Source organism: Haematobia irritans, chromosome 1, assembly GCF_050003625.1.
Source record: "Haematobia irritans isolate KBUSLIRL chromosome 1, ASM5000362v1, whole genome shotgun sequence".
NCBI lineage: Eukaryota > Metazoa > Arthropoda > Insecta > Diptera > Muscidae > Haematobia > Haematobia irritans.
Genome location: NC_134397.1, coordinates 1,626,236 through 1,687,183, shown reverse-complemented (window position 1 = coordinate 1,687,183; position 60,948 = coordinate 1,626,236). Strand labels below are relative to the sequence as shown.

Sequence of the window (60,948 nt, the reverse complement as noted above, 5' to 3'; positions counted from 1 at the left end):
TGACTTTAATAATTTTTGATGTACGTTAGTTAAATTAACTAAAAAAATGAGTAAAAATTATACACCAAGGAAGCATAAAGATTTATTAAATTAGTGTCTCCTACAAAATAGTTCAGAATTTCTTAAAGTTTGTAAATTTTACCAATAATCCACCCATCTTGAACTTCGTATGACACAAATGAAATTTTTGCAATTTTGAACTCGAATTTTTTCCTTCACATTACGAAATTTTCTTTTACAAGTGAAAAAAAAAAAAATTATTTTTAATAAATTTTATTTAATTTGTCGAAAAATATTTACTTATTATTGTTATATCGGCGGCGTGACATTTGCGAGTGTAATACAGTTTAGTTAATTTTTTGTAAAATTAAGCTAAATTTTTCTTCCTGTGACCCCCACTGTTTTTTGAGTGTACACTGAAAAAAAATTGACCTAATATTGAAGAGTATGTAACTTAAATTTTAGGACTCGAAATTTACGCAATGCTAAGGACAAAATTCTTTAAAATAATGACATTTTAATTAAAAGAAAGTTTATAATCCTTGTTTCAAAAATTTTTTTCATTAAATTTAAGACACAAATCTTGAAATTTTGCATCCCTCTGTTGAACTTGTAGATCTTTGAAGTAAGGCAAATGTTCCTTAAAATAAAGAAAAACATTTTTAATTTAAAGAAATCGTCTTTAACTCAACTGACATATTGAATTTTTAAATTTAAGATAAAAATGCTTCAAATATAGGCTAAGATTTATTTTAAGGATTTGCATCTTTGGTTTAAAGTTTTTTTAGCATTAAGAAAACAGTTTTTACTTTGAAGTACTTGGCATAATTTGGATTTTTAAACTCGAATTTGTTTCTACATGAATACCTTTATTAATACATCGCAAACAGAAAATAAAAATTCGATGAATGAAATCTGTATCCAATTTTAATTTTATCGATCCTAGATTTAAAGCCAGGGAGGTCCCTACAGAATGTCTTTACTTTAAAGAAGCCGCATCTTTGGCTCGGAAACAATACCAAAATCCTTAAAGGAAGGTCAAAATCTTTGGATCCAAGTAAACTTTTTTTTGAGTGTATGTACAATTTGGCACTTTCTTCCTAGCGTGGCCAAAAACAGCAACGAAAATGTTCCGTTTGAATCCGGAAGTTGTTCGTCATTAAAAGTAATGACTAACTACTTCCAATTTGTTTTGCTGGGTTATTTAATAAATTTGGTATAGCAGACATACATATTATATGATATGTGTATAATTCGACCTATTTTGCCGAAATGTGGGATACGTAGAAAATTTATAATTGTGTGTTTTATGCTAACTCTTTATGTAGAAAACGAAAATATTAGTTACTCTATATGGTATATTACCTAACATTAGACCTAAAATGGCAGAGCTACAAATGTCATATGGCTGTGACTAATTGCTTTATGTTTGCATTGATGCTGTCGTTTCGAATGTCGCCTTTGCTCTTTCTTCTATTCCTAAGTACTTATGATTAACATAGAGATACACTTATACATTTGCAGGCATATATTCATTCATACATTCATAAGTTCATTCGTACATACACACACACACACGGTCACATTCATCCATATGAAGTTTGCAAAATAATTATTAACAAAAGTTTTGCAAATCTTCGTCTTTCTTTCTTTGTGTCAAGATTTATTAATTTATTTATTTTTTTTTTCTTTGTTGTAGCAATACAATCGGCCAGGGGGTGAGATGGCAAGCAGTGGTGCAGAACAGGAAGTTGAGTATATTTCGAAGTATGGATTATACATATAAGGTTTATTAAAATATGGAAAATTGTAGCATTACCCATTGATTATATAGATAAAAGGCCATCAATATAACAACGCTCTGTTTCTGGAGTATTAGAAACTCGAAGATGAATCCATTAAGTGCTTCCAGTGTAGTACACAGAAAAAATATTGTGTCATGTCCTTAAATTCGAATGCGAATTTTACATAGCATATAATACCACCCATTTCTTTGATATGATTTTTTTTTTGCCTTGTACAAAAGTCGATAAACTTTTCAATGAATTCGTGTGATTTGGCTTTAAATTGGGTATCCTAACATGAAAGAAATTTTTATTTGACTTAGATCAACTTGGCTTCATTAATTCTCAAAATTAATGAAATCGTTTTTAATTTTGTTGACTTTTTCTACTTTGACTACAATGCAAAAAAGCGATACAAAATATGACATGTCTTTCAACACTTTATTTTGAGGACGTTTTTACTTGAAATATAGCACAATTTCTACTTGAAGTCGAGTCTGCATTTGGAAGTTTAAGGTGTTGTTAACACGTTTTGAAAGGACTTTGATAGCATACGATTCAAAACTAATTCAAATCTAAAAATGAATTGCATCCTAAAAATCTCCTTACTTCAATTCTCCGCTTCATTAGTTCGGAGTCTATACCAAAATCCATAATATATACACAAAATATTTCGAATCGGCCATGTTTTCAGTGTAGACTTAGTAGTGGCAGTTAAGTGAATAATTAGCAACGGAAAAAAGCTAATAAATGAGATTTTCTTAAATTCATGAAAGGTTTCTCTCCTATTCCCTTCCACACAGTTTCTGAGTTTCTTACCCCATCAATGTTAGTTTGTGATGTTGTGGAGTTTATACAAGGTCCATACTTCCTAAGACGTTTAACATTGTTTTTCGCAGACAATGTCACTGGTCCTAGTAGATTCACTCGGCTACGCTCCACTATGGCCCCACTGACATCTGAACTGTGTTTGCGCCATAACTCACAATTAGCAGCATCTCGCCATAGAATGTAATTAAGCTTCCTTCTGACATAGACTAACTAGCAAAGTACAAATGTCCACAACGTTTACTCACGTTGCTCATTGACTTGCCCAGCTTTCATCTAGAATTTTTAGAGTTCACCAAGATTAAACAAAACAAAAAAGTTAAATCCAAACAAAGCTCCATTAAAAGAATGCAAAAGATGAGTTTCCCTTCTAATGGAATTAACGAAGTAAATAAAGTTATTACCCACTTGCATTAGAACAGGCTCCACCGATGGCATATGGAATTCTTTTGTCATCTTAAGAAGTATCACAACCAGTGTTGCTAGTATTGGGGATTTTTCCCCAAACTGGGGATATTTTTCGTGAATGGGGACGAAATGTTTGAGTTGGGGACTTGGGTATTTGGTGGGGAATTTTCATAAATTTGGGGATTTTTTCGAGAAATCGGTTTAATCTTCTTTAACAAAATTTTATTTCTATAGGAAATTTTGTCAAAATTTTATTTTTATAGAAAATTTTGTCAAAATTTTATTTTTATAAAAGATTCTTTCAAAATTGTATTTTTATAGAAGATTTTTTCAAAATTGTATTTTTATAGAAGGTTTTATCAAAATTTTATTTCTATAGAAAGTTTTGCCAAAATTTTATTTCTATAGAAAATTTTGTCAAAATTTTTTTTCTATATAGAAAATTTTGTCAAAATTGTATGTCTATATAGATTTTTTTTTTTAAATGTATTGGGGATTTTTGTGAGGAATTTAAATTTAAATTGGGGATTTTTGGGGATGAAAACATCATAATTTGGGGACAAGAGCCAGAAAAATACTGGCAACTCTCATTACAATCAAGAGGTTATAATTTAAGACATTTCGAAGAGGGTGTGAAGAACAAATTAATTTTTACTTTTTTCCTACATTGAAGTCATCAATCATGCCAAAATTTGGAAAAACGAAAAAAATCGGCCAATAGAAATGCCAAATATATGATATTTTAGGGTTATTATACGCTAAGGCAAAAATTGATTAATTTTTTTAAAAATAAATAATGACTTAATGTTTTTTTTAATAAATTGAACTTAACTAGAGTAATTTTATTATGGACTTTAGTTTATTATTTCCATATTAAAAATTCCATATTAAAATTTATGCTGAATTATGTTTCTAATTATAAGAAATTCTAGATGAACTCAAGTAGAAGAATTTTTCTAAATTGCCCTTGTCAAAGATAGCCAGTTTCATTGAATGTACATTGTTCTCCATTGTTATTCCAACATAAATCACAGTGAAGTCATATTGCCAAGACGGAAGGTAATGAGCAAGCCAACTTTTATATGTGCGAGTGTGGGAGGTCTGCGAGTTGATTTATCTATTGGCCTTAGCTTTGCCGAGTTAGATGCTGAGTTCACAATGACTCTTCTCACAAAATAATTATTGCCGTAGAGTGATTAATGTGACTGGCTATCATGTTGACAAAACTCCTTAGAGAGTGCCTTTAGTGGGTACAGGACTATGTTGTGTCATACTGTGTCTGTTGACAAATCGTCAATTTCCTTATGTCATTAAATATCCCATTAATGTATGAGGAATAAGAGAATCTTTGAAATAGAATTTTATTAAATCACTAATTACAAACTGGTATAAGCATCAACATTTCATAATCCTTTACCAATATCCATATCTACACTGACGGAAAAAAGCTACGTAATATTAAAATGAATACAGTGTAATTGCTGGTTAATGTAATCAAAATTCATTTCTAGAACGAAATATTTCACATTATTAAGTGCAAAACGCGTTTTTTGATTTGGAAAATGGAATATTAAAGAAACGATGACATTTAAAATGATTTAAGAAGTACTGTTTTGGCGTATTATGTATATCTTAGGTGGGTTCACCCCGAAAAGGAATATGATGACCTCAAACATGTTTCAAGAGAATAATATTATTTTTGGACAGGTAACATGCAACATGCTTGTCCCAAAAATGTTATTTTCTCGGAAATTATGGATCGAATTACGACAAGTATGTATATCATTGACGACAACAATATTTTTGCGACAAAAAAAGTTCCACCTCGGTGGAGGAAAAACACTTACTCAGGTTTTATTGTCTCAGGCGAAATATGACACACCACCATTCAGTTGAAAGTAACAATCAATGCTGGGATTGTGGTACACAAAGTCAAAATAACTCCAGCAGTGTATAAAATGGTCCTAGGAAACTTTAAACTTTGCTTTGGCATTATCCCTTAGATAAAGCTCGGAGGAACTTAGATTTGAAGCATATTGATTTCTAGTTGCTTTTGGATATCCTCACGAGATTTATGGGTGTCAGGTCTGATAAAAGTTGTAACCTGCAAACCCTCAATACACTGGGCTCAGACCACTTCCACTGACAAAAAATGTACAAAAAATTTCATTTCATCGCTATTTTTGCGTAGCATGGAAGACTCAGTCCTTTGTCAAATTCCAGAGCATTTGCGTCGCCTAGTCTAAAAAATACAGAAATCGTCCCTAAATTCGATGATTTTCTCAAAGATTTAAAAAAAGGAAGGCTATATTATATATTATTATATATTTTATTATGTTTCATCTTGGAACATTCTATAATTTATAATTGAGGTCCAATTTTAATTTGGTATTTGAAGTTATGATTTATGAAGGACTTTTATACTACAATATGAAAAAAAAAATAAAATAGAAAAGTGAATAAATTAAGATTTGTTTCCCAGTATTAAGTAGACAAAACAAACATTTTGAAGTGAACTGCATTTCAAATAGGTGCTTAGAGTAATTCCTAGCTTCTTTGGTTCAGAATCAATACAAAATTGTCCAAACATTATAATTCATAACCTCTTGATTCCGTACAAGGAACGTACGAGTGTTATATTTTTAATCTCTCTAATACAATTTTTATGGAATACTTTATTTCAATTAATCAAAGGTCCATAAACTTTCAAATAAAGACGCTTTGTTCTTGGAGTTAAGGGATTCCAGCATAAAATGGGTATCTTTCCATAAAGGAACATCTTAAATAAATCTTAAATATGAGTATTACGGAAATCGTGCTTAAATTCGATAATTTTGTTGCAATTTTTTCCAATATGTTTCTTCCAAACTGACAATTGACAACACCATCCTTAAAATAGGCTATTTTAGGCCTACAAAGAAATTTCTGAAGGAAAGAAATTAATCGGTACATTTTCTATGATGGCAAATTAAATAGTTTTCTTGCAATATAAGCAATTTGAGTATGACAAGCTCTTTAAGTTATATTTCAAAGACCATTGCGACATAGCAATGTCCAGTATTTCCAAGAATTTTATATGTATATATCTCTGGATTGTCTATAGGTCTAATACTCCACTCCAAATGGACCAGTCCATTCAGTGCTAAATTAAATATTAATTTTTTTCATCCAAATGTCAATTGAATATGGTGCACTTAACATTAATGCTGTTATCGCATTCAACCTAAAAGATCTCCCCCCATTTGTATCTGTAGCATCAAATCAAATATCACTGGCCCAAGATAATGAATCGGCCTAAAGGCAGGGAAGTTGTCTACGAGAATTCTCATTTAAAAGCTATACACGCTAACACACACCCACACACTCCCACTGCAGACACAAATCAGCAAACAAAATTTTAACTGACTACCGTTTGTGGTTGGATATCCTTCCGTGTATGTGTGTATATGCATATGTGTGTCACCGTGCTTGAGAGTATTTTCGTCTGGGTGAATTGCCAACAACCACAAACCCATCTTGACCATGTAAACACTGCGGAAATAACGGCAGGGTGAGGGTGAGCCGCATACTCAAAGCATACCTTGAACATGTCTTTGTGAAACCAAAATAGCAAGTCAAGTTTAAGCACTACGGCCACAACATTTTTCGATTTGTTACGAAAGGCATTTCCACATATTCACACACACACACCCGTACAAACTCTTTAACACAAAAGGATACATGAATGTGGAAGGTCTTACCTTCGCTCTCATAGAGTTATTTAGATATGTCCACACTTGGTATTTGTACAAAACGAGAGTATGTCTTGCAAAATGTTTTACCACTTCGATGGTCTGTGTACAAGGCCAGAAATTCATTCACACACACACACATACAAACCCCCTTTACCAAACATGCACACATTCAAATCAAATTGTATGCGGATGACTACGACAAATATGTCTGTAAATGTCTTTAGGAGAAAACAAAAATTATTTTTGTATGGGTCAAGAGAATATCATTGTCATCTTCATTATCGCCATCATCATCGCCTTGGAGCAGGAGTAGAAATAGCAGTTTGATAATCCTGAATACCAAGAACTATCAGTGTGAAATAGTCTGAGTGTTGATGTCAGATGAGAATTGCGACAGCGACAAGCCAGGTGATTGGAATAAATTAAATATGTCCACAGATGACATGATGTTAACTAACAGATAACCTAGGACCCGTTTGGGGGTGGAATAGGGAGTCCAATACTCTCTTAATGGGCCTAAACAATTGATGAAGTACAAAATATTAACCCAAATCAAATTAACCAATTGGGGTTAATTTCTCTATTTTCATGGAAATTGGAGTGAAAAACATTTTTTTTGTCCAGAAACATTTTTGTAGGAAAGTCTGAAGAAAGCCCACAATAAAGGACATGTTTGTAACGGAAGTGTTGAGCTAAAATGTTGTGAAGCATTGGGTTTTTAGAGCTAGTTTTGGAACAGATCTTTGAATACACACATTTTGGAAAATTTTCAACGTATTTCATCAGACAACTCGTGATGTAAGCGATTTTTTGGTGTATTATACACAGAGAATGCAAACTGGTTTACGGAAAAAATGAACTACATTGTATTCCATTTTGAGATTTCCCACAGCATTGGCAAAATAATTACCATACAAATTAACCGTCTTTTACTTTGAATTTAGTTCATCGTATAAAAGATATAATGAACTAAAAGAAAAGATTCATTGGCTCCGAATCTTTGGCATATTATTCTTACTACAGTGAAACCTCTCAAACGTTGGCATTCTGAAAACTGGATATCTCTCAAAAGTGGACGTTTGCTATATTAACACATTCAAATTTACCTCCCAAGATAGGGCACCTGCAAAATATGGAAAAAACTCTAGCCACCACGGGCATTCATTTCTGAGAGATTTCACTGTATTTTTAAGAATTGTTAGAAAATTTACTTTTACTATAATTAACATTGAACTTATTTGTGCTGACATTGATTTTAATGTTGGTTTACAATTTACTTTCCTTTCCCTTCCTTTTTTCCTTCCCCCAAACATTTCTTATCTTGCACCAAATCATTTGTATTTGTTTTGCCTTCCATTTGTCTTTTATTTGAAAAAAATATAGTTGGTTTTAATTTGAAATATTTTATTAATTTGTTATCTTTATTTTAATCTTAAACTTAAAAAAATTATCATAATTTATTATGTCTTAATGTTAGCGATTTATCTATAACATTGCACTAGACATGACATTGTTAACATTTGGCTGTGAGTTGATTGAGGGATGGGTCTTCCAACTGGAATATTGTTAGTATGAAATGACGATGAGGGATACAACGATGTGGATTTTGTGTTTGGTTTCTTCTTAAGATTTCTTCTCGGTTAGATTGTAAATTTGCTGAGCAATAATGGACAGTTCCACATCGATGGGTTTGGTGTCATCATACAGTGAAGGCGCTTCGCCCAATATCATGAATGTTCCAACAAGCGAGGCAATTGCAAAGATCCATAAGAATAAACGATCGAGAACCATAGCCACGAAGCCCCAATCTTGATCTTCCTAAAATGAGATGAAAAATGAAAAAAAAATACAAATAAATTAATATCGAGTTTTCGATAAACCAATAGTGAATATTATTTAAATAAATTAAATGTTCGTTTCTTGTTTGAAAATACAAAAGTGTTTGATTAAATATGGAGCATTTGTGTGTGTGGCGTTTTTATAAATGTGTAAGTGACTAGGTACTGTAGTCAAAAAATTACTTCCTTCCATTTTGTTAACAGTTGCAGTTTAACAATTTTCAAAAATAGATTTTTAGAGTGTTTGAATATGTATAAAACAAGACTTTATCGGGTGGAATTTTCAAATTACGATTTGAAAAAAATAACTGATAATTTTTATATTTCCTATACTATTCGGAGAATCCTTGGAATGTCTCCAAATTTTTATGGAGCCATATCACCGCTGTTGAGAAGCCAAGAGAAAAATGAAACGTCCAAACTGTGGACGATTATTTATGATTGTTGATATTTTAATAAATGGCGCATATTGTAGCCCTTATATGTTTTTCTAATAAAGCAAAAAGAATAAAAACATTTTTACAAATCCTTCGTAAACGTGATCTTCAATCCTAAAAATTTTATTAAACCAAACTCATAGATTTCACTTCCCAACGTCTACCATTATTTCGTATTCAATTATTCTTGATTTCAATCCATTGTGCCATTTCCATTAATATATCGCTGATTAACAGCCTATTTATAGAGGCTACCTTGTGTTGCGATAAAGTGCTAAAATAGTCCTATACAGACGTGAAATGCAGTCGCTCTATCAATTTATGTCCTCCAGAGCTCACCAATGATGGCATAAAAATTCAATTTGCGTTAGTAGGCACGTGTTGCTGATTTGCATGCCAACCTTACTCCAGCATATTTAAGCCAATCGAAATTTATTTGTTTGCCGGTATGACAGTGTTTCAGGATTTCAATTGAATTGGTCATGGTAGATCAAAGCGAGTACTTTGTCAGATGGCCAGTGGAGTAGAGTTTAATTCGTGAAAACGTGAATATTGCATTCATTTTCCAGCATCGATGATTGACACATGGCTTTCAATGTCATCCACACTCGCTCACTCACACATTTACAAGTACGGGTATTTAGATGCTCTTCGGACCATGTGAATGCGTGAGGATTCCATATTGCCATTATAGGGCCACACCCACTTTGCCTCGCCTCCACCTCCACCTCCACCTCCACCTGCTCTTTAGCCATTCTCGTGTGTTTGTGGCAATGTGCAAATTGGTCCTGAGCAAACAAATTGTTGACCAGTCAACCGAAACAAAGCAATTAAAAGCGAACATTTACAAGGCCGAACGAGAAGCAACATCTGGAGTACTTCAGTTATTCGAGCTTGTGTAGCACCAAAAAAAAAAAAAATATACACCAAAACGACTGTACCTACTTCAAGTGATGAATTGCCGCATATATCCTCCTATTTGAGATGGAACATGAAGTTGAAGTTAACCGAAAGTGGTCATGAATGGAGCTCACCATATACAGTAGGACTGTTATATGGATTTCTAAATTTGATAGATATGGTCATATGGGAACTCTAAAACAATTACTTTTTAAATGGAAATAATATTTTTCATGGCTAACGTAGTTATACCAACTAACTTTACAGAAGGTCCTAAGTACCCTTATTCGTTCATTTAACGAAAATCGCCTCTATCTTCTTAGGGATCTTTATAAATTCTTACTTTATTTCATCTTAGTAATGTTGATTGTATTTATATCTGATTGTCTCGCATTGGGTTTCCTCAATGTGCAACACGTCGCTCGAAATGATCTACATATGGAATCGGACATTACTTAATAGGAGTGGAGTTTAGGGAAATAAGTCTGTTTGCCGATTATAGTGAACATTCATTCAGAAACTTGCATATTTTCAGGTTGTACAAGTGACCGATAGAAAGCACTATGATTTAAGAGGAAAGAAGTGCACAAAAATAAGGCATGGCATTGAGATCAACATTAAAAAAAATATATAAAAAAAGATATAAAAGGAATTTTTCAAAAAGTTGGCAAAACAGGGCAAAGTGGTGGCACAAAAATGTAAAAATGTGTTAGAACGGGAATCTGCAACCTTTACAAGAAATGTTTTTGTATAAAAGAAATCTTTTAAATAGGTTTCACTAAAATATAAGGGGCATCAACTTCCAAGTCAAAATGAAAAAATATGGCAACCTTGACACTAAATTGGCTCCAGAGTTTGATTAGAAGGCTAACTTAACCCAAAGGTTACTCATGGAATTATATGAGCGTATTGCAATTATGTATCTCACGTTTCAATTCATATCGAAGCAATTGATATTAACCTCACAATGTTCCAAATCGCCCACTGTGATTTGTAATGAATTTCGCATTTGTTGCAATCATTGGGCGGAAAATCAAGTGAATACATATTGACAAGGGCTTGATTCATTTCAAAATTTGGTTTGTGGTTGCCTTCGGAAATCCGCGAATGTTGTTGGGAGACCTGTTTTCCCAATTGGGGATCAATGTGTGCTGTTTATGATATGTGAGGGTGGTGTACACAATGCTTTTTGCAAAGTGTATTGGAAATAGTTTTGGGGATTTTTACTTACGGCATTGAATTCGTCCTGACGCTGCATGTGGTTTTGTATGAACATGACATTGTGAATGGCTTTTTCCAATTCGAAAGGATATTTTTTGCGAGGTGCAACATCACTCAGGGAATCGTCCAAACCAGAGAGAACTGATGGTAAACCATTGTAACCGCTTAAGGTGCTGAGGCCACCACCGAGGACACCCATCATTCCGCTAAATCTGTACATTTTTGCATTGGAAAGAAGTCAAGAAGAAAAAAAAGAACAAACGAATGTAAAAAAGTGAACTAAGTTGAAATAATGCATATTTTTCACTAGAATGCAAATATTTTGGGAAAAATATTGCACCAGGAGAAAAGAAAATTTATTGCAAGTTTTTTTTTTCTACAAAGATTCTAAATATATTTAGTTTAATTGAATGTGGAAATATATTCAATGAAAAAAATTAATTAATTTAATTAATGTGTTAGTCATAACTAAAATAATTCATAGATCTTCATTGAATTAATTTAGTGTTAAAATGTACCAAATAAATTTTTAAGAGGCGTTAGTGATTGATATTATCATTTTGGTTATTGAAGCAATTTCATTTAAAAATTAATTGTATCCATTAGATACGTGGTTAAAGTTAAATAACATTTTTTTTTGTTTGTAAGCTTTGTGTCAATAGCATCTCTCTATCTACACCTTTTATGGTTATGATAAAAATTATTGCTTTCTGTCGTAGATACAAACCTATTTGTGGCCGATGCACTATGTAAACCATTGCCAACTCTTCCCTGCATTCGTCGTATAGAGTCTGGACTGGAATCTCCGGAACTAATGTTCATTTCATCCATTAGAGCCTTGCCGAATTTCGTCTTGTTGAAATTCATGTTATAGTTGACCTTATTCGCAGCCAAATCTCGTAGTAAATCTTTGGGCACCCGCATTAGCAGGAGTTTGGGTAAACGTTTTATGAAGAATGATCGCACCCAAGGCGCCATGCGATGGGTGCTGGGCTTACGATAATGGATATTCAATATGATAATTGTAATGACCACACTCAGTCCAACCAATAACATGGTGAATAGCAGGTATTTGCCCAATAGTGGCAGGGCCAGAGATGTTGACGGTATAATTTCCGATATCAGCAAGAAGAACATAGTCTGCGACAGTAAAATACTAATACACAAGGCGATTTTCTCTCCAGAATCGGCAGGAAGATAGAATACCAATACCGAGAGATATGATATGCCCACAGTGGGAATAATCAAATTGACGGTATAGAAGAGAGTCTTACGGCGCAGGGTTATATTGAAGAAAATATCTGTAAGACAGGGTATGAATTTGTTGGATTCTCTTCTACTGCTATAGCCCCTTTTGTATTAAATTACCTGGATATGGTTCTGCACAGCAAGGATAATACTTTTCATGCCGCTCAGCTGGTACTCCCAAGATATCCCATTCAACACTGGGATAATATTCTCGTAAATCTATGCCAATTTCCACTTTATTATCTTTGTCATTCTTTTGATTAATATGCTTCAAATCAATCTACGTAATGAAGAGAAATAAAATTGTCCATATCCTCGTTTAGGGCCATAAACCTGAAATCTTACCTGATCACCATCATAGGTCCATGAGCCGAATTTCATAAAACATGTCTGCTGATCAAAGGGAAAATAACGAACATCAATCTCACACGAGGATTTAAAAATTGCTGGTGGAGTCCAAACCACTTTCCCTGTATAGTGAAGAATTGCCTTGGTCATTGTTGTGACCACATACTCACCATCAGCACTATTGGAGAATTAAATGAAAATTACGACGTCATTATTTTGAGGCGAGACATTTGAGATAGGCGTTGCTTATATTTACTTGTTATACAGAACTATGTCTGGCAGCCAAATGTGTTCTGAAGGCACATAAAGCTCTGTAACTCCTCCATATTCAGATGGATCCCATTTGAATTTATGATCTTGCCATTCATGTTCCAACCATACGTTTGTTGTTAAAATTTGATCTTTTAAATTCTGTTTGAAGAGGGAGAGAGAGAGAGAGAGATTGTAAGCTCTTATTAGGATGCTTAATTTAAGAGAGCAAACAATGAAAAAATGTTTGACCTAATATGAATTGTTATTCAACCTTACGTTTAGGATACAAAATTTACACAATATTAAAGACAACTTTCTTTAAATTTTAGGTACAATAAAGTTTAAAATATTTTTTGTTTATTACTATTACACTCAAAAAAAGTGAACTCACTATTGCACTTCTAATGCCAATTTAACTATATTTTAGTTCATAGGTTAGGTTAGGGTGTATCAGGCTCACTTAGACTTAGATTCAGTCCATTGTGATACCACATTGGTGAACTTCTCTCTTGGCACTGAGTGCTGCCCGATTCCATGTTAAGCTCAATGACAAGGGACCTCATTTTTATAGCCGAGTCCGAACGGCGTTCCACATTTTAATTCATGAAATTATTATATTTGGAGAAAGTTTCATTTACTCTAATAATTTTTTTGCGTACGTTAGTTAAATGAACTAAAAGACGGGAAAACATTATACACAAATGAAGCATAGAGATTTACTAAATTCGTATGTCTCATAAAATAGTTCATTATTTTTTCAAATTTGTAAATTTTACTACAAAAGCGTGAACTTCGTATGTCACTAAAGACATTCTTGCAATTTTGAACTCCAATTTTTTCCTTCAAACTACAAAATTTTCTTTTAAAAAGTGAAAAAAAAATTATTTATGTCTAATAAATTTTCTTTAATTTGTCGAAAAATATTTACTTATTTTTGTGATATTGGCATGGTGCCAGCGTTTAGTTAAAAATTTCTAAAACTATTAAAATTTTCTAAAATTAATCAAAAGTATTCTTCCTGGTGGGTTCACTGTTTTTTCACTGTATATTAGGAAACTCATATTTGTGTCCCTGCATTTATCTCGTATGGTTTTAAAGCAAAACAAATTTCCCTTAATGTAATGTAATGTATTAGATTTTCTCCCATTCCCATGAGATTGCTACGTTAGCTAACGAACCTCGAAACCGCACTATAGACATGTCTATCATTCTATATGCATATGCCACTTTGGAACGTAACTGCTGAAAGTTTTTCAGTTAAAGTTAATCGGAGAGAAGATATCTGAAATTTACTTTCTGTTAACTGGCAGTTAAAGCCTACACTCAAAAAAAAAGTGAACTCTATATGGCAGTTAAGCCAATTTAGTTCTATTTTAGTTCATGGAATTTTTATGTTTTGACTTTCCTTGACTTTCTTTGCGTACGTTAGTTAAATGAACTAAAAAGGGGAAAAATTATACACAAATGAAGCATAAAAGTTCACAAAAAAGTTTAGACATTTTTAAAATTTGTAAAATTTACTAATAATTCGCCTAATTCTTGAAATTCATATGACACTGAAGATATTCTTGCAATTAGAAACTCCAGCTTTTTCCTTCAAACTACGAATTTTCTTTAACAAGGGAAAAACAAAATAATTATATCTAATAAATTTTCTTGAATTTGTCGAAAAATATTTACTTATTTTTGTGAAATCGGTTCGACATCTGCGTTTATAATACAGTTTAGTTAAACTTTTCTATAATTAACCCAATGCTAAAATTATACAAACTTTTCTTTACTGGTGTGTTCACTGTTTTTTGAGTGTAGCGGTTCAACATGAAAATGGTAGTTAAAATAATAATCCTTAAATTAACCGAGATATTGAATCATTGTATGCTAATATTTTTTACCAAAATGTTCCATTCTTGATTTGGAACATTTTTTATTTGGAAGTTTTTGATTTGGATTTTTATTTGAGTCTAATATGAGAAATTCGATACATTAAAAAAAGGTGAACCCACATGCAAAGAATATGTAGCTTAATTTTACAAATTTGTATCTTGCAAACATCATACGAAACCCAGTTGGCAACATTTTTCTTTTTTTTTTGGTTCAAGTAATTCAAGTAAACAAAAATTTTTCTCATATTAGAAAAATTTTAGCTAAAACACAATAATTTCCATCAAATAAACAAGTAAGGAAAGTCTAAAGTCGGGTGGGGCCGACGATATTATACCCTGCACCACTTTGTAGATCAAACTTTTCGATACCATATCACATCCGTCAAATGTGTTGGGTGCTATATATAAAGTTTTGTCCCAAATACATACATTTAAATATCACTCGATTTGGACAGAATTTGATAGACTTTTACAAAATCTATAGATTCAAAATTTAAGTTGGCTAATGCACTAGGGTGGAACACAATTTTAGTAAAAAACAAGTAAGGAAAGTCTAAAGTCGGGCGGGGCCGACTATATTATACCCTGCACCACTTTGTAGATCTAAATTTTCGATACCATATTACATCCGTCCAATGTGTTGGGGGCTATATATAAAGGTTTGTCCCAAATACATACATTTAAATATCATTCGATCTGGACAGAATTTGATAGACTTCTACAAATCTATAGACTCAAAATTTAAGTCGGCTAATGCACTAGGGTGGAACACAATATGAGTAAAAAAATATGTTAAACATTTAAATCTGAAGCAATTTTAAGCTCAATGACAAGGGACCTCCTTTTTATAGCCGAGTCCGAACGGCGTTCCACATTGCAGTGAAACCACTTAGAGAAGCTTTGAAACCCTCAGAAATGTCACCAGCATTACTGAGGTGGGATAATCCACCGCTGAAAAACTTTTTGGTGTTCGGTCGAAGCAGGAATCGAACCCACGACCTTGTGTATGCAAGGCGGGCATGCTAACCATTGCACCACGGTGGCTCCCAACTTTTCGACTAAGCAGTGGCGATTTTACAAGGAGAATTTTGGTATTTTGACCATTTTTGTCGAAATCAGAAAAACATATATATGGGAGCTATATCTAAATCTGAACCGATTTCAACCAAATTTGGCACGCATAGCAACAATGCTAATTCTACTCTCTGTGCAAATTTTCAACTAAATCGGAGTTAAAAATTGGCCCCTGTGTTCATATGAGTGTAAATCGGGCGAAAGCTACATATGGGAGATATATCTAAATCTGAACCGATTTCAACCAAATTTGGCACGCATAGCTACAATATTAATTCTACTCCCTGTGCAAAATTTCAACTAAATCGGAGCAAAAAATTGGCCTCTGTGGTCATATGAGTGTAAATCGGACGAAAGCTATATATGGGAGCTATATCTAAATCTGAACCGATTTGGCTGATATTTTGCAAGTTTTTCGAGACCCATACAATATTCGGACGTACGGAATTTGAGGAATATTGGTTGATATACACGCCAATTATGACCAGATCGGTGAAAATATATATGGCAGCTATATCTAAATCTGAACCGATTTTTTCCAAAATCAATAGGGATCGTCTTTGAGCCGAAACAGGACCCTATACCAAATTTTAGGACAATCGGACTAAAACTGGACATCGCTAAATCGACTCAGAATTTAATTCTAAGCCGATCCGTATACTAAAAGGTTGGTCTATGATTACTCCTTCTTGGCGTTACATACAAATGCACAAACTTATTATACCCTGTACCACAGTAGTGGTGAAGGGTATAAATATGTAAAACATTTAAATCTGAAGCAATTTTAAGGAAACTTCGCAAAAGTTTATTTATGATTTATCGCTCGATATATATGTATTAGAAGTTTAGGAAAATTAGAGTCATTTTTACAACTTTTCGACTAAACAGTGGCGATTTAACAAGGAAAATTTTGGTATTTTGACCATTTTTTTCGAAATCAGAAAAACATATATATGGGAGCTATATCTAAATCTGAACCGATGTCAACCAAATTTGGCACTCATAGCTACAATGCTAATTCTACTCCCTGTGCAAAATTTCAACTAAATCGGAGTTAAAAATTGGCCTCTGTGGTCATATGAGTGTAAATCGGGCGAAAGCTGTATATGGGAGATATATCCAAATCTGAACCGATTTCAACCAAATTTGGCACGCATAGTTACAATGCTAATTCTACTCCCTATGCGAAATTTCAACTAAATCGGAGCAAAACATTGGCCTCTGTGGGCAAATGAGTGTAAATCGGGCGAAAGCTATATATGGGAGCTATATCTAAATCTGAACCGATTTGGCTGATATTTTGCAAGTTTTTCGAGACTCATAAAATATTCGGATGTACGGAATTTGAGGAAGATCGGTTGATATACACGCCAATTATGACCAGATCGGTGAAAAATATATATGGCAGCTATATCTAAATCTGAACCGATTTTTTCCAAAATCAATAGAGATCGTCTTTGAGCCGAAACAGGACCCTATACCAAATTTTAGGACAATCGGACTAAAACTGCGAGCTGTACTTTGCACACAAAAATACTCCAACAGACAGACAGACAGACAGACGGACAGACATACAGACGGGCATCGCTAAATTGACTCAGAATTTAATTCTAAGACGATCGGTATACTAAACGATGGGTCTCAGACTTTTCCTTCTTGGCGTTACATACAAATGCACAAACTTATTATACCCTGTACCACAGTAGTGGTGAAGGGTATAAATAGGTCTACGTTGGCTTTAGTGTCCATATTTTTTTTTTAAGTTAAAATTTAAAGCAACTCAGCTTCCTAGAAAATGTTTTTGTTTTAAAGAAGTCACATCTTTGGATTGGAATCGATACCAAAATCTTTCAGAGAACGTTAAAATTTTCGATCCATTATTTTTGAGTGATTATATAAATAAATGAATTTAATTAAAAATATATATTATAATGAATTCTGATTGCATATTATTGCATTTATGAATAGAACTTCCAGTAAAATCCTCCTATTAAATATCATTCACAATTTTTTTGGCTTACTTTTTCTAAAATATAAATAAACTAATTAAATGGTAGAATACTTTTAAAGTTTGTCACAAAGTTAAGAAGCAGATATCATCAAGAGGACTGGGTTGGGTTCTTTGCCCCATCGTTCAGGAATCATACATATGGGACATATTAAATACGCTTCTCTAGAGGATAACGATGATGATGATGATATAATCACATAAGCAAATTGGGTTAATGCCAAAGGCAAAGATGTTCGAAAATGGCAAATAAGGATGGCTTTGCCATTTTAGGAAAATCAGCTGAGGGTGGTAGTTAAAGACACGTGTCATTTTGTTTTTGAATATTCACATTACATGAATGGAATTGCTTCCTGTAAAACAGATTAACAATTAAGAGTCTCTACTTAAAAACTTTATACCATGGATCACTGTATCCTTCAATAAAAATACTTTTACATATCCATATATGTCAGCTATGGCAGCAATGTCATACATAATTTATGCGGATGTGTTTGTTGGCTGGAATCTTAAAAAATATTTCCGTATATGACGATTCTCTTCTGGCAGTTAAATCGTAAAATTATTTCAACTTTTAAATGAAGTGACATGTTTTGTTAAACCTTATACGATGATCAGGAATTCAATGTTATTATCGGGTAATAAAATACTTCCTTCAAAAATGACGAGTAGAGTGAATAAAGAACAGGAAAACAAAGAGATATTAAAACGTTTTTATTGTGTGGACTATTACGAAGGGGTATGCAAGAAGCAATGGGAAAGGGGTGGTGAAACTTTTTCATAGGCAATTCTAGAAAACTTTTATTTAATTATTTTTGAAATTGAACTCTTGCTATGATGCACTCCCCTCCCCTCCTGCGAATGCTGGGCAATATTTGAAAGTAGAACCCAGGCTTTATTTGGCCCTTAGCAGTTGTTTACAAAGGAAATAAAATAGATTTCAATTCCAACATAATTTCGTATGCCTTGGGAACCTCCATTGGAAGCCAGTTCCCATTTGTCATGTCTATCGAAATAATTGTAGTTAACAGAAATAGAAAATAGGAGAGGATTAGAGTGGAGTGGAGTGGAGTGGGTAGAGGTGTCTATGCACGCAAAGAAAAAAAACGTTTGGAAAACGTGTACCGAAAACGTTTTTCTTTTGTTAGAGTTTTTTGAATTGCTTCGAAAATTTTAAACTTTTATCACCAAAAAAATTCGTTTGTTACAAAGTTTTTATTTTTTCAATAAAAAAAGTTATTTTTGAAACAACAACAGAGTCCATTTCGTTTATATCAAACACTGTTCTTTTCTGACTTTTGGTCTTTAATAAAACACATTTTACAGTTCAAAATTTAATATAGTACAATGTAATGTTGAACATTTTTTTCGGAATCTTCCGAACATATGTAGAATGTATGTAAAAAAAAAAAAAAAAAAAAAAAAAACTTTGGTCGAAGCAGGGATCGAACCCACGACCTTTGGCATGAGAGTCAGACGTAGCAACCACTGCTCCACGGTGCCAAACTAAATGTTTGTTTCTGTTAAATAAACTTTGTTTATTCGGTTCGTGGGCGCCGCAAGCTATGCTATATAAATATAACTTATATGGATATTTATCTATTGATGACCATAACAGGTACATAGCTCAGTGGTTAGTGTGTTGGCTTACAAAGTGCATGGTCCGCGGTTCGATTCTCCGTCCAGGCGAAAGGTAAAAAAATTTTAAAAATTTATAAAATCGTATAATTTCTTCTACATTGTTTGTATTACAGAAAAAGGTGCTAAGAACTAAAAATCTTCGTGGAAGTGAGAAAGATGTGAGGGAAAATGCAATTAGCCAGAAAAAAAAATTTTTTGAGTTAGTCTTTATGAAATGGTTTTTACATCCTGGAAAAGAATAAACGTTTATCACAAAAAGTATATACTTTTCTTCCAAATACACTTCCTTACAGCGAAAAGCAAATGAGAAACGAACATTGTTTGTCTAAAATTTCGTTTGGGAGGAAAGAATTATTTTTTTGCGTGTGTGGCAATTCATTTATAAGCTCCCACCCCAACCCTTGGCAATGTCGTCACTTTTAGAGTATTCCTATGTGCTTTGTTTTTCATTCACAATTTGCAGTTTTCTGTTTAGCCAGTCAGTCATTCAGTTTCCAGTTTAATATCAATATAATCAGCACCAAGGTTTGGTTGGTTGTTACAGTTAACACCAAAGGACACACGGGCGGATGGATGGATGGAGTGGAGTGGTGGCAACAACAGCATAAAGCCATTACAGTCATTGTGAAGAAGTGAAAATGTGTCCTATTTGTCGAAGGCCAAAACATATGGTGGGGAAAGCTATTGGCAAGCCTTCTAGCTTACTTCCCTGACTGCTCTGGGGTTGGGGTATACATAAAACAAAATCCACAATTCTTGTGACTCACTTAAAACAAATTGAATTCTCAATATTTCCAGTTTACAATTTGTCGTTCGGTTTGGTAAATTGATTATTTTCATTTGGTTGGACTATGTGAGCCTCCATTCCCCACCATAGACCCATGAAGGAACCATCATCATTGCCATTCCCATCGACAGCATTGGCTTACTTCAGACGAAAGCATGGTGTAGTAGCAGAAGGGAATAAACAAATAAAAAATCGAGCAATAAAATACCATCGATTGGAGGAGAACTGTAAAAAAACTCTAGGCTCTGTCAGTTGGTTTTCCTGCTTGCCTGCCAGCCTGTCTGCCTACTTGCCCATCGGGATACTCAAGAAACAGATGTGTTTTTGAAACGGTCTCGTTCATGAGCCAAATGACAGGCATCTGAATTTTCCATTACATATTTGGACTTGTCGATGTTGCTGCTGCTACATCTACTGGTGATGCTTGTCGACAACATTTATTATTGTTGTTATTATTATGAAGACGGTTCGCCTGTGACGAAGATCAATACCATGGAGGGGCTGGTTGGGCAATCATCATAAAGTTAATCCCTGGCAAGTAAAATGAAGGACCAATGCTATCGAATAACGATATATAAAATTGAAAGGGAAAATGAAAAAAAAAAAAAAAAAACAAAATTCCAACAGAAAAAACAGTTGACGAAATAAAGCAAAATAAACTCAAAGTTAACAATGTAGCCAAAGAGTGGAGAAATGAAATTAAACTGCTATCAAATTAAGATTAATCAATTTATGGATACTTCAGAATATTTGGGGCACTAATCAAGGATGACAATTTCCTATAACTATATAAAAATGTTTATAAATGGGACATAGATGAAATACTCTGAAATGTCACCATGTTGAAAATTGAGTATTCGACAAATTCATTTTTTAGCCAAAAAAGTAAAGTATTAAAGCGATACTTTCGAAAATTGAATCAAATCAACTTTTAAAGTTGGTTAAAATCGACTACCTGACTTGCAGATAATACTGGATCTACTCACTTTTAATGATATCATCGAAAAATAGATTTTTGTATTCTTATTAAATTCCCAGCAAAAAAAGCGTCTCTAAAAAAGTAATGAAAATGTTCTTTTTGGATCCGGAAGTGGTGCAAAATTGACGCAGAAGCAATGAATTTAACATGGGCTTGTCATAGGACGGAATTCCTCCCTTTCAACAGCCGTTGCACTGAATTTGCATCACTTCTTAAGGTGTGATCCCAATTCAATGTTTTAGATGTAAATAGACAAATTCTGTTATATTTTGTCAAATAAATAATTTTTGTAATTTTTTATAATTTTAATGGATTCTAACGCTTGTCGGAAACGTTTGACTACATATATTTTCAAAAATTCACAATTTTTTCAGATTGGAATTAGGATTTTTTTCGACGAAATTTAAATGATTTCTACCATTTTATGAATTCTTACTTCGTTTTTAACCCATTTGAAACAAAAAATGTTAAAATTAACCATTAAAAGTATGAAAAAACCAAGTTATAAAAAATTGAATTAAAAGAACTTCCTGGGTAGTTAAAATAAAGAACATCATTGGGAGGACATCTTCTGGAAGAGCTTTTAAAGTTGGGCCTTTGGAAGAACTTCCAAATTTTTTTGCTGGGTTCCTTAAGATACCCCAGCAAACAAAGCGTCGCCAAAAGAGTAGTGAAAATGTTCTTTTTGGATCCGGAAGTGGTGCAAAATTGGATGTCCACCATTTCAACGGCCGTTGCATTGAATTTGCATCACTTCTTAAGGTGTGATCCGAATCCGAATCCAAATTAAAAAATTTTGTAATATTTTGAGAAATAAATAATTTTTAAATTTTTTATGATTTTTAATGCATTCACTCAAAAAACTTTTCTTTGATCCAAAGGTTTTGACCTTCCTTTAAGTATTTTGGTATTGATTCTGAGCCAAAGATGCGGTTTCTTTAAAATAAAGACATTTTGTAGGGAGCTCCTTGGCTTTAAATCTAGGATCGATAAAATTTAAATTCGATACAGATCACATTCATCGAACTTTTATTCTCTGTTTGCCATATATTAATATAATGGTATTCATGTACAAACAAATTCCAGTTTCAAAATCCAAATTATGCCAAGTACTTCAAAGTAAAAACTGTTTTCTTAGTGCTAAAAAAACTTTAAACCAAAAATGCAAATCCTTAAAATAAGTCTTAGCCTATATTTGAAGCATTTTTATCTTAAATTTAAAAATTCAATATGTCAGTTGAGTTAAAGACGATTTCTTTAAATTAAAAATGTTTTTCTTAATTTTAAGGAACATTTACCATAATTCAAAGATCTACAACTTCAACAGAGGGACGCAAAATTTCAAGATTTGTGTCCTAAATTTAATGAAAAAAAATTTTGAAGCAAGGATTATAAACTTTCTTTTAATTAGAATATCATTATTTTAAAGAATTTTGTACTTGGCATTGCGTAAATTTCGAGTCCTAAAATTTAAGGTGCATAATCTTCCATATTTTTTCAGTGTTCTAATACTTGTCTAGAATCTTTGACATCAAATATTTTAAAAAATTCGCAACTAGAAAGGATTTAAGTTTTTTCGGCAAAATTTTAATAATTTGTACCATTTTATTAATTCTTAATCTTCTTTTAATCTTTTTGAAACAAAATAAATCTAAATTTACCATTAAAAATATGAAAAAAACGAGTTGTATAAAATTGGGTCAAATGAACTTCCTGTGCAGTTAAAATAAAGAACATCTATGGGAAGACATTTTTGGGAGTGCTTTTAAAGTTTTACCTTTAGAAGAACTTCCACATTTTTTGCTGAGAAGTTTCCATTGAACAATTCTTAGTTGTTTTACAGAACGAGATAGAATCATTTTTAGTTTAGGTTACTGTATCTATCTGGTAGCTGCACCAAGAATGTATTCAGTTTTTTTTAAAGGCAGTAGGGTTTGTTGGTTATACTGGTAGCCTGTTTTTACAAATACCACCATTGAATGGGAATATATTAACTTTGCCATTCCGTTTGTAACACATCGATATATTGAATCAGAGCCCATCAAGTATATATTCGGGGTTGTGTTCGTCCGCCCGTCTGTCTTTTGAAATCATGCTAACTTGCGAGCGAAACAAGCTATCCACTTGAAATTTCTCTACGGGAAATGTATCAATCCCAGGGCTGGTACAGGACTAGTCTCTGGTGTGTATGAACCAGTGCAAAGTTCTGGTCAAAACGTATGGAAGGACAGGTCACTTTATCCTAAGTTGGACTCATTTTAAATGACACATCCTAGAACAATTTAGTAGGATTACCGCATAGATAGGTCCTCATGAACTAGTCTGGGACAAAATCTCCTCCAGAAAGGAAAAACTTTTGGAATATATAGAACAATAGATTATTCTCATAATTGTATTTCAGAAGCGTTTAATATGAAGAGAGCATAGAAATCAATAAATTATATACAAAATGTGGTCAAGACACAAAAACTCAACAAATTTAAAGAGATTTAATTAAATTTGAAGAATTTTTCAGAATTATTGAAACCATGTTGACCTCAGTCAAACAAAGATACCTAATTTCATGTAAAGATGCCCAATTTTGAGTCGAATCACTTAACTATAAGAACAAAACGACTTCATTGAAAAGTTTATTGACTTTTGGACAAAGAAAAAAACTTTATATCAGAGAAATGCCTTTTCTACACTCAAAAAAGTTTACTTGGATCTAAAGACCTTCCCTTATGGATTTTGGTATTGATTCCGAGCTATCAATACCACTTCCTTAAAATAAGGACATTTTTTAGGGATCTTAGTAACTTTAAATCTAGGATCAATAAATCTAAAAATAGGATACAGATCTCATTTATGGAATTATCATTCTTTTATTAGTAAATCAATTCAAGTAGAAACAAATGTCAATTTTAAATTCCAAATAATAGCTGATACTTCCAAGTAAAAAATGTTTTTTTTTTTTAATTCCAAAAAAACTTTAAACAAGAGATACCAAATCTCCAAATTAAGTTTCTATCTTTGATCTAAAGATTCAATAATCATTATAAGATTCAATTTCAGTTAATTTAAAGACGATTTCTTTAACTCACGAATGCTTTTCTTTTCTTTAAAGAAAATTTGTCTTAGTGTAAAGACACACAACTTTAACGGACGGACGTAAATTTCCAAAATTTTTGTCCTAAATTTAATACAAAATTTTTTTTTGCAGCAAAGATTATAAACTTTATTTTAATTAAAATGACATTATTATAAAGAAATTTGCCCTTAATATTGTGTAAATTTTGCATCATTAAATTTAGGTAGCGTAATCTTTAATAGCACGTAAATATTATTTTCAGTGTATGCTAAACAAAATTCGCATTTGAATTTTAAGGAAATGAAATCTTTGGTGTAGGTATTTAATCTGTCTTTGTCTAGAAACTTTGTCTCTAGAAACTCTTTCGGTAATGCTATACTAATAATCATTAAGGCAATTAGATATGTCAAAGGAATGAGTATTACAGTTTGTTTTAATTGCTAAATTGACAACTGTGTAAATTTCAAGGACTTCATCAAACTTACCAAGTCAATAAGCTGTGACAGGCGAAGGCCCAGTTTTACCAGCACCGTGTCTGTGTTATTGCTTACGGGTCGAATCAGACGATTATAATTACTGAGCAGGTCATCATACAATCTCTTGGCATCGGGATTTGCTTGGACACTTTGGCACAGTAGTATGAGCACCACCAGAAGGCAAAGCCATTTGAAGTGCGACCATAGCGTGCAATTGCAACGAATCGCAGCCATGTCGCCGCTTTTGGCCCCCAGGGCAGAGAGTGAATTTTAACAAAGTGTGGGTCTTATTTTGCCTTCGATGGTTCTTTTTCCCCCTCTTGTTGTTGTTTTTGTTGTGGAGAAGTAATTAACTGAAATTCACTGACAGTTTGGGGGTCATTACAATCATTAGGTTTTACGTCACAATGGCCATTCTTTGAAGTGTTTAATTGGCAATGATACTGAGATGGAGTACGGAGTGACGTTTCTGTTGCAACGAAGTCACGTGCAGGCGTGGCAAACGTAGATAGATAGTCTTTGGGAGTGACGATTGGGCGACGACAATTCGCAACTATTTTGACCTTGTCGTAGCCGGGTTTTATTTACAAACAAACGTAGTTTACGCGATTCTTCTTCTTGCTCTTTTGTGTGCTCCCATCTTAAAAGCGATGCCAATGACGTCTATACAAAATTTAGTACTCGGGTGCTTTTATTTTAGTACCAACGAAAAACGTTGTTGCTTTCTGAGATGATTGAGGTGTTGGTGGTGGATAAGCAAGCCGACGTGGTGCTCAAACGCAAACACCAGGCAAAAGTCTCCACTATGGCAGTAGCAAAATGTCAAATGGTGTAGCTGTCAAACGAGATTTGACATTTGCATTTACCAATCCCTTCCGAACGTGTGCGTGTGTGTGTGTATTCGGCACGGATGGGGGTGTTTACCCCTATTATGGTGTCTGCTATGAATTTCACTCGTCTTTATTTATAAAAAAATATTACTAAACAAATAAAATACAACACTCGATTTTTTTGCAACAATACAAAACAAAAACACGAAAATGTTCACTTTTTCATTACGCTACACTTGTTTTCTATATGCTTTCTGAGAAGGGGGGGAGGATATATTTTCGGTGAATTTTTGTGAATTGGTATTCAATATCGCTTCACGGCCGACAATATCCGTGACGTTGTTTTGCAAAGCTCTCCGTTGTCCTGTGCACAAAATCACAAGAGCAATACTGATTTGGTGCTGCGGCTTGCTTCTGTCTATTCCACAGAAAAATTCACTATCCACACAAAAAATCTTGTGTAGAGTTTCATGGAAACGAGTTCAAATCTCTGGTCATCTCCACACAATGTAGTTTTGTAGCATCCAGCATACGGCACTTCACCAGAGCAAGCGCATTTATGCTAAATGCCTCTCCTCTCTCTCTCTCTCTCTCTCTATACGAAAAAAAAATAATTACTGTCAGTTTTTCAGTGTCTTACAGATTGAGATTCTCATTTTGTTTTTGAGAAATTCGTAGAGACCAAGAGAATTTTAAATCAAAATGCCGTTGCTTTTGAATGAAAAATGTAGTTTTTTTATTATTACAAATTTCAAGAAAATCCAAGGAGTTTAATTTATTTTGTCCTAATATAAAACTGAATACTTTTTCCTTGATAATTCAAATTTTAACATAATCATATCCTTTGGCAGCTTCCTTAAGGTTCTTGGAAAGTATATACAGGCATTTCGTATATTGGTAGTGAGACAAACAAAAAAAAAAATTCTTTGCTACTCTCGGGCCACAGCCCAAAAATTTTCAGATGATTGTTAAATACATGTGCCCATTCATCTCTCCCCCATTTGGCCTGCCATTGGTTTTGTTTTGTATGCCTTCTCCACATCATCGTCATCATCATCATCGCCATCTCTTTAACATCTGAAAAGTATATCTACAACAACATTTTACAAAGTCCTTTTTGCGTAACAAAAACAACAAACACTATGCATAGAAGCTAAGCGGAATAAAGCAGAGCAGAGCATAACAGAGCCGAAACGATGAGGATAATACAAAAACAAAACTCTGTCATCACAATTTTGTGTCTCAGGTGACACTTTTCAACTTCATTTGATATTCCACACGAAACATAAACGAACACAATAGCAGCAATGGCAACAACATCACCATCGACATCAACACACTTACATGCACACACACACGCACACAGAAACATTATATGAGAGATTGTATACACTATGTCAACAGTATAGTTCACAAAAGGGACACCCTAATAGGAGTGAATTTCGTGAGGCTTTCTATGATGGGGCCTTACATTGTTTTACATATCTTTTAAAACAAACTTAGATGACTCCTTGTAAGGTGTCTATCATTGTCATTGAGCTTAACATGGAATCGGGCAGCACTCAGTGATAAGAGAGAAGTTGACCAATGTGGTATCACAATGGACTGAATAGTCTAAGTGGGCCTGATACATCGGGCTGCCACCTAACCTAACCTAAGGTGTCTATCAATTCCAAATTTCAATGAAATAGGCCCTTAACCCTTAAATGTACCAGAACAGCGATCCCTCTGCACATCATATTTTTTTCAAAATTGTTTTTTTTGTGTTTTCCTGCAAAAATAGTGGCTGTATCTTAAAAGATACAGTGCGCACTAAACTAAGTTTTTGTTTACAAATAAACAATTTGATTGTAGTGAGAATAGAGATATTTTTATAATACACAAACTTTTTACCAACATTCCTTTTATTTCTGGTAAAAATTAATTATTCTCCATTTTTTTTTGGAAATTTGGGGTAAAATTTCATTTCAATTTTGGTCACAGAAGTACTATAGATTTTTCAGAAAATCTATTGTTTGAAACTGCGTTATGATGTTCTAGATGCAACAAACTTGATTTCGTAGAATTCGGTCAACATTCTAAGACGTACACGCAAAAAAATAATTCTTTCCTCCCAAACGAAATTTTAGACAAACAAAGTTCGTTTCTCATTTGCTTTTCGCTGTAAGGAAGTGTATTTGGAAGAAAAGTATATACTTTTTGTGATAAACGTTTATTCTTTTCCAGGATGTAAAAACAATTTCATAAAGACAAACTCAAAAAAAAAAAAAAAACATTGTTTTCTTGCTAATTTCATTTTCCCTCACATCTTTCTCATATCAACGAGGTTTTTTAGTTCTTTACACCTTTTCCTGTAATACCAACAATGTAGAAGAAATTATACGATTTTATAAATTTTTAAATTTTTTTTTTACCTTTCGCCTGGACGGAGAATCGAACCGCGGACCATGCACTTTGTAAGCCAACACACTAACCACTGAGCTATGTACCTGTTATGGTCATCAATAGATAAATGTCCATATAAGTTATATTTATATAGCATAGCTTGCGGCGCCCACGAACCGAATGAACAAAGTTTATTTAACAGAAACAAACATTTAGTTTGGCACCGTGGAGCAGTGGTTGCTACGTCCGACTTGCATGCCAAGGGTCGTGGGTTCGATCCCCGCTTCGACCAAAGTTTATTTTTTTTTTATTTTTACATATATTCCAGATATGTTCGGAAGATTCCGAAAAAATGTTCAACATTACATTGTACTATATTAAATCTTGAACTGTAAAATGTGTCTTATTAAAGACCTAAAGTCAGAAAAGAACAGTGTTTGATATAAACGAAATGGACTGTGTTGTTGTTTCAAAAATAACTTTTTTTATTGAAAAAATAATAATTTTGTAACAAACGAATTTTTTTGGTTATAAAAGTTTAAAATTTTCGAAGCAATTCAAAAAAATCTAACGAAAGAAAAACGTTTTCGGTACACGTTTTCCAAACGTTTTTTTTCTTTGCGTGTAAGCAGTTTTTCTGGTTGTATCTTAAAAGACACAGTGTGCATTTAACGATTAAGCGAGAATAAAATAAGTGTACAAAAAATAAAAAAAATTTTTGAAAGATATTAAATCATTGGGTTAGGGATTCAAAAATATTTGAGAAGGCTAAAAGAAAACTGCAGGACTGGTGCACTTAAAGAAAAAATACTTTCCTCCGGAACGAAATTTTAGACAAACGAAATTCGTCTTTCGTATTCGTAAGTATTTTGTTTAGAGCAAATAAAGGGTGATTCTTTTGAGGTTAGGATTTTCATGCATTAGTATTTGACAGATCACGTGGGATTTCAGACATGGTGTCAAAGAGAAAGATGCTCAGTATGCTTTGACATTTCATCATGAATAGACTTACTAACGAGCAACGCTTGCAAATCATTGAATTTTATTACCAAAATCAGTGGCAGAAAATCCGCTTTTTTATCGACAAATTTTGTTCAGCGATGAGGCTCATTTCTGGTTGAATGGCTACGTAAATAAGCAAAATTGCCGCATTTGGAGTGAAGAGCAACCAGAAGCCGTTCAAAAACTGCCCATGCATCCCGAAAAATGCACTGTTTGGTGTGGTTTGTACGCTGGTGGAATCATTGGACCGTATTTTTTCAAAGATGCTGTTGGACGCAACGTTACGGTGAATGGCGATCGCTATCGTTCGATGCTAACAAACTTTTTGTTGCCAAAAATGGAAGAACTGAACTTGGTTGACATGTGGTTTCAACAAGATGGCGCTACATGCCACACAGCTCGCGATTCTATGGCCATTTTGAGGGAAAACTTCGGAGAACAATTCATCTCAAGAAATGGACCGGTAAGTTGGCCACCAAGATCATGCGATTTGACGTCTTTAGACTATTTTTTGTGGGGCTACGTCAAGTCTAAAGTCTACAGAAATAAGCCAGCAACTATTCCAGCTTTGGAAGACAACATTTCCGAAGAAATTCGGGCTATTCCGGCCGAAATGCTCGAAAAAGTTGCCCAAAATTGGACTTTCCGAATGGACCACCTAAGACGCAGCCGCGGTCAACATTTAAATGAAATTATCTTCAAAAAGTAAATGTCATGGACCAATCTAACGTTTCAAATAAAGAACCGATGAGATTTTGCAAATTTTATGCGTTTTTTTAAAAAAAAAAGTTATCAAGCTCTTAACAAATCACCCTTTAAATCCGAATTTATGATAAACGATACAACGATTGTTTCTAAGATTTTTAATTTACTTTGCTTGTCTAGAATTTCGTTCCTCAGAAAATAAAACTCTTCTTTCAGTGTGACCTAGTTTGGTTTGGGGATTAATTTTCAAAGAGCTTACGTTTTAAGGTCTTAAGGATTTAACGTGATTAATCTTTAAGTAGCTATTTCGAAAAATTGATAGATTTGGAATGTTTGGGTATCTAAAAGTCAAATTGAGATGTCGAAACCCAGCAAAAAATGGAGCACCATTTCAGCAGGATTGTAAGGGAGAGAAGCAGTACCATCTGTTTACAAAACAACCGAATCAGCGCTGATTTTTGTGGGCGATGTCCCGATTTATAGCAGCTTCTACATAGCGCTGATAGTCTTTCATGCATCTATACTGCACGCAATAACGTAAACGAATGATCATAAACTTATTTGATTACTCGTTTACGTTATTGCCAACGATGCATGCTGTGTGGATGCACTGCCTACTTTATTGTATACCAAAAAGCGCTACCAATCTCTTACTGCTGAAGTATTTTTTGCTGGGAATGTTTCATAGCATATAAATACATGAGGAAATGTACCGTTGATGCCAATCGTCCAACTTTTCCTGTCAAACATGACCAGATAGTAGAAGTTTATTCTGATCAAATAGCCCCATTTTAAAGTGCAGGGTATTAATATACAATTTCCAGGGCATAAAGGCCTTCATTATATATATCCCACTTTCCCGAACCCCTGGTATATCATAAACACACGTATATGTGAAAGTATCTGTGCATGCATGTGGTTCAACTTGCAAACAGTGATGTACACACAAGCATATTCACTCATATAATTTCCATCATCCATCTGGTCGTATGAGATGGGAACATGTCAAATTCATAGTTTTAGATACAAGCTGTTGTTGTTGTTTTTTTTTAATCACCTCAAATGCGGCCAATTCTCATTAACAGACAATGCTGTGAGTGAGTGAGTGAGTGGCTGTGGAAAATTTCACATTTCACATTTCATCATCATCACCATCACATTCATCATCATCATTGTCGTTGCCTCTTCACAACAACAATGTTCAACCTGTTGTCCAAGGTGGTGTTGGTGGTGGTAGTGCGAATGTCGTATGTCCATTTCGGTGGGGGTAAGAGGAGCAACATTAGTCAGGAGGTTATTGTTAATGTTATCCCCATTGTTCTGTTTGGTATTCAGTCTTCACTGAAGATTTTTATGGTTCGTTCTGGTCGTGGTCGCTGTTGATGGCAGTCCTAGACTGTCGCATCTGGATTGTCTGTCATTTTCAGCTGTCAACATATTGGCGCCGTTATAGCATGCTATCCAGCCTATTTTACTTGGACTCTATTCTAATTCTGCCAGCCTACTGTCACCACCTGTTCTCATTGTCCACGTCATTATGGTAGTGGAAGTAGTAGTCACACACACACACACATTCACTTGTCGTATTTACATCATTGCATACTGATTTATGTGGTTCGGTTCCTAGTATCCTCATTATTATAGCACCAAGTCAACAACAATGATTGCTGTATTGCCGTTTCGTTTGATGATGCCTTGTTGATTGTATGAGCTTAGTTGCTTGGTAGTGAGAGATTGAGATGGTGATCCAATGTTAGCTTTAATTTGATGCGATGCGATTCAATTCAATTGAATTTGATTTGAATTTTCAGACGCATGAGAATGACCCACCGAGCAATGCAAAGCACAAAGCCCATTCAGATATGCTAATACTGGCCAACATGCGGAACGACAGTAGCAAATGAGCTTTTTGCCTTCAAATGTTTGATCCTCTGAATGGAATATGACTTTTGGTTCATCGATGCTAATGCCTATTTAAATGGACACTTACACGAGTCGTCTCCAGGCAATGGATAAACAAATGGTTGACTAAATTATTTGCCTTAAGAACGTATTTGGCAATGGCAAACAAATGCCAATCATTCTTCGTAATGAAGCAATTCCCTGGACGAGAGTTGATGTAAAATCTTTAAGAAGCATTTAAAGAGAGTATTATTGTAGTAGGGTCCGTAAAGAAAATCAGTTACTTGGAATATGTTTAGAGCACGAGGACGAATCATTCTTGGTCTAAGATAGGCTCTTCGTCTTTCTCAATAATTTATCTATATTAATTAGATTTAATTGAATTTAATTTATTTTCAATTTGTTTAATTAAATTAGTTTAGTTTAATAAATAAAACATGAGTAATGATGAAAAAAAAAATTAAAATAAATTTTTTTGAATGTAAATTAAAAAGTATTTTTACACGCAAAGAAAAAAAACGTTTGGAAAACGTGTGCCGAAAACGTTTTTCTTTTGTTAGAGTTTTTCGAAAATTTTAAACTTTTATCACCAAAAAAATTCGTTTGTTACAAAATTTTTATTTTTTCAATAAAAAAACTTATTTTTGAAACAACAACAGAGTCCATTTCGTTTATATCAAACACTGTTCTTTTCTGACTTTAGGTCTTTAATAGGACACATTTTACTGTTCAAAATTTAATATAGTACAATGTAATGTTGAACATTTTTTCGGAATCTTGCGAACATATGTGGAATGTATGTAAAAAAAAAAAAACTTTGGTCGAAGCAGGGATCGAACCCACGACCCTTGGCATGCAAGTCGGACGTAGCAACCACTGCTCCACGGTGCCAAACTAAATGTTTGTTTCTGGTAAATAAACTTTGTTTATTCGGTTCGTGGGCGCCGCAAGCTATGCTATATAAATATATCTTATATGGGTAATTATCTATTGATGACCATAACAGGTACATAGCTCAGTGGTTAGTGTGTTGGCTTACAAAGTCCATGGTCCGCGGTTCGATTCTCCGTCCAAGCGAAAGGTAAAAAAATTTTAAAAATTTATAAATTCGTATAATTTCTTCTACATTGTTGGTATTACAGGAAAAGGCGTTAAGAACTAAAAAAAACTCGTGGATGTGAGAAAGATGTGAGGGCAAATGCAATTAGCAAGAAAAAATTTTTTTTGTTAGTCTTTATGAAATTGTTACATCCTGGAAAAGAATAAATGTTTATCACAAAAAGTATATACTTTTCTTCAAAATACACTTTCTTACAGCGAAAAGCAAATGAGAAACGAACTTTGTTTGTCTAAAATTTCGTTTGGGAGGAAAGAATTATTTTTTTTCATACTTATTATTATTTATTTATTAATGGATTGCTTCTCGAACAAGAAGATCTTTTAATCTTTTAATTACAGTATGTGATCCGAAATGTTTCTTTGGTAGTTGTTCACAAATTGTTACTAAATCTAGGATGGGCATAACAAACATTAAGTACAATAATATTAAATATTTTAGATAATTTTTTTTTTACTAAATTAATCTGAAATGAGATGAGATTCAAGTGAATTGAATTGTAGTCATATAGAGGGAGTTACCTTGCTTGTTTATTCAATGGTAAAATCATTAGGAATATATTCTCCTGGCCAACGTTAGCGTTGAAATTTTTAAACAGTGGCATAAAAAGCGTCAATCATAAATTGAATTGTAGTGATGTAAGACTTACCTTGCGTGTTTATTCAATGCACAGTGGGCCAACTGACAGGTTTTTGACGCATTAAATCAACGGAAGCACCTAGAGCTCTAAAATTTTGTATATTTACCACTGAGGATGCGAATAAAATATAATCAAAATTTTGGACCGATCCGCCCACTTTCAAATGAAGGGTGTATTTCAACCCAAAGGAAGCGCCTAGAGCTCTGAAATTTTGTACATGTACCACTGGGGATGAGAATAAAGTATAATAACATTTCGGACCGATCCACCCACTACCACGCCCACTTTCTATGGAGGATGTATCTCAACTATTTTTATCATACAATTTGGTGTATATATATATATGTATATATATATCAATATGTAGTAACATTGGAAACAGAAAATCTAGATTAGAACTGATGCACACTGTTACTCCATTTTGATCACTACCTTAAAGTGTATATGATTTCAGCAATTTTAGTTCAGTTCAAATTTAGTTCAATTCAATCTCTTACACTCTCATTTTAGCTAAAAGTTTTGAATACCATTATTTCTGCAACACTATGTAGAAATGTGAACCTATTCGTTAAAAAATCTCCAGATTTTGCAAATCCTGTATGTGTTTGTAGAAAAAAAAAAAACATTTTTGCGTTCTCAGTCCGAAAAAAACATTTTGTTCTTGAAACATGTTTAAAGTGATCATATTACTTCTGTACGTGTCACTACCTTGACACTCTGCTATATGCAAGTCTATTTTTAAATATTAGCTTTATGATTTAGCAAATTTTGTAACGCACCAAAAAAAAGTAAACGGTTTTATAGGAAGAACTACCTCGCACGAAAATTGAACTAAATTTTACTCCACATTTTGAGATTTCCACAAAGCGTTGTTAAAACCAGGAAAATTTAATGCCCTTTTGTACTTTTTAACTGCAGTTCACGAAATTACATCCTCTCATAGAAGAAGAAATTAACTAAAAGTAAAGAAGAAAATCATTGGCGCAAAATCATGACCATTTTAACCATACTGCAGATCATTCTTACTATTTTTGGGAATCGTACGAAAATCTTGTTTTGCTTTAGTTCACATTGAACTTATGTGTACGGCCATTGAACTTTATACCCATAAAGTTCATAAAATTTTTGAGGCATACTTAAAAAAAGTAACATTTCGTTAAGTTGTGGAAAATTTCAGAAAAAATAATAAAATCTAGTTTCTAGCAAATAATTTTTTTTTCAATAAAAATAAGTTAAATTTAGCGTTAGTTTAACTACGGAAATTTTTTTCTGTGCGGAAACTGTTTTATTTTTTATACCTATTATTAATGATATGGTAGATATTGCAGATTTACCCAAATTTATCATTCGTTACCATTGTTTTGTTAAGATGTTTCAACTAAACAAAGTAATGCTACTTCATTATATTTCCATGCACAATTATTTTACTGTTTTCTTCAATTTGTCATGGTAGACTTCTCTCTTTTTAATGTTTTTGCATTATTATAACAACAGGAGTTGTTTTCTATCCAATATTTAATAATTTCTGCTTTTCGATTGTAGCACAATAATTATAATGGGGTACCTTCATTAGCACTTATAAGCTGACAAATTTATGTTTGCAAGAAAGGCAACATCTCAACCTTTCTGACGCAGTATAGAACTCTACCAATCCGTTCCAAGTTAGTAAGTTCTACTCCAGACAACATGGGATATACATTAAATTAAGCAAAGAAAAAATATGCCTTTTGTCACACATTTGTCTTAAATAACCAAACAATATTTACAATCGTTGTTAATTTTTGCTATAAGTACATACCTTGACATAAATTTTACATTTCAAATTAAGTTTATAACTTAAAATTTTTTTTTTACTAAACTATGAATTCAAGAAAAAAAAAATCAATAACAAAGAGTTGCCACTTCGTCGGCCTGAAACGGCCTAACGGGTTGCCACATTATTTTACCATTTTGGATTCTTTTTTGGTAATATGTGTCAACTTTTTCGTAGCACCAAATGTTTAATTTACACAAGTTCAAAAATTGATTTTATGCGTGAGATTTTGGTAGTTTGGCCCAAAGTGCAATGGTAAAAATATTAAGTGCAAATACTCCTGAAGGGCGTTACTGTTGAGAATTTCTAAACAGTGGCCTAAAAAGTGTCATTTATAATAAAACTTGCCACACTAATATTAAAAAAGGGGCACACTATTTATACACCGAAAAAAAAGTTTACTATTTTTTAAGAAAAATGAACTAACCCATAGTAAGAATGACCATGATTTGGCGCCAAAGATTTTTTTCATCTAGATAAGTTCATGATTTTCTTATAAATTAGTTCATGTATTGCATCGTATTTTAGTTCATTATTACTATGCTGTGGGAAGAATATAATTAAACTAATTCAAAATATTCCTGCTATCCGGAAAAATGAAAAATTTTTTGGGAAACTTGTATTAAGAAATTGGTTCGAAATAAACTGTTTGTCGGTATAATTTTCAAAAAAGTAGAGAAATTGAAGAATCAAAGGTACAACAAGCCTGTATACAACTAAGAAATTTTTCGTACAAAACAAGTCAATTTTCTATAACCACCAGTATTTTATTTCAAAAAATTATTATTATATTACACAAAACTATGGCTTATGATATACAATAAAGGAAATATTTTTATTCGTACGTTGGATGCAGTTACTTGTCGGTAGTTAGTAATTGCTTATTCAAAAGAGTAATATTCAATGTTATTAGGACTAACTAATTAATTTAAATTCCCATGTTTTCTATCCATATGAAAGATATATGCGGCATAAGTTGCTATATTCATAAGAAAAATATTATCGAATTCTATTGTTCATATTTTTAACCTACGGCTTTCAAGAGTATTTTCTAGAGCCAATAAAGATATCAGCTTAGTTAGCATTAAACAGTAAGAATACTCCAAAAAATTATCATTACAAGGCCTGTCTACCTGCAAATAAAAATAATTATTTTTATTAAATTGAAATTTTGGTTTTATTAAAAACGGACAAAATACCGTTTATAGAAAAACTTACCACATTGAAAAATCCATCCAGTAGGTAGATTATTAGAATCACATCCATGGACTAATGGGGCGTTATTGAAATTATTCTCAGAATATATTTGAAATAAAAAATATTATAAAATTAGACATAATTTCCACTTTTCAGTATAGCATTTAATATTTAAGGTGGATATTAATTTCGAGTTTAGCGGCTAAAATGGAAATTTCCTTGATAAGTTTTCTTTAATAATCCATTATAAAAAAATAATCTTTATAAAAAACTTGGTTTGGGCTATTCTCCATCAAGTTTTATGTAAATTTGTATCGAAGACGTATAGTTTTATACTTTTCTTAGTGATTTTTTTTTTAATTTTAGCGGCTAAACTCGAACTTAGTACTCACCTGTAGGAATTGCTGTAACATAAAAAATATAGATTCAAAAACAATTGTTACATCTCCAACCTGTGATCCAGATGTAGAATAAATATAAATCATCCTTTACCACTCATGTTGTATATTTTTTATGTAAATCAATTAAAAATCCGCACTAATTTTAAACTATTAACAGAAATATACAGTTCCTTAATCTGTTATTTGTTTTATCAATAAAAAGCGTTTTTGATTACTCTAACATCACATCATTCACTTCTCAGTTTCTAAAATATATTTTCATTAATAAACACCAATACCGCACGTACAATTTTGCAAAATTAAATCCACGTGTGCACTTCATAAATGCATCAACAGAACTGAATGCAGCAATAAAACTCAAAGACACAAATAGTCATAAAGGATACATACCGTAAAGAAAAACAACTCCACACACACACACACACACGATCCCTTTCTGATCTCGCTATTGCAAGAAAACAACTCTCACCACAAAAGATACAAACAACACACAAGGAACATTCCATTGTCTCTAGAATCAAAACAACCAACAACAGCATAAACGATGCAATAACAAACACAAACAATCATACGAGATATACACAAAATGTCTCTAAAAACTCCCTCACATGATGCACTCACATTTTCCAGTAGCACGTTTATTGATTAGTTGGAATTCTATCTATAAGTTAAGGAAAAATATATACCAAACCTATGAGGAATCTATAAAAAATTATATACACCCGTCAAGGATTATATTAACTACTTTTTATTCTACTTTATCTAAAATGTTCATTGTGAGGAAAAACACTCCAACTTATAATAAAAAGGGAAATAATCTGTAGGAAGCCATCATACGAATCGGTAATGTCGTTAAGTTAATTTTTACTACAAAAATTTTTTTCCATACAAATTTTTTTCTTAGTAAATTGTCCACATTTCGTAGTAAGATTTTTATATTGTCCATGTATTTTTATAATAGAATCAACGATGCATTAACTACTGTGTTGGAAATTTATTTAAGGAAAAATCCTTCCCATTTCTTAGTTAGTGAACTAAAAAACATTTACTGAATTTTTATAAGTTTTCCTTTAGCTAAGTTAATTTTCGTTGTGGTTACGAAAAATGAACTATATTACAGTAAATTTGTTGAACTATGTGAAAGTTACAATGGTCCTTAAATTTACAAGACACTTTTTTTTCTGTGTAAAAAATACGAATTAATCATTTATATTCGTTCATTGTGAAATCAATTTTTTTCCAAATTCCAAAACAGCTATTTGATCTCTAATTCATCTAAAATAGATTCTTCAAATTGACAGTTTTGCGTACTAATCTGTTATAAAAAAATTTTCTTTGCGTACTTTCAGGCGGTACATGCTTCCGCTTGAAAATCATTTGGTATAAGAAGAAATAATTGCTCATATATAGTATTAGTCGCGAAAACTCGAACCTATGTTAAGATACCGATAACATCGGTGATCTCAATAGGATTTGGTATCATAATCTATAAAAACTGCCTAAATATAAATGGATTTACTAAAAAAGTGGCACATTAAAAAGGTGGCACATAAATGTAAAACGTATGTCTTCTAAAAAGTGGTCCTATGGTAATACTCTTCCTGACTAATGCGAATAAAATGAGCTCTGCCAGTCACTAGACCAAAAATAATAAAAAAAATTATAAAATTGAAATAAAAAATCACATCCTACTTATCACCTATATTCTGTATTAATTTTCAATTGAAAATACTTTACAGGAACATGACTATGAAATACCATTGATTCCGACACTCTCTCTCTCTCTCCGATGGCATCATGGATTAATTTTCAATTTGAAATGTTTACATTTCTAATCTGGTAGAAAAAAGTACTGGCAAAAAATAATAAATCAAGGCTGGTCTTCTTTGGTCTTGGTATATTGGTGCAAGCTCAGAAATGGAGGCAATGGGGTGTTGTGGTGCAATAGAAAATTCAATTTGAGGAATTGTGAAAAGTAGCTTTCCCTTCTACTCGAACACGCCCTGTGCCCTGTTCATCTGAACTTGAGTTACCTGAATAAACACATCCTATATATACCATGGCAGGGATGATTTGCAAAGATTTTATTTTGATTATAATGTGATTTCCGTTTCCGTTTTTGTTCTCCTTCATTTGCTATTACATGGCGGCAAAACACGGTGGTATGGATGTGTATGAGAGTACTGGTGATTTGTAACGAATAGTCGTCCATTCACCATCGTTTATTTGAGCTTGCAGTGGCATGTTTGTATTTAATTTTATTTGGAAATATCGACGACGAAAAAGAAGGAGAATTACAAAGATGAGCGTTTCCGGCACTGAAAGTGATTGTGAAACATTGTTAACAACGGAAACTGCTAAATGCAGTTAACCTGAGAACGGAAATCTCCATAGTAGATTTCAGTTTTCGTCCCACTTCCGTCCTGGTTTGTCTGTGAATAGATTTTCAATTTATGTAAGCTCTTTTGGAAAGGGGGTGGGGGATACTTTGAGATATGTCACTCTGTATTACGTTCATATTCAAGGTATTCAAGAAGTGTGTTTTAGTCTTTCACACATAAATCCGATAGATCCTGTCAAATAATTCCAACTTCTTGGCTTTCTAGTTTGGGTTACTTAGTCACTTTGGTCTTTGCGTTTAGCATTAGAAACAGTGTCGGACTTCTATGATTGAATGAAAGTAATTGGAGCAAAATTTATTACGGCAAATGCATTTATCTCTTTAGCTCACAAAGTCCATCCAGCATTGTTCCTTCATGTGCCTCTGTCCAAAAGCCAATCATCATTCATTATAAATAAAAAGGGCCAAAAATAAAAAAAGAGAAAAACAAGATGAAGAAAAGCACCGAATAGTAGTACTCCTCCGCTTCTCTTCCTCTCCTCCTCCTGGCTAGTTTCATCTTCAGAAGATACTCTTGTAACGGGCAACCAAAAAAAAAAGCGTTAAAAATGAAACTGTGTCTGTCCAGACAGCGTTTGTCAGCAAAAGTTCCACCGACATCGCCAACAGTGGCAGCAAATTATGGCTGCTCTTGCTGATGTTGTCGCTGCTAATGGTGGTGGCGATTGTTTTGACATTGCCATCTATGGAGGGAAGGCAAAAAAACAATGAGGGTGCGAGTCGAATCGGTGGCGTTGGTGTTGTGCTACTTAAGCGTAATAAATGCAAATTTATTTGTAGCGAGTAAGTAATGTTTTCAGGATCATTTGTGTATTTGTTTTAAGCTAAAACGATTTTACTTTGACTTTGCTCCACCACAGCCCACCGCTCGGAAACCCCATAAATAAGTAGACTGACAGAAACCGAGCAATGTTACAATTTGAATGGAGAACGGAGAAATCTGAAGGATTTCGAATGTAATTAAATGATAAAGAGGATAATAAATGTAATATTAAATTGAAATAGAACTGGCCTTTTCCAGCTGGCTTTTGTGTCAGAGTGGAGAGTTCGTATCTCATGTTGTTAGTGCTGCTGGTACTGTGGTAGTGAATTCATTTTGATAATTGCTTCCTTTTCGAAATAAGGATTAGATTAAATGAGTTATTACTATGTAGAAGACAAGAGAAGGATAAATAGAGAGAGAGAGAGCGTATAATTTATAAATCCAAATAAAATTGATTGAGGTAAATTACATTCAATTTTGAGTCAGTTAAAATTTAATATAGCGCATAGTTTCGCACAAAAAAATAAGAATTCTTTCTGCCCAAACTAAGTTTTGAGACCAACGAATATCATTTGTAAATTTCTTTTCGTGTTCAACAACATTTGTTTGAAAGAAATTTATATTGTTTTTGTGATAAAAGTTGACTTTTTTACTTAATTCGAATATCGGTACAAAGGTTTTAAAATTTGTATATTTTACATATTATTACAATTTCGGAAATCTTTTTTTGGAGACATTGCTGATTGGCGAATGATCTACACTAAAGACGATGGAAATTCGATGAAACATGTGTACAGTCAGGCTAGTGGAGATTGGTATCTGGCATTTTTTTTTTTCAATAATTAATTAATCTTCATGTCCAATAAGCTCTTTAATTAAATTAAAATTCTAATAACTTTTAAAGTAAATAATTTGGACGAAAAACCAGCCTGCATTTAAATAGCATAAAAGTTTGCTAATTGTACAAAAATGTGGCCCTAAAGACATTTTTACAATTTCGGACGTCAATTTATTCTTTATAATTCCAAATTTTCTTATTAAACTTTTTTAATTTGTCGACAAATATTTACTTATTTTTATCATATTTTCTTTCTTTCCGGGTGGTTTCACTTTTTTGAGTGTATTATAAATTGGAATTTTTATATTACGTTTATTTATATATTTCATAATAGCGCCAATAGTATATCCCACAAAGGCAATAGCAAATGTATATGGGACCCTAATTGTCTCTATTGGAAAAGCGATGGTTAATATTTCAAATTATTATCGAAGGTAGATGAAGTGGGAGAGCGATCTGAAGAAGAGATCTCGAAGGTGGGTTGATCTGTCGTGACATCATCTTTTTTCAATAAAGAAAAAACACAAGACGCTAAGCCCTACACCAATGTGGATATTTGTTCTGGAGTTTTCGAACTATTTACACGCAGAGAAGAAACATGATTGTCACAATCATATTCGGAGAGCAAAATAATATGATAGGAGCTATTTTTGCGGCGACCATGTAACATTTTCACCTGCAACCATGTTGGCTCAGTGAACATGGTTCTAAGAAAAATAAAATTGTCCTCATCTAAAATGTTATTATATTGATAAAAAGAATTTTGTTTGAATCAAAAGACAATGGTCACGATCTAAAATGTTATGGTATTCGTCAAAAATGGTTTTCTTCCAGCTAAAAGAACATGGTCACAACCTAAAATGTGTTGATCTTTATAAGAAAACACTAAATTAAGGAAGCCACTTGAGAAAAGAAAACACAAAATTAACTTTGCTTATTGGTTTTTATTTATAAATTAAAGCATTGTTTATTTGTATTTATAATGTCATGCAAGCAAACATCACATATTTTAACACACTCTATTTTGGTTCAATTTCGATAATAAACAATCATTCCATATTTACTTCGTGCGCATCAAATATACCAACGAAGACATCATGTAACTGCAAATAAAAATAAATTATACCATATATCAAAATAAATAAAAATCACCAAGAAACTGAACACTATATAGTTTAAAAATTTTACTAATCAAGTATCTCCACTATTTTATTATTTCCATTCTCTATAACTCCGGCTTAAGGACTTGTTCTAATCTGATGTGTTCGCAAATTCCTTTAGTCGCGTTTTAAAAGTTTTAAAATTTAATTTGCAATTGTAATAGCAACCTTAAGTGATTAACGATTTTTAATCCCATGTTCATCACATCTTATAAGGAAAAAAGACGAAATCCCTTTCTTTAGCTTACACACACTAATGTGGGTGGGTGTGTGTGTCTGCTGGGAAAGTAAAAATACGATTTGCTCTAAAGAGCCAAGTTAGTGTGGCAATGAACACTATTTTTTTTTTCTTGGATGATGATGATGATGGTTAAACATTGCTTTGGGTTAACAAACACCCATACCTATACCACACCCAAGAAGGAATGAATGCAATAAAATGAAGAAAATAATTAATGTTACTCGGATTGTGTCAGTTACGGCATTACTTCTTGATATTAATTTGAGCAAATGGGGATCACTGTGTGCTTTTTGTTTTGGTAAAATTCTAGAAGTTGCTTTTAGATTTTAGCACGGGTACCTTGAAACGAATATTTGAACTGTGACTTCAGCCAGTTTTAGACCCCTCTTCGACGTCCCTATTCTCCAGCATCTTTACCTTACAATGCCAGTAATTGAAGGCACATTGTAAACATACAAATACATGCATACATTTATATAGTTGGTGTATATGCATGGGTATGTGTGAGTTTAGTTTATGTTAGAACTCACATGGTTATATCCACTCCATCCAGTCCTAACGAACCTTCTGCATACACATCAATTTTACATGAAGCAGTTCGAAAAGGGAACACATGGCCCATATCCAAGGCTCAAACTGACACCCACATCCCCCACCGCCCACACATATCCGTCCTCAAGCATTCTCATAAATGTAGTTAGGACACAAGTACGAATATGCACATATTTGCTCTCTTACATAGTTAAGACCAACTTAAAAATGCAAAAGAGTTTCCATTTTGCAATTGGCGTGGCATGCCGTGGCGTTGGCGATGTTGGTGGTGTTGGTGTTGTATGGCCTCAGTCGTCTTTTCTAAAAACCTCCGAAAATGTTTTGGTTGAATAGTTTCCAACTAAATTGAATGTGGGCATCAAACTAATTGATGGTGAAAGCGAAGTAAGCTCGTCCCCTCCCTTCTCTTAGCCCATATCAATAGACTGTTGTTAGTGTGGTTGGATGGTGGGAGGTATGCACATAGGTTTGGCTAGGGCTGTTTGTGTATGCCCTATATGGAATTGGAGTAGGCGAAGCTCAGTTATTTTAAATTTTAGTGTTGCAGCCACCATCTATGTGGTTTCTGTTCACTCTGTTTTCTGCCTTTATTTGGCACATTGGAATTTGCAAAAACTACATCAAACAACAACAACAACAAAATGAGGGCACAGGGAAGAGTTTAGAGAATGTGGTCAAAACTAATTTGTATTGGGTAAAGTGAAACGATTGAGCGATGGGTTTCCGTTAAATACTGGCGCAATCATTTCAATTATTCACAGCATTGCTTTGTACGATCGCATGTCGACGAACATTCGCTACAATGTGTCATTGGTCCATGTGGCGTATGAAATATGCAATGCAAATTAACAATGTCGTCCTATGGAGCGTATAAGTAATCAAAGGTAGGTATTTGTAACACGCTGCATGAGTGGATAGAACATATTAATTATTTATTACATTACATTCAATATGTATGATTTGTAGTTCGGGGTGCATCAGCATGTAAGACTCTCCACCATAGATTTGAGTCACACAGCTACTACTGCAGAAAAATATTAATAATTTGGAAATTTCGTTGCAAAAATATATATATGGGTCCAAATGTGCCAAATCAAAAGAATTTATAAGGGTATTGGCATGGCAGGGACATTAGCAATCATATATTTTTGTCCATATTTGATCTGAATCGATTACATAATACGAAAACATAAAAAACGGGACTAATCAGCTTTTCTTTACCCGTTGATTTCACTCCAATATGCGAATACTTAGCATTGACGATTTTTAGAATCTAAAAGAGGAAATGACAATATTTAAGAATAGTGGAAGCCCGTTTTTTTAGACCCACTTTAACTATTTAGTTCAATGTGATCCCATTTTTATGGCCGAGTTCGAACGGTGTTTTACATTGCAGTGAAACCACTTAGAGAAGCTTTAAAAGTATAAGAAATGTCACAAGCGTTACTGAAATGGGATAATATAGCACTGAAAAAAACCATTGAACCATTGATTGAACCTATGGCCCTTTGTATTCAACGCGGGTATATTAACCAGTACACCTTGTCCGCTCCAAGATTTCGACGATGGTTTGTTAAAGCTTAAAATTGAATTAATTGAAATCGTGGACAACCCTTGCTTGTTTCCTAATGATGATAATAGCAGATACATTAGGGATGTCGTCGTTTAGGTGCTACAACAAACACTGAATGTATGGACGACTTATTATTTAGTAGGTTAGGTTAGGTATAATGGCAGCCGGATATTTCAGGCATACTTACAATATTCAGTCCATTATGACACCACAGTGACGAACTTCTCTCTCGTCACCGAGTACTGCTCGATGCTATGTTGAGATCAATGACAAGGGGCCCCCATTTTATAGCCGAGTTTGAATGGCGTTTCACATTGCAGTGAAACCACTTAGAGAAGCTTTGAAACACTCAGAAATGTCAGCAGTATTACTGAGGTGGGATAATCCACTGCCGAAAAACTTTTTGGTGTTTGGTCGAAACTGTGTTCCAATCCACGATCCTGTGAGGCAAGGCGGGCATTCTCATCATTGCACCACGGTGGCTCCCGACAATTTATTAGTAAACCAAGTGGCATTTTTTCAAGTATTCACAATTCTCATTTCGTACAAACAGAAAAATTGTCGTTTTCACTTAACTCGAAATATACGAGGGCAGTTCGGAAACTTCTTAGCCTAACACAAAAAACGCGGTATAAACACAAACATGTTAAGTGTTTTGGAAACTTCCATCTCTGTTATGAACACATGTTAAATTTTGTTTCGATCTGGCAACTCCTTTATAGGTTAGGTTAGGTTATGTGACAGCCCGATGTATCAGGCTCACTTAGACTATTCAGTCCATTGTGATACCACAGTGGTGAACTTCTCTCTTATCACTGAGTGCTGCCCGATTCCATGTTAAGCTCAATGACAAGGGACCTCCTTTTTATAGCCGAGTCTGAACGGCGTTCCACATTGCAGTGAAACCACTTAGAGAAGCTTTGAAACCCTCAGAAATGTCACCAGCATTACTGAGGTGGGATAATCCACCGCTGAAAAAGTTTTTGTTGTCCGGTCATAGCAGGAATCGAACCCACGACCTTGTGTATGCAAGGCGGGCATGCTAACCATTGCACCACGGTGGCTCCTTCATATAGAAACAGATGTTCAAAAAAGACGCATCCGCAATTTTTTACAGTGGAAAAATTAGAAATGCGTGCTGTCATTAAATATTTACATAAAAAAGGTTTATCGGGACAAGAAATTCATAATGATATGGTGAATGTGTTAGGTGAAAGTGCTCCTTCATATGCAACAGTAAAAAATTGGGTTGCTGAATTTAAACGTGGTCGCACAAGCATTTAAGATCCAAAAACAGCAACAACAACAGAAATTGTAGTCAAAGTGCATGATATTAAATGATCGACGAATAAAAGTGCGTGAAATTGCTAATATCATGGGCATCTCAAACGATTGAGTCCATTTAATTTTGCATGAAGAACTACAGATGAAAAAGCTTTCTGCAAGATGGGTGCCGCATTTGTTACCAGTCGATCAAAAACGCATAAGAATGGACATTTCTCATGCTTGTTTGGGTCGTTTTAAGCAAAATAAAACGGATTTTAAGCGTCGTTTCATAACTGTTGATGAGACATGGATCCACGACTATACTCCAGAGACAAAAGAACAATGCAAACAATGGACTGAAGCTGGAGGAAGTGCCCTAAAGAAGGCAAAAACAATTCAATCGGCTGGTAAGATTATGGCAACGGTTTTTTGGGACTTCAAAGGTATTTTATTGATTGGCTATCCGCAAAAGGGTAAACCAATAAATTCAGAGTACTATTGCAACCCTTTGGATCAATTAAATGTACAAATTCCTGGCTTACAACACAAAAAAAAATAATTTTTCATCAAGACAACGCGCCAGCGCATAAGAGTGTTTTAACAATAGCTAAAATCTACGAATTAGAGTACGAGTTGCTTTGCCACCCACCTTATTCTCCTGATTTAGCTCCCAGTGACTTTTACTTGTTTCCAAATCTAAAAAAAATCCTTGCTGGCAAGCGTTTTACCTCAAATGAAGATGTAATTACAGTTGTAAACCACTATTTTGAAGACCTTGAGGAAAACCATTTTAATCATGGGATATAATTGCTAGAAAAGCGTTGGACTAAGTGTATTGAAGTTTCAGGTGATTATATTGACAAATATAAATATCATTGATAGGCTAAGAAGTTTCCGAACCGCCCTCGTATAAGAGAGATACGTAAACTATCACAGGACTAGTACTAATTCTAAAGTTTATTGCTATTTGTAAAATTTCATATTTTCGTTTCGCTCCAATTTTTCGAACAGCTAAAATAATCTTTTTTAAAAAATTACTTATATAATAAAAAGAAAATTTAAAATAATTTTTAGTATAGGTATTAAGTCACATCTTTCAACAAAAAAAAAACTATCTTAATAATCTTGCTACACTGTTTTCGATTAATCCAAAATTCGATTTATCATTGCGTTTAGCCAAGAAACTAAACTAGGAGTTCGATTTGCATGGAATCGATCTGTCTGCAGATAATCAATATAAGAAAAATTTCATTCACATGAGTTCAGTTGCTTTAATTAGATTTCTCCTTTTCTGGTTGTAGGTTTCTCCTTTTTTTGCTCTATATCTCATTTAAATTTTTTCTTTTACCACCTCTAACGTGGTAGGAAGATTGATGTTTTAATTTCATCTTAAAATGAGCTCTAGCGGAAGCTTAAAGGAAAGGATTTCCAGCGAATCATCATACTTATCATACTTTGTGTCATGTTAGGAATTTCGAAGCAAGTGGATGTGTGAGTGTGTGTAGATGTGAGCTTTCAAATAAATGTGTGTACTACAGCTATCGCTTAGCAGACTAATGATAGTTGTTTGTAGTGTGCGTGTAGTAGTTTCTGGCCCTTCAGTACGTTAGTCGAGTTAATAAAAAAAAATACACGGGGAAGTCAACGATACTTGTTAAACATACCATTCTTCACATAGAGTATTCCTGAAAATGATGTCCTTGCTGAAGACTACTAGTACATATGTGAAATGAAATACAGTGCTTTTCTATATGCGTGTGTGTGTGAATATGTGCAAGTACTCCTACTACTCCGCCTGTAGGTGATATTAATGGTGTTGTGTGAAAGAGTTGTATATATATGTGTGTGTGTGTTTATGTGCAAGTATGTTTTCTTACTTTAAAGGGAAATCAAAGGGTACGGGACGATATCACAAAATTTTTCACAAGTGAGAGGAAAAACATTTCTATACAGCTCTCATATGAGAGGGGAGCAAGTGGTGGCTGGAGGAAACTGTTATAAATAAAAACGAAAGAAAATACACAAATAAATGGCGGCATAAGACTGATGACACTTAACAGATAAAATCCGGCCAAAGTGTACTTGAGGAAAGGCGTTTGTAGCATGATTTACTTGGGAATTCCTTTCATGCTCGACAAGCAGCATCACAGTATCACAAGGATGGATACACAATATGAACGTATTATCATCCATACACAGCTCACGCTCATATGAGTGGATGTGTGCGTGTGCTTATGATTCCTATGTGAGCTTGTGTGTGTGTGTGTTTTTTTTTTAACATGTGAGTGAGTGTTTGTAAGGAAAATATTTTTGGAAAAATATGACAAAGTCAAGAAATTGAATTTTTCCGTTGTTTTCCCTTCAGCTCGCTTAACTTCGACTGTGACAGCAACAATAACAGAAAAGACAGCAGCAACTACTACCACTATTACTACGACAACAACCAGAAGAACAATCATGACAAAAACAACATAAACAAGAATGGTTTTAGCAACAGCTAACATACAGCCAACGTCAATGGCAACTTAAGTACAATTACTACACCACAACCACCACCACTACCACCACCAACAACAACAAAGCGTCAATATTGTCTACAAAAATCAACATCACAAGTGTAAACACTCGCTTTTATGATACCCAGGCTAAAATCTTTTCAAAGCAAAGAAATCTTAGCTTAAGCATTTCAGGAATGTGTTATATTTTTAGATGACAAAAAACCAAAAAAACAAATGATGATAATAATGAAACATTCATACACAAAGACTCGAGAATATCGAGAATGTGAGTGGGTGGATGGTGTGCTTAGCTTTTCGTCACATACATGTAACCAGGATGAGGTTTTTGGGCTGGCTGTTGTGGTTTGATTTGATCCAATGTCCTTAAGTTCAACATTCAGGGTCATCCAATTTATTTCTCACAGATTCGTCCACGAAAAAAGTCAAACTCAGTCAAGCAATCGAACCACTCAAAACTGCTGCAAATGAATAAATTATTAAAGCCCGACATTGACGGCGTCCTTGCACGCACTAATTGAATCACATATTTGTTGAAGCAAGCAAACAAACAAACATACAAATGAGACCGTTTATAGAATTGCAAAGAGCACAGAACGTTAGGATGTGCCGTGTCACCATTATTAGGTCACTAGACCAACTTGTCCAATCTATGCATACTTAGTTGCTATGAAAGATATTGTGTTGCAATTATTAGCATGTCTGTGGGTTCAAGTCCAAATTCGAGCAAAATTCTTTAGTAATGCTGGCGACCTTTGTGCATGATGGCAAATGTTCGATGGGAGAATTGTAACGGTTGTAACGACACCAAGCAAATATGGCCCCATTTAAACTTAAATCGCACACTAGATGTGCTAGTGTTCTCGAGACGCCAGATATCACTCCTGATATCTGCTATAACGGGTCGCTACCTGATAGGCGATTTTGCAAAAACTATTGGTGCGAAGTATAATGCCTATTGTATGAGCTGTCATGATGCGGAGGAAAAGGAATCAATAAAACACCTCTTGTGTGAGTGTCCTGCATTTGGTGTAAGGCGTAAGCAAATTTTAGGGGCATATAGCTTCAGATTACTGGCGGACCTGGAAAACGTTAACTTAAGCAGTCTGCTAATGGTTTTGGAACAATCTGGTTCGTTCAACAGATGAAAATAATCGAGAAGGTTCAACGGTTAAAACTAGAAGTGCCCATATGTAATAGGTACTTTTAGTTAATGTGGTATCACAATGGACTGAATAGTCTAAGTGAGCCTGAATCTTAATCGGGCTGCCACTTTAACCTAACCTAACCTAACCTTTGTGCTGACAAATTCCTAGCAATCCTCTGGTTATCTTTAAGAGTGTAAATATAGTAAACGACATTTGAGATTCAAGTAAAGTCCCAGGGGACACTTCAAATGACAATTATATCGAAATTTTAGAATACATTCAAATTTTGTCGTCATGACCACTTTTTTGACTCTTAGCCTGAGTCGGTGAAACAATTTCTGCATACACACAGAGAAGGCATATGATCACCTCCTAGAGCAAAATGTTACTTTTGGATGGTGAAAATGTTTGTTGCTACCATGTTATTTTCTCGGACACTATCTATTTGAAATAGACAAACATGGTGAGAAAACAAAATTTTTGCGGCAAAAATTTTATTTTCTCCCCATCCAAACATGACATTTTGCTCTAGGAGCTGATTATTTTCCTTCTCTGCGTGTAGGCATACAAAAGTCGTATTTTCGACTAATCGACTTTGTGCCAAAAGAAGAGGGTTTTTGTAATCTTCAAAATCGATTTTTGATATATTTTGAAAATTGAGTCAATTCGATTAATTGAAATTTAAAGTTGATCGTAGTCGACAAATCGAGTTTTAAAGAAAACATAAAAAATATCGCATTCTAAATGAAAAGTAGACGGATCCTTTTATGATCACAACTCTTCAAAAAGTCGAAAGTTGTGACGTCAAAAACTACTTGGCAATAATCGCGAAGGTGTAAAATAATATTTCTCAAAATTTGGCAACGTTGTTGTTGTTGACATTTACAAGTTTTTGAAAAGATCGACAAAACGACTTTTACAAAACTCGAAAAAATCGCAAAGTAGACTTTTAGATGAAAAGCTCGACAAGACGACTTTTACAAAACTCGTAAAAATCGCAAAGTAGACTTTTTGATTTTCATTTCAATCCCTACAGAATATCCATATTCATGTAGTTTTTAGTCTTTACATTTTGGGAGCCACCGTGGTGCAATGGTTAGCATGTCCGCCTTGCATACCCTGTGTCGGGGGTTCAAACCCAGTTTCGACCAAACACCAAAAAATTTTCACCGGTGTAATGCTGCTGACATTTCTGAGTGTTTCAAAGCTTCTCTAAGTGGTTTCACTGCAATGTGGAACGCCGTTCAGACTCGGCTATAAAATGGAGGTCCCTTGTCATTGAGCTAAACATAGAATCGGGCAGCACTCAGTGATAAGCGAGAAGCTCACCACTGTGGTATCACAATGGACTGAATCGCCTGAAATATCGGGCTGCCACTATACCTACCCTACCTACCCTTAGTTTTTACATTTATCTTTAAAATGGCCCAAATAGGGTTGGGTGGGTGACAGTGCTGGGATTTTGATGGCTCAATGATAGCATGCTCATGGCTTAAAAAAATAGTTCAATGTCTCATTTGATTTCATATTAAAAAGACAATCTAGTGTTTATTTCAAATCCGACACACACATCTGCATACTCTCATACACCCACAGATGGACACACATAAATATACGTGAGTACAGTTGTTTACGTGGAAGAGTAGAACATTGGAAATGCTTCATTTTGGTTGACAGAAAGACATTTAAGCTCTGCTGATGATGAGTCGATAACAGTTTTGATCTGGTCATTTGTGATACACATTCCCGTGTATGAGTGTTTGTATATGAAGCAAGTACGAAGTAGGATATTTGTGTGTATGTTGAAATTGTCTTCGAAAGGTTTCCGTCAAGTTCATATTCCTTTTCACTTTTCCATTTTAGGGGTGTTGTGTCAAATGGGATATTCATTCCATTGGAGCATTTCCTGCAGATTTTTGCGCACACAAATATTCAAACCCTATTTGTTTATGTTTATTTAGACGACATGTGCTTATATTGGTAGGAGCATGGGTGTACTCATGTGAGTGTGTGTGTGTAGCTAGTAATTTGGCTGTGTATATTTGTATTTGTGTTCAATACCAAGTCATGTATGACCTCCTTTTATTGCATAATGTCCCATAGATTGGTTTATTCTTCATACTCGAGTTAAGGGAGAGGAAAAAAGGTCGTTGCGCTTGGCAGCATTTGATTTGATGTTAATTTTTGCAAATGTTCTTTTCTGCCCCTGATAAATATTAATAGAAAAATATACTACCTAGCGATGTATATACTACACTAGGTTCATTCGTCACTTACAAACACACACACATACACACTGGCACATAGATATTGCAATATGTATATAGAGATATATGGGAATTCAACACATATAGGCTACCTTAAAAGTATACTGTGCTAAATCGAATATCATAGAGATATTACAGGGGTCCTAAAGTTCTAAATTCTTCAGTATCTCACTAGAAATTTGTATGGAATTTATTTGTAATGCAAACTAAAAATTCTGAACTACTTTTTAAAGGATATTTCAGTAGAAATCTAGGAAACAAGTTTATTTAGCCTACTATGATGATATCTGAAAGTGAAATACGAGTAGTTGTTGCCATGCCTTGATATCTACTTTAGCTTTTAGGGTTTTATTTACAGGGATTGTTAATAGAGATAGTTAAGTGTTGCGGCTTTTGCCTCCCAAATTTAAGATTGTTTTGATTTATGAACTCTTGTAAATTTGGATTGATTCTTCAATATTATCATTTGTCAAATAGGCTATAAATTAATTAATGTGATGTTGCGTTTGGGGATGTAATTACGAATATCAACCTCGTGTATGATTTCCACAGTTTCTAACTGTGCTAATGAAGTCATAAACAAAAACGCTGGTTGATATCGTAGGAAAATCAGTTTCTGTGTGCACAAATTGAATTTTTCATTGATTGGAGATAGAATCAAATGTCAATGGCTACATATATTATCAATATTAAATTTGATTTTCACACATTTTGTTAAAAAAAAAAATAAAACAATATATGAATAAAAGGTATTTGTATTGAGAATTAAAAATATTAAAAAAAAAATTTTTTCATAATTTTTCTCATGGGACGAAAGCTATGCTAACTTCCTAATTCTTTATGATTTATACATTCATAAAAATTAATCAGATACCCCATAAGGTATATTGCTGATTGTGGTAAAATTTTGAGTTGGTCTACATATTTTTATCCATTCCACCCATCTGCATTTGTATTTGAAACAAATAAAAATATAGACTTGAACATTTACTAAATCAATGTTATTGTAGATGAGGCCTTATTATTATTATGTTATAAATGGGGGAATATCTAGAACCATACTTATGTAGAGCCGATCTCAAGACTGAACTATCCAATTTTCATTCTTCAAACGACAATAGTCTGTATTCGTCGATCATCTGATATAATTCGATCCCCGTATTTATTTTACATGTACGCAAAAAAATAATTCTTTCCTCCCAAACAAAATTTTAGACAAACAAAGTTCGTTTCTCATTTACTTTTCGCTCTAAGGAAGTGTATTTGGAAGAAAAGTATATACTTTTATTGATAAACGTTTATTCTTTTCCAGGATGTAAAAACAATTTCATAAAGACTAACTAAAAAAAAACATTGTTTTCTTGCTAATTGCATTTTCGCTCACATCTTTCTCACATCCACGAGGTTTTTTAGTTCTTAACACCTTTTTCTGTAATACCAACGATGTAGAGGAAATTATACGATTTTATAAATTTAATTTTTTTTTACCGTTCGCCTGGACGGAGAATCGAACCGCGGACCATGCACTTTGTAAGCCAACACACTAACCACTGAGCTATGTACATGTTATGGTCATCAATAGATAATTATCCATATAAGTTATATTTATATAGCACAGCTTACGGCGCCCACGAACCGAATAAACAAAGTTTATTTAACACACGCTCACAAAAAATCGCTTCTGTAACATATACTCCCAAACATATTTTGCTTCAAGCATATACATTTTTGGGTATTGCCCAAACATTTATATGTTTGATCTCTTTCAATATATAATATGTTTGAAAGCATATTGGTCTAAACAATATATGTTTGGGTAGTCTAAGTTCCAAACATTTTGTATTTTTGCATCCAAATTCAATAATGTTGTCTTCCAAAAAACAATATGTTATTATGTGAACATATAATATGTTTGGAAGCATTTTGCACCCAAAAATATTATATGCTTAAAAAAATTCTCCCAAACAATATTGTGCTCAAAATTTTATTTATTTATTTATATATTTACAATCATAATGAATTATGAAAATAAACAGGTAACATAGGTTTTCGACCTGAATGCTCAAAATTTTGTTTCTGCCCAATTGTATATTCCCCCACATCTTTCTCACTTCCACGAGATTTTTTAGTTCTTAGCACCTTTTTCTGTAATACAAACATTGTAGAAGAAATTATTCAATTGTATGATTTTTTTTATTTTAATTTTACCTTTTGCCGGACGGGGATTCGAACAGCGGACCACACAGTTTGTAAGGATCAAAGAAGTAGCTGATCAATTGCCCAAGGGAAAATAAAATGTTAATTTTGTAATAACAAGCAACAACCACCAATTTAATTCAATATCGCTCCCTGTTAAATAGCGCTCCAAGCTACTAAACACATATATGTTTATAGGCTATTTCTAAATTAATATATGTTTGCATCCAAGCATATTATATTTACAAACATTTTATGTCCCAAACATAATATGTTCTAACATATTAACATATATGTCCCAAACATGTTATGCTAGTTTATGAACATTATATGCTTGCACTCAAAAATATTGTGTTTAAAAATTTGTGTTCCAAACATATAATGTTTATAGCCAAACATATGAAAAACAGTCTTTTTCATCCGTGCAGAAACAAACATTTAGTTTGGCACCGTGGAGCAGTGGTTGCTACGTCCGACTTGCATGCCAAGGGTCGTGGGTTTGATCCCTGCTTCTACCAAAGTTTTTTTTTTGTTTTTTTGTTTTTACATATATTCCAGATATGTTCGGAAGATTCCGAAAAAATGTTCAACATTACATTGTACTATATTAAATTGTGAACTGTAAAATGTGTCTTATTAAAGACCTGAAGTCAGAAAAGAGCAGTGTTTGATATAAACGAAATGGACTGTGTTGTTGTTTCAAAAATAATTTTTTTTATTGAAAAAATAAAAAATTTGTAACAGACAAATTTTTTTGGTGATAAAAGTTTAAAATTTTCGAAGCAATTCAAAAAACTCAAACAAAAGAAAAACGTTTTCGGTACACATTTTCCAAACGTATCATTTCTTGTTTTTTTTTTATTTTTTTTTTTATTCAAGTTGTCGAAGTTTTACTCAGTCAGTCGATATGATCGAACATTGATTTTGGTCAAAATCGATTTTTGGTTGTAACCAAAACTGAAAAAAATGAAAATTTTAATTTGAGTTTAAATGGTAAGTTAGGTTAGATTGGTATAGATTTGTTTAATCGAGATTTGTTTAGATTAGACATATTCTTAGGCTCACTAAGACAATTATTGTCCATTGTAGTCCCACAAGTGGTGAAGATAGAACTCTTATCCTGTTCGTTTAGCTCAATGGCAAGGCACCTCCTTTATAGCCGAATTCTGTGGATCCACTCGGAGAAGCTTTGATACACTCAGAAATTACAGAAAGGGGATAATCCACCGCTAATAATAACATCTTGGTGTTCGGTCGAAACATGGACTGAACCCCTAATATGCTAACAATTCTTTAAAAAGACAAAAGTTGCGACGTCAAAAATTTCGAAAAAAGTTGAAAAGCCGAATCTATCAAAATCCAAACCTGAACATTTCCAAATTTTAAAATTGTTTAAAAGTCGTAAAAACGAGTTTTGTTCTCCAATATAATCCCAACCCAAGCAAATACTCTGAAAAAAAGTGAACCCACCAGGAAGAAATCTTTTGGTTAATTTTAGAAAATTTTGAATACTTTTAGAAATTTTTAACTAAACAGTACCACAAACGCTGACATTACGCCGATATCACAAAAATAAGTAAATATTTTTCGACAAATTCAAGAAAATTTATTAGACATAATTAATTTTTTTCAATTGTTAACGAAAATTTTGTAGTTTGAAGGAAAAAATTGGAGTTCAAAATTGCAAGAATGTCTTTAGTGACATACGAAGTTTATGATGGACACATTTGTAGAAAAATTTACAAATTTAAAGAAATAATGAACTATTTTGCGAGAAATACGAATTTAGTAAATCTTTATGCTTAATTTGTGTATAATTTTTCAGTTTTTTAGTTAACTTAACTAGCGTGCGAAAAAAATTATTAGCGTAAAGGAAACTTTCTCCAAACATAATAATTCCATGAACTAAAATAAAGTTAATTTGACTTCAGTGAAATAGAGAGTTCACTTTTTTTGCGTGTAGTATCTTTATATATCTACAATGTTATAAAAATCTCATATAAAAATATGACCATATTTCAATGCATACATAGGGAACTACGTAGATGGTCCAATAAGCAGTTAGGCTCATCTAACTTGAATAATGAAGATGATTTTGCTATATTTCGAATTAAAAATCGAATGATATATTCGTATGGTGTAGCTACGTTTAATCTATTTCGATTTTTTTTGCAATTTCGAAATTATCTGTATTCCATGAAGACTTGAAAATGTTTGCTAATCGGGTAAACAACAAACAGATGGACGGAAAAATAGTCAAACTCAGATCAACAGAATTTTGTCTTTAGGTAAAAATTTCCCTCAAAAAAATGTCCCCCCGCCATTACCAACCATTATTTACTCACTAAAATGTTTTCTCCTACTTTTTGAAATAAAGTACGAAACTATCTTCCCCAGTGACGAATGGAATGGCAAATAGTGCGTAATCACTATTATCTAGGAATGTAAATGGTTCTTTGCAATTTGGGCCATGGCACGCTGAGAGAGTTGGCTTTTACGCGGCAATGCATTAGGAAATATTTCAGTTGGAAGGCCTAATGGTCGTCAGTAAATGATCACCAGTAATACCCTTAAGCCCTTTCTTCTCACACACCCACACGCACGCATCTTCCACACAAATCTTCTGAAAATACACACGCATTTTGCTAAATCCTTATATGCGGACCACATACTTCCATATGGGTGTTGGAGTCTCACGTAACCATTCTCAAGCCATCTTAGAGAAGGAATGGGCATGGATGAATGTGAATGGATAGTGTTTGTTGCAGGCAAATGGATATTGTAGCGAGTGTGGATGTATGTGTGTGACTAAGTAAGTGGTGAGTGTAACTAATTCTAGTGGGCGTTTTGTGACAGCATCACGTAACAACTAAATTCTCTGCAGCTAATAACATTGAAACATGAATTAGTTAAAACAGAACACGAACGAAAGGACTTTTTTCCGTTTCACCATCGACGTTTACGTTTTTTGTTCAGTTGCTTCTTTTAATTCGGTTTTTTCGTTCTTTCGTTTTTTTTCCTTTACTCATCTCCTCAATTGGGGCTTGGTTCTTTATGGCCGTCGGATTTTTCTTTTTTTTTTCTTTGTGGGGTTTCTTTAGATCCGGCACAAATGACTTGATAACCGTTGTCCACATTACATCGCTCTGTGTGTTATGGAGCTCTTTAGGGGACGACACGGCAATTTCGCCAACAAATGCTAAGTCATTAAATAAATCGATTCCATTACCATTGGACTAACCATGTGCATCCAAATTAACTACAGTTCCATATAGGCACACATACACGCATACAAATACATTTAAAATACAAATTATCCTTTTGGTTATCTTCAAATATAGAAAGCTACAAAGTCCAAGGATAAGTAAACAGAATCAAATTTCCACTATCACAAGATTGAGGTTTGAATCATTAAAAATGTAATTAGCATTGGTCATTTTCGTTTTAATTAAAATTACCATAATAAAGTTGTAATTCATTATAGCAAAACAGCAAGGCTCAATTTTTTTACAATAGTGAACTTTTTTTTTTAAATTTTTTGTCCCATCACCCCAATCAGGTGTTCCCCTGAAAAAGTTGTATTATGCTCTTAAAACATGTTTGGTGTAATCATATTCTGTGTTCGTGTATAAAGAATATACACTGAAAAAAATATTGCTCTAATAGAAAGATTATGCAACTTAAGTTTTGAGGATATAAAATTTAAATAATAAAATAAAAACGATAATTCATATTCTCCATTTTTTGTTTTTTTTATACCCTCCACCATAGGATGGAGGGTATATTAACTTTGTCATTCCGTTTGTAACACATCGAAATATTGCTCTAAGACCCCATAAAGTATATAAAGGGTGATTTGTTAAGAGCTTGATAACTTTTTAAAAAAAAAACGCATAAAATTTGCAAAATCTCATCGGTTCTTTATTTGAAACGTTAGATTGGTCCATGACATTTACTTTTTGAACATAATTTCATTTAAATGTTGACCGCGGCTGCGTCTTAGGTGGTCCATTCGGAAAGTCCAATTTTGGGCAACTTTTTCGAGCATTTCGGCCGGAATAGCCCGAATTTCTTCGGAAATGTTGTCTTCCAAAGCTGGAATAGTTGCTGGCTTATTTCTGTAGACTTTAGACTTGACGTAGCCCCACAAAAAATAGTCTAAAGGCGTCAAATCGCATGATCTTGGTGGCCAACTTACCGGTCCATTTCTTGAGATGAATTGTTCTCCGAAGTTTTCCCTCAAAATGGCCATAGAATCGCGAGCTGTGTGGCATGTAGCGCCATCTTGTTGAAACCACATGTCAACCAAGTTCAGTTCTTCCATTTTTGGCAACAAAAAGTTTGTTAGCATCGAACGATAGCGATCGCCATTCACCGTAACGTTGCGTCCAACAGCATCTTTGAAAAAATACGGTCCAATGATTCCACCAGCGTACAAACCACACCAAACAGTGCATTTTTCGGGATGCATGGGCAGTTCTTGAACGGCTTCTGGTTGCTCTTCACTCCAAATGCGGCAATTTTGCTTATTTACGTAGCCATTCAACCAGAAATGAGCCTCATCGCTGAACAAAATTTGTCGATAAAAAAGCGGATTTTCTGCCAACTTTTCTAGGGCCCATTCACTGAAAATTCGACGTTGTGGCTCGTTAGTAAGTCTATTCATGATGAAATGTCAAAGCATACTGAGCATCTTTCTCTTTGACACCATGTCTGAAATCCCACGTGATCTGTCAAATACTAATGCATGAAAATCCTAACCTCAAAAGAATCACCCTTTATATTGTGGGTCGTGGTGAAATTCTGAGTCGATCTGAGCATGTCCGTCCATCCGTCCGTCCGTCTGTTGAAATCACGCTAACTTCCGAACGAAACAAGCTATTGACTTGAAACTTGGGACAAGTAGTTGTTATTGATGTAGGTCGGCTGGTATTGCAAATGGTCCATACACTGAAAAAACAGTGAACCCATCAGGAAGAAAACTTTCGGTTAATTTTAGAAAATTTTGAATATTTGTAGAAAGTTTTAACTAAAAAGTATTACAAACGTTGGCATCACGCCGATGTCATAAAAATAAGTAAATATTTTTCGACAAATACAAGAAAATTTATTGTTTTTTCACTTGTTAAAGAAAATTTTGTAGTTTGAAGAAAAAACTTGGAGTTCAAAATTGCAAGAATGTCTTTAGTGACATACGAAGTTCACGATGGGCGCATTTTTGGTAAAATTTACAAATTTAAAGAAATTCTGAACTATTTTGTGGAAGACACGAATTTAGTTAATCTTTACGCTTCATTTGAGTATATTTTTTTCCTCGGGTTTAGTTAATTTAACTAACGTACACAAAAAAGTATTAGAGTAAAGAAAACTTTCTCCAAACATAATATTTCTATGAACTAAAATAAAGTTAAATTGGCTTTAGTGAAATAGAGAGTTCACTTTTTTTTGAGTGTATCGGTCCACTACATGGTGTTAGTATATGATCTCTAACAACCATGCAAATTGGTTCACATCGGTCCATAATTATAGCTAGCCCCCATATAAACCGATCACCAGATTTGACCTCCGGAGCCTCATGGAAGACCGAAATTCATCTGATTCAGTTGAAATTTGGTACGTGATGTTAATATATGGCCTCAAACACCCATGCAAAAATTGGTCGATATCGGTCCATAATTATATATAGGCCCCATATAAACCGATCCCCAGATTTGACCTCCGGAGCACATTGGAAGAGCAAAATTCTTCCCATTCGGTTGAAATTTGGTACGTGGTGGTAGTATATGATATTTAACAACCATGCCAAAAGTGATCCATAGCAGTCCATAATCATTTATAGCCCCCATATAAACCGATCCCGAGATTTGGTTTTGGAACCTCTTGGAGGAGCAAATTTCATCCGAGTGAGTTGAAATTTGTGGATGACACTCTTTCGTAGAAGTTTCTACGCAATCCATGGTGGAGGGTACATAAGATTCGGCCTGGGCGAACTTACGGCCGTATATACTTGTTTTTAAATTAAATTTAGATACTAATTTAAAATTTAATTTAGATACCATTAAAGTTGCATATCTTTGAAATAAGTTACATTTTCTTTTACCCTGGAAAGTCATTCTTTTTTTTTTTGTACAGTAACGTCATCCTTCGTCATTTTGACTACGACTTATTTCAAGACGCTATGATTTGCATCGTTAGCACAAATGAGAACCAAAATGAGTTTCTTTTTCAATTTGTTTTTAATTAACTTATCACGATGTCACAGTTGCAGCTTGGCATCGAATTTTTGGAGCATTTCTTTCGACCAATGGACACGAGCGATTGACAAATTGGGATACAACGTAAAAAATTTTTTTTACAGTCAAAGATGATGCTCAATATAGAATATATGCTTGTCCCATGAACAGAGAATGAAGCCGACCCATTTTTGTTGGCGGCGGCTAATACTAATTTTTTGCCTCCGGCGGCGGCGGCTTGATGTCTAAGCCGATATAAATTTTTCTTGTCGACGGCGGACAATTATCCATAATAAAATCAATTTGATGTTATCCTAATGGTAATGAGATTAGTTGTACAACTTATCTTACAATCACATTTACACATAATTCAAATGATCTGAGACAAATTTTTGCAAAATTATTGTAACAACTTTTGGGTGGAAAGTTAAACATTTTGACAAAAAATGCAACCAATATTAATAAATTTTTCTGATTCAAATCAATATTTTTGATTAATTGGCGGCTAACTTTGAGTCGAGATGAGTCGACAAATTCTGCGACGGCTTCGACTGGTAAAAACTAGTCGGCGGCGGCTAAAATCGGCGGCGTGACTCGGCGGCTTCATTCTCTGCCCATGAATGTTTGTCTCAATCTCACGATAGGTCACATGACGATATTGCTATATTAGTTGATGCACAACATCAAGGGTTTATGGAACAACAATTGATTTTGGACGACCTTCACGGAATTCGCACCATCGATAAACACTGGCAACCCTCGTAAATTTTAGGGCATACAAATTATAAATTATTAAACCAAATTTCAGAAAAATTAAATTTTTTTTTTATTAAAAGAAATCTCATAATTTTTGTTTAAATTTTTTTCATCCTCATTTTTAAAATTT

General features: G+C 33.7%; 1 protein-coding gene across 1 annotated transcript; it reads right to left on the bottom strand.

The window, feature by feature from the left end:
- Positions 1 to 8,141: 8,141 nt before the first annotated feature.
- Positions 8,142 to 26,140, bottom strand: nAChRalpha2 (nicotinic acetylcholine receptor alpha2). Its single transcript, XM_075288754.1, has 7 exons — positions 24,926 to 26,140; positions 13,003 to 13,157; positions 12,744 to 12,924; positions 12,519 to 12,678; positions 11,878 to 12,451; positions 11,161 to 11,362; positions 8,142 to 8,572 (listed from the first exon to the last, which is right to left on the bottom strand). The coding sequence occupies exons 1-7, from the start codon at positions 25,148 to 25,150 to the stop codon at positions 8,378 to 8,380; spliced, it is 1,692 nt and encodes a 563-aa protein (XP_075144869.1). The 5' UTR covers positions 25,151 to 26,140; the 3' UTR covers positions 8,142 to 8,377.
- Between the last annotated feature and the right edge of the window lie 34,808 nt (positions 26,141 to 60,948).

Coding starts and splice junctions, on each gene's coding strand:
- nAChRalpha2 (XM_075288754.1), bottom strand. CDS start 25,150: ATGGCTGCGATTCGTTGCAATTGCACGCTATGGTCGCACTTCAAATGG. Junction 12,925..13,002: donor GACATAGTTCTGTATAACAA/GTAAATATAAGC, acceptor ATTCTCCAATAG/TGCTGATGGTGAGTATGTGG. Junction 12,679..12,743: donor GGACCTATGATGGTGATCAG/GTAAGATTTCAG, acceptor TTCATTACGTAG/ATTGATTTGAAGCATATTAA.